At 54.0% G+C, this 70874-nt stretch overlaps 1 protein-coding gene across 2 annotated transcripts; it reads left to right on the top strand.

The window, feature by feature from the left end:
- The first annotated feature begins 14535 nt into the window (after positions 1-14535).
- IGSF3 (immunoglobulin superfamily member 3) lies at positions 14536-61661 on the top strand. Of its 2 annotated transcripts, none has more exons than XM_073551039.1 (11): positions 14536-14558; positions 28272-28397; positions 44395-44772; positions 50034-50441; positions 50593-50982; positions 52527-52928; positions 53386-53790; positions 56464-56865; positions 57391-57807; positions 58008-58406; positions 60567-61661. In XM_073551039.1, exons 2-11 carry the CDS (start codon positions 28349-28351, stop codon positions 60815-60817), a joined length of 3501 nt encoding a protein of 1166 aa, XP_073407140.1. In that variant the 5' UTR covers positions 14536-14558; positions 28272-28348; the 3' UTR covers positions 60818-61661. The 2 variants fall into 2 exon arrangements, with proteins under 2 accessions (XP_073407140.1, XP_073407139.1); XM_073551038.1 differs by lacking the exon at positions 14536-14558 and adding an exon at positions 19633-19784.
- Positions 61662-70874: the final 9213 nt, after the last annotated feature.

Raw genomic sequence — 70874 nt, 5'->3', positions numbered from 1 at the left:
AGTTTGAAAATTTAGTCATGCCGTTTGGTCTTACCAATGCCCCAGCCATATTTCAGAATTTCATCAACGTGGTATTCTCGGATCTCATTGGTCGTTTTGTTGTCATTTACTTAGACGATATTCTGATATACTCACATGACAGGCATTCTCATTTGGAACATGTATGAACAGTTCTCCAAAGACTGAGAGAAAATCATCCGTATGCCAAATTGGAGAAATGTGTGTTTTTTGTTCAAGAATTGTCTTTTTTGGGATTAATTGTGTCCTGTGAGGGTTTTCGCATGGACCCCAAGAAGGTGCAGGCCATTGTGGATTGGGTGCAACCCCGAGACCTTAAGGGTCTTCAGCGCTTCTTGGGGTTCGCCAATTATTACCGCAAATTTATTCGGGGGTTTTCACAGGAGGTCAAACCACTCACAGATCTTACTTGTAAAGGTGCGGATGTGAGAAACTGGTCCTCGCTCGCAAAAGAGGCCTTTGCGACCCTGAAAAGAAGTTTTATGTCTGCTCCTGTGTTAGTACAGCCAGATCCGTCCAAACCATTCGTCGTGGAAGTGGACGCCTCTGAGGTGGGGGTGGGGGCGGTGTTGTCCCAAGGGCCTGCCACTATAACCAACCTCAGGCCATGTGCTTTCTTTTCCAAGAAGTTCTTTGCTGCTGAAAGAAATTACGACGTAGGCAATAGAGAGCTTCTTGCGGTCAAATTGGCGTTTGAAGAATGGAGGCACTTTTTGGAGGGGGCCAGTCACCCGGTTACTGTGATCACGGATCACAAAAATTTGTCATACATTGAGTCTGCTAAAAGACTAACGCCCAGACAGGCCCGTTGGTCACTTTTTTTTTCCCGTTTTCAGTTTACGATTACATTTCTTCCAGGGTCTAAGAATGTCAAGGCTGACGCCTTATCACGCAGTTTTCAGCCGGTGTCGCCCCCTGAGCCACCGTCCTCCATTCTTCACCCTGGGATTGTGATAGCAGAGGTCTCATCTGAATTGGAACGGGAGATTCAGGGGTCCAGTCACGGGCCCCGGCAGCCAAGCCAGAGGAGAAGTTGTTTGTCCCAGAGCAACTTCGCCTGAAACTCTTGCAGGAGTTCCATGAATCCAAGCTGAGTGCTCACCCTGGTGTTTCAGCCACGCGTCTGGCTGTGGCTAGGATCTTTTGGTGGCCTACCCTTGGTTCGGACATAAAAAAATTCATTGCTGGTTGTGGGGTCTGCGCTCGTTCTAAAAGCTCCCATAGCCGGCCGGCAGGGGAGCTGATACCCTTGGCAGTGCCCGAAAGACCATGGACTCACTTATCCATGGATTTTGTTACCAATCTCCCTCCATCTAAGGGTAATACAGTGGTATGGGTAGTGGTGGACAGGTTTTCTAAGTAGGCTCATTTTGTACCCCTGTCCGCACTACCGTCAGCTGAGACGTTGTCCAGGTTGTTTGTGCAGCATGTGATCCGGTTGCATGGGGTACCCCTGAATGTGGTGTCTGATCGTGGTGTGCAGTTTGTGGCTAAGTTTTGGTGTGCTTTCTGCAAAAAATTAGGGATGTCTCTGTCCTTTTCGTCTGCATACCATCCTGAGAGCAATGGTCAGACGGAGCGCACTAACCAGTCCATGGAACAGATCCTCAGGTGTCTAACCTCTGCTAGACAGAATGACTGGTGCGATGCGCTGCCATTTGCTGAATTTGCCTTCAATAGTCGGGTTGAGTCAATCCACGGGTATGACTCCTTTTTTGATCAATTATGGGTTCAGTCCTCATTTTGGTGAGTTTTCTCGTCTGGACTCGGGGTGTTCCGGGGCTGAGGGCTCTGTTCAGCGATTACAGAATACGTGGGCAGAAGTCCAGCGGCGTATATCTAGGTCTCAGGGCAGGTATAAGTTTTTTGCGGACAGGAAACGAACACCAGGGCCCACGTTTCAGGTTGGAGACAAGCTTTGGCTCTCCACGCGAAACATTAAGTTGAAGGTTCCTTCAGCCAGGTTGGGGCCCAAATTCATAGGCCCATACAAGATTGTGGAAAAAATCAATCCAGTGGCATATAGACTGTGCCTTCCACCCTCTTTCAAGATCCCTAACGTCTTCCACAAATCTCTACTGAAACCTTTTGAAGCAGTCCGGGGAGACTCTGAGTCTGCTGCTTCTCCTGTTTTGGTCGAGGGGCAGGTGGAGTACGAGGTTGGTCATATCGTAGATTCCAGGTTGGTGCGGTGGTCAGTACAGTACCTGGTTCATTGTATGGGGTATGAACCGGAAGACAGGTCCTGGGTACCGGCCCGGTTGATGCATGCTGATCGCCTGGTGCGGGCTTTCCATGCTAAGTACCCGGGCAAGCCTGGGGTCCAGAGGCCCCCGTTGAGAGGGGGGTACTGTCATGATCTCAGTGCGGGTTTGACTCGCACACGTGGGGTTAATGTCTGGAACCAGCGCTGATGACTGGCATTTCTGGGATTAAAGGTTGTGATCCCAGTGCAGGCTCTTACCTGCACACCTGGGGCTATGATTGTGGCCTCTCCCTGGTTCTGGGAGAGGCTTCTTATAGCCTCAGGACGCTCCCATCCCTGTCAGTTATACTCTTGCCCTTGGCATTGTGTGGTGACCCCTGAGTGTGTTTGTGCTGTGTTCTGGTTGCTTGATAATCTGTGTACGACTCGGTCTGTTCTCTGGATATTGCTTTGGATTCTGCTTGGTACCTCCTATGTCTGTTTGGTTTTGACCCCTGCTTGGCCCTGACTCTCCGCTCTGTCTCATCCCTGGTACTTTACTGATATCTCTGTGTATGAACCCCGTTTTGCCTGACTCTGAGTAATTCTGTATAGTGTCTTTCCATCTTACTAAGCAGGACGCTAAGCTCTGCCCCCTTGCAGTCACATGACCGTAGGTCCCGTGCCTGCTTGCTAAACTTCAGCATCCACAGGTCCTGTGTATCTGTACTTTCCGGCTGTACCTGACCCCGGGCCCCCTACAGTGCGGGTGAGTCCCTGCTCAGCGGAGGCTGCACGCCGGTGCTGACAGGATCCTGACACTCAGGACACGCGCACTGACTCAGTGAGCAAGTACAGTGCAGTGTTCCTAACACCAGATATATTATATAGTCTGCTCTTTGGCCCCTTGGCCCCAGGGAGCAGATTAACGACGCAGACATAATGACAATGGGGAGGAAGTTCTTGACACCGCTGCTCTGAAAACACATCATCAAAGTCAGACAGGTATGTAGGCTCAGACTGAGTAATCACCCTAGCAAGCCGGGTACCCAAGCAGTGTCCTTGATAATACTCGCTCCAACCCTCAGATGACTTGAGTAAAATACCCATCTCAAGGGTGCAGAGTCGATGGAGATTACTGTATGGGTATAGATCTGGGCAGTGTATGTGGATTGGGGCCCTGGACATGGACGAACCTACCATCGATCAAGTTAAACCTCGCCCTCTGTCCGGAAAGGCAGAAATAACCACCTTATTTTTGCCCAGATGGATTTCGGCAGGCAGAAAAATATGTGTCCTACCCAAGGAGGAGGTATGTACACCCGGGTTGCTAACCTCTAGTTTTCCGGCAGCAGTTTACAGTGAGGTAGGGAACGACACGTGCCACAAAATGGCCCTTTCTACCACAGTAAAAATATACTCCCCTTTGCGCTGAACAACAGACTGCTTATAAGAACGAGGTGCCACACCCAACTGCATGGGTTCCTCAGATGACTCAGCCCCGATCTCCCTTGGGCCCAGACCTCCCGCACATTGGGGTGTCTCCCCATGTCTCTGGCAAAGACGGCGATCCACCCAGATAGCCAGAGACATGGTCTCCTCAAGGGAAACTGGAGTCTCATACAGAGCTAAGGCATCCTTCACTCTTACTGATAGCCCCTCACAGAACTGGCTATGGAGTGCGGAGTCAATCCACTTAGTGTCCATGGACCACCTCCGAAACTCGGAGCAGTACTCCTTCGCCGGCCGGTCTCCCTGCTGAAGCTGAAGCAGTGTGGACTCAGCCAAGGAGACGTGGTCGGGAGTCATCGTATAAAAGACCCAGTGCAAGAAAAAAATTCATCCACAGTCTGAAGCGACTGGGAATCAGATGGGAGAGAGTGCCCATGCTTGGGGGTCCCCCCAAAGGAGGGAGATTATTATCTCCACGTGTTGCTCCTCGGTTCCTGAGTAACAAGGATGTAACCTCAAGTATAGTTTACAGGCCTCCTTGAAAACAACAAACTTGTCACGCCCCCCAGAGAACCTGTCAGGCAAAGCCATCTTGGGATCCACTAAGGGTTGCCTGGGAGTCATGGGCCCCAAACCTGATGCGTTAGGGATCTGCAAAACAACAGTGAGTAGATCTGCCACCTCCAGGCTGAGCTGCTGCAGTTGCCCTGTCAAAGCAGTGATAGGATCCATAATGGATCAAAAAATAGTTTCTGTCAGAGTTAATGTCACGGCTCTGTTGTCAGGTGTCCTGGGACCAGGGGCTCCTTCCCTGTCCCTAATGCTAGGGGCTCCCTAGCTCGCTCTGTTCTCTGGATTACTTCTGATGGTGAGGAGACACTGGGGTCACGCTAGCTCTTGAATCTTCTCTCAGTCTGTACCCTTCCCCCTCCCAGGGAAGAGGGTAGTAGTAGTGTACCTTAATACAACAACCAGACTAACAAGGTAATACGATCAGGGTTAAAAGAAAATACCAACCATACAAATATACATACACAACACAACAGTGGTAAACACAGGGGAGTGGAGGATGTGGTAAAACCAAAGTAGGAGAAGAAAGGGAATTATCACACACCCAAAACCAAGCAACAGTCACAAATAAATTCACCAAACACCTTCTCCAATAATAGCCATCAGCAACCTCCAGCCATGCAACAAAAGCCAACTGTCACGACACAGCTGTCGGGTGACCTGGGACCAGGGGCTCCTTCTCTGTCCCTAACACTAGGGGGTGCCTTAGCTCGCCCTGCTCCCCGAGATACATCAGATAGTGAAAATGCCGGGGCCTCGGCCCTTGCCTTATCTCCTGAGTTAGCCCTCCATCTGTTCTCCTCCCCCACCCAGGGAAGAGGGGGTGCTACTGTGCACCATAGTACACCAACCTGAGAAACAGGGCAACACAAACAAGGGATAACTGAAAACTCCAGGCATACAAAATATTCACTCACATGTAACAGAGGAATGCACCGAGGCGTGTAGGTAGGGGAAAAAAACAAAATAGAGAAGGATAAGGAATTACCACACATACAAACCAAGCAACAATCACAGATAACTCCTTCAACTCTCCTTCTCATATGTGCTCCTCTACCTCTGTTGGCCATGCAGCAAATGCTATCTCTGACAAGGATTTGTATTAGAGCCCGGATTATAAAAGGGAAAGGAGTGGCTAACCTAACTCAGCTGTGAGCACAGGGATTTCCAACATGGCCGATTAACCCCTGTTAGGCTAGAATAAACACATTTAAAATGAAGAAGTGCTTCTTCTCAGCGCCGGAGTAGGAGCAATCAGACGCTGCGGTCTTCTGGCTCCACACTGTCATGGTGACCCCATGACACCAACTCTGACAATGAGTGCTAGCCAGGACCCAGAATATATAGGAGATGGGAGTGGCTAACAGGGCACAGCTGAGAGCTTTAATGCAGGAAAGCCTCCAGGAGCGCTCAACTGAGCTGATTAACCCTTGCTCTGCCCAAAGAAATTAACACCGTTTAATATGAAGGTGAAGTGCTTCTAATCAGTGCAGGAGTTGGCTCGCTGAGATTAGAGCAGCTGTGACTTCGGAAGTTCCGGGGCCGACTACCCCTAGCAGTGGCACCCTGCTTTTGGTGGGCACCCACAGAGAGGAGGTAGCGGCAAGCTTAGGAAGCTAACAGAGTGCAGTGAGGTATGTGGCCAGATGACCTGATTGGAGATTCCAGGTTTGGACAAACATCTTTGCAGGTTCAGTGATAGTCAATGGAGCAGATCTGTATTCTTCCAGCTAGGGCCGTGGTCCGTTAAGCTGGAATCCTGTAGCATGTCTCTGGGATCAGGGGCAGATCACTCTTTTAGAACAACTGTCCTTCAGGTCATCATCCGCAGGTCAGGAGGAAGGTGGGATGATGTCATATCTAATTGTTTTAAAAGAGAAAATGCTAGCACAGCCTTGACAGACCGAAATGTTTGTGATGTGACTACTGTATGTATTGCACATTAAAATTCTTCACTGCATTTAAGAGTTTGCCTGGTCTTCTATAACATATCTAATTGTTTTAACATTCAATTAATTTGCATAGTTTGTCATTCAATGTTTGTAAGTCAACAAACTGCATGTCCTGGTACAAACAGTAATCAACATTTAGCAAACATCAATTCATCAATTACTCAGCGTCCCTGTACTCCAAGGATAACAATACAATAATCAAGTCAAGAGTCAACATTTAGGCTTGTATGAACAATGACCTATGTCTCTTTACCCATTGAAGAAAAACACGTCTGTTTTTTTCTAGAACAAATGCTGTGTCATAGAACCCTATCAATCCTCCCAGTGGTGCAATGTCCGCATTGGTGAAATCAATATCTCTCTCTCAGTGTGAGGACACTGAGTGGCCGGGATGTAAAGAAGAAGTTAGGAACCAGAAGCCTAAATGATGTTTAGGCATGGATTATGGCGTGGGACAGAGCATCAGATAAATGAGGGATATTGTTGTTTTTTTATTTTAGTTTTATTAAAGGAGATGAAGGCTTCAGTGGAATTAGGCGTTAGGTGAGTATAACTGTGTTTGTTATATTTAAATGAAAAAGGAAAAGTGTGTTTTGTTTTATTTCTAATAAAGGACTTTATTATGGCTGTGTCTTTATTTACCACAACTATAGGATTAGTAATGGATGGGTGTCTTATAGACGCCTCTACATTACTAAGCCGTGGGCTTGATGTCACCTGACAATACAAAGGTGACATCAACCCCACAAATATGAACCCCACTTGCCACTGCTACAGGGCAAGCGGGAAGAGTCGGGCAAAGCGCCAGAATTGGCACATTGTCATGACTGCGACCGTGGACGCGGCCCAGCCGATGCCTCCACGTCGCCAGACCATGATTACGTGGTGCGAACTTCCCAGGTGGGGACGGAATGTGGACCCACTGGACCACATAGAGTAACCTGGACCTACCCAGACTAGGGAAGGGCAGCGAGTAAGGTCTTTGGCAGCTTAGCATGTGGACGAGGTGGCAGAACTACATGACACCGCACAACTTCAGGTTGGAAGAGCATAAAGTTCCCTCAAATGAAATCAAAGTACTTAGACAGAACATAACAATGCCAGGCTCTCGATTCCGCACATCAGGGAAAGGTACATGTCTCAAGATAACAGAAGAAGGCATGAGGACATCACGGGTTGATGAAGTCCAGAACATCTGGCATGGGCATACTAGGACGGCCTCTCTCTCAGGCCTCAGGCGTAGCACAGGCTCAGCAGGAGAACATCAGACACTGACCCAGGACAGACGTCATCACAGGGTGGACCCCAGGGAACTTGCGGAACATCGGGACACAGGCAGGACAGGAACACCAGCATGACAACACAGGTCATCGGCTGGGTAGATCCAGGCAGAGCCGTCACCGAGAAGCAAGGCTGGAGACTCCCCAGGAAAACTGGCGGGACCGACTCTGGAACTCAAGCTGGACCACCAGGTCCACAGACCAGACATCTGGACACAGGCTGGACGACCAGGACCACAGAACGGGCATTGAGACACAACAGGACATCAGGGTACAAGCCGGACATCAGGTCATCAGGAAGGACATCTAGACAGCAGGACATCAGGGCACAAGCCGGATATCAGGACCTCAGACAGGACTTCTAGACATCAGGACATCAAGGCACCGGGTGGACATCTGGCATCGGGTCTCAGACAGGACATCTGGACATCAGGACTCCAGGCCGACATCAGATCACAGGCAGGACATCAGGACTCGAATCTCGGATAGAATATCAGAAAAGTGACATCGGACTCCGGACATCTGGCAACGATCGACAGGCTCCGGACATCAGGCTGTGAACATCAGGCTCCGGACATGAGGTCACAGTCATCAGGCTCCGGACATCTGGCAGCGATCGGCTGGCTCTGGACATCTGGCAGGGAAGCATAGGATCCGGACATCTGGAGGAGGACATCAGGTACTGGACATCTGGAAGAGGTTGTCAGACACCGTACATCAGGCCGCGGTCATCAGGCTCCGGACAAGAGGCCACGGACATTGGGCTCCGGACATCTGGCAGCGACCTAAAAAGGAACCCAAGCGGTCTGGTGCAAGCCCCGCCGGGTTGGACTGGAACCGGCCGGGGATTGCACCAAATAACAAGCTGAGCACAGAGTAGCATAAACTCAGTGGACGCACCAGACTCCTCCTTCCAAGATGAACCCAGGTTAGCTAACAGGTCAGTTAGCAAAGAGTCACAGTCACTGGGCACAGGGTTCAAGACACAGAAGGACTTCAGGAACATAACACAGCAGGAATCAGGACTAGACTTCATGAAGCACAGGGACCAGGATATTCTGCCTCCTGGAGGGCAGACAGGAACAAAGACACAGGGACCAGGATATTCTGCCTCCTGGAGGGCAGAAAGACAGGCACAGCTCACCTAGAACTGCAGGCAGGCAGGACAGGTGCTGAACACCACACAGACAAAGCAAAGACTTAGAGACTTAAGGCAAAGCTCTGGGAACGCCCCACAGAGTAGGGAAACTTTATAAAGGAGCTGCCTCACAGCGATAGGCTGGAGCAGCAAGCACCTAAGCACAGCCAGACACAAAACAGCATTGGAAAGGACACCTGGCAGGAGCTGCAAGCCTGGACACACGTGGTAAGAAATGCACAATGCAGAGGACCTTGCGACCCGCGGATAGCTTTCCACAGCGTCAGCCAGGGACCTCACAAGTGGGTGGTCATGCAGTGCAGGGTGGCCACACATGCATGTGTGGCTACACAGTGGAGCCGGGAACTGAGCAGCATCCATATAGGTGACAGACAACAGTATCCCAGCTAATTAGGGGGAAAGGAGCAAAGGGTTAATGCAGAGACATGCAGAGTAACGTCGGGGAAACAAGGTACAGATACACCAGCGTTACACGCATCTAATAGATGCGCCTTTTCTGGGTGGCTGGGGGCTGCTATGTTTAGGCTGAGGATTACCATTATCCATGGCCCCTTACTAGCCTGAGAATACCAGCCCTCAGCTGTCTGCTCTAGCTTGGCTGGTTGTCAAAAATAGGGGTGACCCCACGCCGGTTTTTTTCATTATTTATTCTTGATAACCAGACTTGTTGAAGCTGACAGCCAGGGGTTTCAGCCCACAGCTGTGAATTTTGTCTGCCTGGATGTCAAAAATACAGGGGAACCCACAATGTTTTTTTGTTTTCTCTTATAATTATGTATTTACATCGCAGGCGCTGAATGATGAATACTCCCATCAGCTGCTCCTGCTCTGTTATTAGCTACAGCAGGTGTCAGCTGATAGGAGTAGTAGTCCCATCACCTGACACCAGTGACCAGAGGTAAACTTTATACCTCCGATCACAGGTGTGCGGTCACGCTGTCTTTTGACAGCCTAGGAACCATTTCTTTCTGACTGGTGAGGAGGATTTCACCGCCGATCAGAAGCAGTGTTTGCCGCACTGTCATGCACATGACAGTGTGGCAAACACTGGTTCTTCAGGCCCCCATTCAAGTGAATGCCGTTCAATTTTGGGTATGGCTACTGTTCTGGTACCCAAACTTTTTGTGCCTCTTTGGCTAAACCCAAACATCCAGGTGTCCGTTCATCTCTATAGGTAACGGGTTCAAACAGGAACAATTAATACAGGAAATGAGTGCAGAGTAGGGGGCTTCTTACAGAAAAACAGGTCTGTGAGAGCTACTTATTTCATGCAAGAAAATGCAATTTATTTTTTAAGAAGTCCTACAATGGGATTTTCTGGATTGTATTTTTAGATTCTGTCTCTCTCTGGTGACGTGTACCTATGATAAAAATTTCAAACCTCTTCATTCTTTGTAAGGGAGAAACTGTAGAATCAGAAATGTATCAAATTCTTATTTTCCCACTGTATATTGAGAAGTACAATAAGGTAATGTTACCCCTAGACTTGGGGTCTCCAAAAGAAAATTATGAATATTGGAGCTTGTATAGATCTGATGTGTTTTCACGACTGTAACCCCTGCCTATAAGCCACAAATCAACAGTGAGCAAATAACTGGCAACAGCCATGTCATGTTTGGTGTCTGGGGAAAGGTAAATCCAGATAAAAAATATGGCGGAGATCTCGAACTTCTGCGATCATTAGGAGCAAAGATATTACATAAATTGAGAATTTTACAAAATCCTAAAGAGCTGAGGACATCCCACAACTCAGCCCATGGGAGGTGATCACGGGAAATGTGTGTGTGTAAATCAGGTGCTGGTAAAAGATCAAGCCGAATTATGATCTGGGTTCATGTACATATAAGTGTTTGTGTTATGGACTGACCTGGATTGGAGTAGTGGCCTTGCAACCACTGGGGCAGCACCAGCAGGTAGCGTAGTCAGGGATAGACAAGAAGTTGGTACACAGGAGCAGCTATGTAGTTTAGAGGAACAGCATGTAGCGTAATCAGAGATAGACAAGGAGTTGGTACACAGGGGCAGCAATGTAATCTTAGAATGAAGGGGCAGGTGAAAGGAAGCTTCACTAGAGGCTAGTAGCTCAATAATCTTGCAATGAATGGAGTGCAATGCCAGGTTTAAATAGAGTGTTCAATCAGGGTGGAGTCAATCAGGAACTCAGGGTGGAAACAATCAGAAACTAGGGTGGAGCCAATCAGGAACTCTGTGAAAACAATCAGGAACTCAGGGTGGAGTGTTGTGAATTCCCTGGCTCAGACTCCTGGCCAGAGCTTCCTCTGCTCCCTCTGGTGGTTACTGGGTGGAGTAGTAGTGGAGCTGACAAGGTTGATGAAAGTTCCCCACCTGACGATGATAATTGGGAACTTGGGATTTCTGGCTGGGAGCATATAATTGAGCAGACTGCCCTTGGTGGTTGCTGGTGCTTTTGGAGTTCCTCTGTCTCTTGCCTGATCTGCATGTTCAGTTAAGTGATTCTTTTGCTAATCCTCTGCATCTAATTTGGTTGTACTTTTGTTTGCTTTCTGCTTTGCTGCTAGGGTTCAGGGTACTCCCTGCTGGGGGCAGCGCTGGGCCCCACTCCATATGTTGCAGCTTGTGTCAGTTTGTTCGGTCCCCTGTTATATTGGTATCTCTTTGCTTTGCTCCCAGTTTACACCAGAGTGCTGATATAGTGGGGGTGAGGTCGTGCGGCCTCAGTTTTTTTGTATATCAGATGTGTTGGATTTTTCAGGGTTTTTGCGTGATTGCAGACGGTGTCTTTTCTGTCCTGTCCTATCTAGACAGCTTGGGCCCCACCATTTGCTCAATCTATTTTTCTGCCTGTGTTTGTGCTTCATCTTGTCTCACTGACAATATATGTTTGGGGGCTGTCTGTTCCTTTGGGGATCTGCTCCGCGGCAGTTTAGATTTCACCTTTCTGGCTTTAGGCTTAGTTAGTTCTCCAGCTGTGCTGAGGCGTCTAGGGCATCGTAGGAACGCTCCACGGCTGCTGCTAGTTGTGTTGATAGGATCAGGAGTCTGCAATCCGCTCAGTTGCCAATCTCTCTGGTTTCCTGGTGGCTTAGCCTGTTCCTGCCATCCTCCTCGGTGACCCATTCATAACAGTGGAGCCAATCAGGAACTCAGGATGGAGACAGTCAGGAACCACACAGGTACTAGTATCTGATTTAGCACAGAACTGTCCAATGAGCTGAATAGCTCAGAGGGAAGAACTGCCGCCTTGGAGCTCAAGAGCTGCTGTGTTTGAGTCCTGACAGTATGCATGATTTCCGTTTCCTAGATGTTTTGAATTGAAGCGCCCTCCTTCACTAGGTCAAATCATCTCTGTGATCAGCATAGTAAGTTTCTTTTGTTTTACCCTATCTTGTAGAGGATAATTGATGATGTCACAGATCACCTCCTCTGCTCCCTCCTGCACAATGACCTCTTACAGATCACAGAGCATGCCCACAGCTCTCTTGTTGAAGATAATAAATGATGTCATAGTTCTGCTCCACTGATCCCTGCACAAAGACCTCTGTATAGAGCACAGAGCATGCCCACAGCTCTCTTGTAGAAGATAGCAGATGATGTCACAGCTCTCCTCCTCTGATCCCCACACAAAGACCTCTGTATAGAGCACAGAGCATACCCACAACTGTGGTCACAGCTGACCTCCTCTGCTCTCTGCACAATGACCTCTCTATACAGTACAGAGCATGCTTACAACTCTCTTGAAGAGGATAATAGATGTCACAGCTCACCTCCTCTGCTCTCTGCATAATGACCTCTCTATACAATACAGAGCATGCCCAAAATTCTCTTATAGAGGATAATAGATTATGTCACAGCTCACCTCCTCTGCTCCCTGCACAATGACTTCTGTACAGAGCATGCCCACAACTCTCTTGTAGAGGATAATAGATGATGTCACAGCTCACCTCCTCTGCTCTCTGCACAATTACCTCTCTATACAGTACAGAGCATGCCCACAACTCTCTTGAAGAGGATAATAGATATTTCACAGCTCACCTACTCCCCTCCCTGCACAATGACCTCTGTACAGAGCACAGAGCATGCCCACAATTCTCTTATAGAGGATAACAGATTGTCACAGCTCACCTCCTCTGCTCCCTGCACAGACTTCTGTACAGAGCATGCCCACAACTCTCTTGTAGAGGATAATAGATTATGTCACAGCTCACCTCCTCTGCTCCCTGCACAATGACTTATGTACAGAGCATGCCCACAACTCTCTTGTAGAGGATAAAAGATTATGTCACAGCTCTACTCCTCTGCTCCCTGCACAATTACCTCTATACAGAGCATGCCTACAACTTTCTAGTAGAGTATAAGTGATGTCACAGCTCACCTCCTCTGCTCCCTGCACAATTACCTCCATACAGAGCATACCAACTTTCTAGTAGAGTATATGTGATGTCACAACTTACCTTCTCTACTCCCTGCACAATAACCTCTGTACAGAGTACAGAGCATGCCCACAACTCTCTTGTAGATGATAATAAATGATGTCACAGCTCATCTCCTCCGCTCCCTGCACAATTACCTCTATACAGAGCACAGAGCATGCCCACAACTCTCTTGTAGAGGATCATAGTTGATGGCACAGCTCACCTCCTCTGCTCCCTGCACAATTACCTCTATACAGAGCACAGAGCATGCCCACAACTCTCTAGTAGAGTATAATAGATGTTACAGCTCACCTTCTCCGCTCCCTGCACAATAACCTCTGTATAGAGCATGCCCACAACTCTCTTGAAGAGGATAATAGATGATGTCACATATCACCTCCTCTGCTCCTTGCCCAATGACCTCTGTATAGAGCACAAAGCATGCCCACAACTCTCTTGTAGAGCAGGGTTCCCCAACTCCAGTCCTCAAGGCCCACCGACAGATCATGTTTTCAGGATTTCCTTTGTATTGCACAGGAGAAGCAATTATCACCTGAGCAATACTAAGGAAATCCTGAAAACATGACCTGTTGGTGGGCCTTGAGGACTGGAGTTGGGGAACCCTGCTGTAGAGTATAATAGGTGATGTCGCAGCTCACCTCCTCCGCTCCCTGCACAATTACTTCTCGATAAAACACAGAGCATGCCCACAACTCTATTGTAGAGTATAACAGGTGATGTCGCAGCTCACCTCCTCCGCTCCCTGCACAATCACCTCTAGAAGTATCCAATTATGTATTCTGCAGCTTTCGGTGTCTCGCTCTCTTCGCTCTCTCATATCTGTTTACATTACTGCTCTCTGTTATCTGTGTGATCTCTGTTATTAACTTTACACGTGCTGCGCCAATTCTTTGGAATGCACTTCCCAGGTCAATACGATTAGTCCCCAATCCCCACAATTTTAAGTGTGTCCTGAAAACTCATTTATTCAGACTGGCCTATCGCCTCAGCGCATTAACCTAATCTATCCCTGTGTGGCAGAGCCAAAAGTTTTACCATAACCAGGTTCCCCGCATCATGTTCCCACATGCTTTATGCATCCATTAGCCCTCTGTGTCTGTACTGTTACACACTTAACATTATGGCTGGTCCATACAATCAGGGCAACTGTTACCACCCACCTTTCGTGTCTCCCTCTTTCCTCATAGACTGTAAGCTTGTGAGCAGGGCCCTCATTCCTCTTGGTATCTGTTATAATCTATGTGATTATTGTTATGCTGTAATGTCTATTGTCTGTACAAATCCCCTCTGAAATGTAAAGTGCTGCGGAATATGTCGGCGCTATAGAAATAACATTTATTATTATTATTATTATTATCTGTGCAGTAGATGTATAATGTAGTCTCTGGTGTGGATGTCTCATTGTTTCTCTCTTTGTGGTGACATCATGATGATCCTGAGGTCTGGCAGCAGTCTGACTGTCTATTGTGGAAATGTTGACTCTTCCGTGCAGACACTGATTCTGGAGGAGGGCTGTGCTGTCTACAGGTGAGGGGCTGTCATTATGATTGTATCTGGGAGTTGTCTCTGGGATTGGTGAGGGATATGTATTGTGAAAGGTGTGGCTGTCTCTTGTAGTGTGGAAAGATGTGGGCTGTCTTTTCAAATGGGCTGTGCTTTCTTTTTGCAATGGGTGTCTCGGTGTGGGCTGTCTAGAGGTGTGGCTGTCTCTTGGTGTGGGCTGTCTCTTGCTGGGGCTGTCTAGAGGTGTGGCTGTCTCTTGGTGTGGGATGTCTCTTGCTGGGGCTGTCTTGAGGTGTGGCTGTCTCTTGGTGTGGGCTGTCTTGAGGTGTGGCTGTCTCTTGGTGTGGGCTGTCTCTTGCTGGGGATTTCTAAGAGGTGTGGCTGTCTCTTGGTGTGGGCTGTCTCTTGCTGGGGCTGTCCAGAGATGTGGCTGTCTCTTGGTGTGTGCTGTCTAGAGGTGTGGCTGTCTCTTGGCGTGGGCTGTCTTGAGGTGTGGCTGTCTCTTGGTGTGGGATGTCTCTTGCTGGGGCTGTCTAGAGATGTGGCTGTCTCTTGGTGTGTGCTGTCTTGAGGTGTGGCTGTCTCTTGGTGTGGGCTGTCTCTTGGTGTGGGCTGTCTAGAGGTGTGGCTGTCTCTTGGTGTGGGCTGTCTCTTGGTGTGGGCTGTCTCTTGGTGTGGGCTGTCTCTTGCTGGGGCTGTCTTGAGGTGTGGCTGTCTCTTGGTGTGGGCTGTCTCTTGCTGGGGCTGTCTTGAGGTGTGGCTGTCTCTTGGTGTGGGCTGTCTTGAGGTGTGGCTGTCTCTTGGTGTGGGCTGTCTCTTGCTGGGGCTGTCTAGAGATGTGGCTGTCTCTTGGTGTGGGCTGTCTCTTGGTGTGGGCTGTCTCTTGCTGGGGCTGTCTAGAGGTGTGGCTGTCTCTTGGTGTGGGCTGTCTCTTGCTGGGGCTGTCTAGAGGTGTGGCTGTCTCTTGGTGTGGGCTGTCTTGAGGTGTGGCTGTCTCGGTGTGGGATGTCTCTTGCTGGGGCTGTCTTGAGGTGTGGCTGTCTCTTGGTGTGGGCTGTCTTGAGGTGTGGCTGTCTCGAGGTGTGGCTGTCTCTTGGTGTGGGCTGTCTTGAGGTGTGGCTGTCTCTTGGTGTGGGATGTCTCTTGCTGGGGCTGTCTAGAGGTGTGGCTGTCTCTTGGTGTGGGCTGTCTTGAGGTGTGGCTGTCTCTTGGTGTGGGATGTCTTGAGGTGTGGCTGTCTCTTGGTGTGGGCTGTCTCTTGCTGGGGCTGTCTTGAGGTGTGGCTGTCTCTTGGTGTGGGCTGTCTTGAGGTGTGGCTGTCTCTTGCTGGGGCTGTCTCTTGGTGTGGGCTGTCTCTTGGTGTGGGCTGTCTCTTGGTGTGGGCTGTCTCTTGGTGTGGGCTGTCTAGAGGTGTGGCTGTCTCTTGGTGTGGGCTGTCTCTTGGTGTGGCTGTCTCTTGGTGTGGGCTGTCTCTTGCTGGGGCTGTCTTGAGGTGTGGCTGTCTCTTGGTGTGGGCTGTCTCTTGCTGGGGCTGTCTAGAGGTGTGGCTGTCTCTTGGTGTGGGCTGTCTTGAGGTGTGGCTGTCTCTTGGTGTGGGATGTCTCTTGCTGGGGCTGTCTAGAGATGTGGCTGTCTCTTGGTGTGTGCTGTCTTGAGGTGTGGGCTGTCTAGAGGTGTGGCTGTCTCTTGCTGGGGCTGTCTTGAGGTGTGTCTGTCTCTTGGTGTGGGCTGTCTCTTGCTGGGGCTGTCTAGAGGTGTGGCCTGTCTTGAGGTGTGGCTGTCTCTTGCTGGGCCTGTCTAGAGATGTGGCTGTCTCTTGGTGTGGGCTGTCTCTTGGTGTGGCTGTCTCTTGGTGTGGCTGTCTCTTGGTGTGGGCTGTCTCTTGGTGTGGGCTGTCTCTTGGTGTGGGCTGTCTCTTGGTGTGGGCTGTCTCTTGGTGTGGGCTGTCTCTTGGTGTGGGCTGTCTAGAGGTGTGGCTGTCTCTTGGTGTGGGATGTCTCTTGCTGGGGCTGTCTTGAGGTGTGGCTGTCTCTTGCTGGGGCTGTCTAGAGGTGTGGCTGTCTCTTGGTGTGGGCTGTCTTGAGGTGTGGATGTCTCTTGGTGTGGGATGTCTCTTGCTGGGGCTGTCTTGAGGTGTGGCTGTCTCTTGCTGGGGCTGTCTAGAGGTGTGGCTGTCTCTTGGTGTGGGCTGTCTTGAGGTGTGGCTGTCTCTTGGTGTGGGATGTCTCTTGCTGGGGCTGTCTTGAGGTGTGGCTGTCTCTTGGTGTGGGCTGTCTCTTGCTGGGGCTGTCTTGAGGTGTGGCTGTCTTGAGGTGTGGGCTGTCTCTTGCTGGGGCTGTCTCTTGGTGTGGGCTGTCTCTTGGTGTGGGCTGTCTCTTGCTGGGGCTGTCTAGAGGTGTGGCTGTCTCTTGGTGTGGGCTGTCTCTTGCTGGGGCTGTCTAGAGGTGTGGCTGTCTCTTGGTGTGGGCTGTCTTGAGGTGTGGCTGTCTCTTGGTGTGGGCTGTCTCTTGCTGGGGCTGTCTAGAGGTGTGGCTGTCTCTTGGTGTGGGCTGTCTTGAGGTGTGGCTGTCTCTTGCTGGGGCTGTCTCTTGCTGGGGCTGTCTTGAGGTGTGGCTGTCTCTTGGTGTGGGCTGTCTCTTGCTGGGGCTGTCTAGAGGTGTGGTTGTCTCTTGGTGTGGGCTGTCTCTTGCTGGGGCTGTCTTGAGGTGTGGCTGTCTCTTGGTGTGGGCTGTCTCTTGCTGGGGCTGTCTAGAGGTGTGGCTGTCTCTTGGTGTGGGCTGTCTTGAGGTGTGGCTGTCTCTTGGTGTGGGATGTCTCTTGCTGGGGCTGTCTAGAGATGTGGCTGTCTCTTGGTGTGTGCTGTCTTGAGGTGTGGGCTGTCTAGAGGTGTGGCTGTCTCTTGCTGGGGCTGTCTTGAGGTGTGGCTGTCTCTTGGTGTGGGCTGTCTAGAGGTGTGGCCTGTCTTGAGGTGTGGCTGTCTCTTGCTGGGGCTGTCTAGAGATGTGGGCTGTCTCTTGGTGTGGGCTGTCTCTTGGTGTGGCTGTCTCTTGGTGTGGCTGTCTCTTGGTGTGGGCTGTCTCTTGGTGTGGCTGTCTCTTGGTGTGGCTGTCTCTTGGTGTGGCTGTCTCTTGGTGTGGGCTGTCTCTTGGTGTGGGCTGTCTAGAGGTGTGGCTGTCTCTTGGTGTGGGCTGTCTCTTGCTGGGGCTGTCTTGAGGTGTGGCTGTCTCTTGCTGGGGCTGTCTAGAGGTGTGGCTGTCTCTTGCTGGGGCTGTCTTGAGGTGTGGCTGTCTCTTGCTGGGGCTGTCTAGAGGTGTGGCTGTCTCTTGGTGTGGGATGTCTCTTGCTGGGGCTGTCTTGAGGTGTGGCTGTCTCTTGGTGTGGGCTGTCTCTTGCTGGGGCTGTCTAGAGGTGTGGCTGTCTCTTGGTGTGGGCTGTCTTGAGGTGTGGCTGTCTCTTGGTGTGGGATGTCTCTTGCTGGGGCTGTCTTGAGGTGTGGCTGTCTCTTGGTGTGGGCTGTCTCTTGCTGGGGCTGTCTCTTGGTGTGGGCTGTCTCTTGCTGGGGCTGTCTAGAGGTGTGGCTGTCTCTTGGTGTGGGCTGTCTCTTGCTGGGGCTGTCTAGAGGTGTGGCTGTCTCTTGGTGTGGGCTGTCTTGAGGTGTGGCTGTCTCTTGGTGTGGGCTGTCTCTTGCTGGGGCTGTCTCTTGGTGTGGGCTGTCTTGAGGTGTGGCTGTCTCTTGCTGGGGCTGTCTCTTGCTGGGGCTGTCTTGAGGTGTGGCTGTCTCTTGGTGTGGGCTGTCTCTTGCTGGGGCTGTCTTGAGGTGTGGCTGTCTCTTGCTGGGGCTGTCTCTTGCTGGGGCTGTCTTGAGGTGTGGCTGTCTCTTGGTGTGGGCTGTCTCTTGCTGGGGCTGTCTAGAGGTGTGGCTGTCTCTTGGTGTGGGCTGTCTCTTGCTGGGGCTGTCTAGAGGTGTGGCTGTCTCTTGGTGTGGGCTGTCTTGAGGTGTGGCTGTCTCTTGGTGTGGGCTGTCTTGAGGTGTGGCTGTCTCTTGCTGGGGCTGTCTCTTGCTGGGGCTGTCTTGAGGTGTGGCTGTCTCTTGGTGTGGGCTGTCTCTTGCTGGGGCTGTCTAGAGGTGTGGCTGTCTCTTGGTGTGGGCTGTCTCTTGCTGGGGCTGTCTAGAGGTGTGGCTGTCTCTTGGTGTGGGATGGCTCTTGCTGGGGCTGTCTAGAGGTGTGGCTGTCTCTTGGTGTGGGCTGTCTCTTGCTGGGGCTGTCTAGAGGTGTGGCTGTCTCTTGGTGTGGGCTGTCTCTTGCTGGGGCTGTCTTGAGGTGTGGCTGTCTCTTGGTGTGGGCTGTCTCTTGCTGGGGCTGTCTTGAGGTGTGGCTGTCTCTTGGTGTGGGCTGTCTCTTGCTGGGGCTGTCTAGAGGTGTGGCTGTCTCTTGGTGTGGGCTGTCTCTTGCTGGGGCTGTCTTGAGGTGTGGCTGTCTCTTGGTGTGGGCTGTCTCTTGCTGGGGCTGTCTAGAGGTGTGGCTGTCTCTTGGTGTGGGCTGTCTCTTGCTGGGGCTGTCTAGAGGTGTGGCTGTCTCTTGGTGTGGGATGTCTCTTGCTGGGGCTGTCTAGAGGTGTGGCTGTCTCTTGGTGTGGGCTGTCTCTTGCTGGGGCTGTCTTGAGGTGTGGCTGTCTCTTGGTGTGGGCTGTCTCTTGCTGGGGCTGTCTAGAGGTGTGGCTGTCTCTTGGTGTGGGCTGTCTCTTGCTGGGGCTGTCTAGAGGTGTGGCTGTCTCTTGGTGTGGGCTGTCTCTTGCTGGGGCTGTCTAGAGGTGTGGCTGTCTCTTGGTGTGGGCTGTCTCTTGCTGGGGCTGTCTAGAGGTGTGGCTGTCTCTTGGTGTGGGCTGTCTCTTGCTGGGGCTGTCTAGAGGTGTGGCTGTCTCTTGGTGTGGGCTGTCTCTTGCTGGGGCTGTCTAGAGGTGTGGCTGTCTCTTGGTGTGGGCTGTCTCTTGCTGGGGCTGTCTCTTGGTGTGGGCTGTCTCTTGGTGTGGGCTGTCTCTTGCTGGGGCTGTCTAGAGGTGTGGCTGTCTCTTGGTGTGGGCTGTCTCTTGCTGGGGCTGTCTAGAGGTGTGGCTGTCTCTTGGTGTGGGCTGTCTCTTGCTGGGGCTGTCTAGAGGTGTGGCTGTGTTTGGCTGGGATTTCATTGTCAGTTGGTTTTCAGTCTCTGTGGAATCTGGATGGAGAAGCGAAGCTGCGGCTGCTGTATATAGGTGAGGGCTGCGCTGTGTATATTGTGTGGAGGTGAGGGCTGCGCTGTGTATATTGTGTGTGTGGAGGTGAGGGCTGCGCTGTGTATATTGTGTGTGTGGAGGTGAGGGCTGCGCTGTGTATATTGTGTGTGTGGAGGTGAGGGCTGCGCTGTGTATATTGTGTGTGTGGAGGTGAGGGCTGCGCTGTGTGTATTGTGTGTGTGGAGGTGAGGGCTGCGCTGTGTATATTGTGTGTGTGGAGGTGAGGGCTGCGCTGTGTGTATTGTGTGTGTGGAGGTGAGGGCTGCGCTGTGTATATTGTGTGTGTGGAGGTGAGGGCTGCGCTGTGTATATTGTGTGTGTGGAGGTGAGGGCTGCGCTGTGTATATTGTGTGTGTGGAGGTGAGGGCTGCGCTGTGTATATTGTGTGTGTGGAGGTGAGGGCTGCGCTGTGTATATTGTGTGTGTGGAGGTGAGGGCTGCGCTGTGTATATTGTGTGTGTGGAGGTGAGGGCTGCGCTGTGTATATTGTGTGTGTGGAGGTGAGGGCTGCGCTGTGTATATTGTGTGTGTGGAGGTGAGGGCTGCGCTGTGTATATTGTGTGTGTGGAGGTGAGGGCTGCGCTGTGTATATTGTGTGGAGGTGAGGGCTGCGCTGTGTATATTGTGTGGAGGTGAGGGCTGCGCTGTGTATATTGTGTGTGTGGAGGTGAGGGCTGCGCTGTGTATATTGTGTGTGTGGAGGTGAGGGCTGCGCTGTGTATATTGTGTGTGTGGAGGTGAGGGCTGCGCTGTGTATATTGTGTGTGTGGAGGTGAGGGCTGCGCTGTGTGTATTGTGTGTGTGTGGAGGTGAGGGCTGCGCTGTGTGTATTGTGTGTGTGTGGAGGTGAGGGCTGCGCTGTGTGTATTGTGTGTGTGGAGGTGAGGGCTGCGCTGTGTGTATTGTGTGTGTGGAGGTGAGGGCTGCGCTGTGTGTATTGTGTGTGTGGAGGTGAGGGCTGCGCTGTGTGTATTGTGTGTGTGGAGGTGAGGGCTGCGCTGTGTGTATTGTGTGTGTGGAGGTGAGGGCTGCGCTGTGTGTATTGTGTGGAGGTGAGGGCTGCGCTGTGTATATTGTGTGGAGGTGAGGGCTGCGCTGTGTATATTGTGTGGAGGTGAGGGCTGCGCTGTGTATATTGTGTGTGTGGAGGTGAGGGCTGCGCTGTGTATATTGTGTGTGTGGAGGTGAGGGCTGCGCTGTGTGTATTGTGTGTGTGGAGGTGAGGGCTGCGCTGTGTGTATTGTGTGTGTGGAGGTGAGGGCTGCGCTGTGTATATTGTGTGTGTGGAGGTGAGGGCTGCGCTGTGTATATTGTGTGTGTGGAGGTGAGGGCTGCGCTGTGTATATTGTGTGTGTGGAGGTGAGGGCTGCGCTGTGTATATTGTGTGTGTGGAGGTGAGGGCTGCGCTGTGTATATTGTGTGTGTGGAGGTGAGGGCTGCGCTGTGTATATTGTGTGTGTGGAGGTGAGGGCTGCGCTGTGTATATTGTGTGTGTGGAGGTGAGGGCTGCGCTGTGTATATTGTGTGTGTGGAGGTGAGGGCTGCGCTGTGTATATTGTGTGTGTGGAGGTGAGGGCTGCGCTGTGTATATTGTGTGTGTGGAGGTGAGGGCTGCGCTGTGTATATTGTGTGTGTGGAGGTGAGGGCTGCGCTGTGTATATTGTGTGTGTGGAGGTGAGGGCTGCGCTGTGTATATTGTGTGTGTGGAGGTGAGGGCTGCGCTGTGTATATTGTGTGTGTGGAGGTGAGGGCTGCGCTGTGTATATTGTGTGTGTGGAGGTGAGGGCTGCGCTGTGTATATTGTGTGTGTGGAGGTGAGGGCTGCGCTGTGTATATTGTGTGTGTGGAGGTGAGGGCTGCGCTGTGTATATTGTGTGTGTGGAGGTGAGGGCTGCGCTGTGTATATTGTGTGTGTGGAGGTGAGGGCTGCGCTGTGTATATTGTGTGTGTGGAGGTGAGGGCTGCGCTGTGTATATTGTGTGTGTGGAGGTGAGGGCTGCGCTGTGTATATTGTGTGTGTGGAGGTGAGGGCTGCGCTGTGTATATTGTGTGTGTGGAGGTGAGGGCTGCGCTGTGTATATTGTGTGTGTGGAGGTGAGGGCTGCGCTGTGTATATTGTGTGTGTGGAGGTGAGGGCTGCGCTGTGTATATTGTGTGTGTGGAGGTGAGGGCTGCGCTGTGTATATTGTGTGTGTGGAGGTGAGGGCTGCGCTGTGTATATTGTGTGTGTGGAGGTGAGGGCTGCGCTGTGTATATTGTGTGTGTGGAGGTGAGGGCTGCGCTGTGTATATTGTGTGTGTGGAGGTGAGGGCTGCGCTGTGTATATTGTGTGTGTGGAGGTGAGGGCTGCGCTGTGTATATTGTGTGTGTGGAGGTGAGGGCTGCGCTGTGTATATTGTGTGTGTGGAGGTGAGGGCTGCGCTGTGTATATTGTGTGTGTGGAGGTGAGGGCTGCGCTGTGTATATTGTGTGTGTGGAGGTGAGGGCTGCGCTGTGTATATTGTGTGTGTGGAGGTGAGGGCTGCGCTGTGTGTATTGTGTGTGTGGAGGTGAGGGCTGCGCTGTGTGTATTGTGTGTGTGGAGGTGAGGGCTGCGCTGTGTGTATTGTGTGTGTGGAGGTGAGGGCTGCGCTGTGTGTATTGTGTGTGTGGAGGTGAGGGCTGCGCTGTGTGTATTGTGTGTGTGGAGGTGAGGGCTGCGCTGTGTATATTATTAATAATAATAATAATAATAATAATAATCTTTATTTATATAGCGCCAACATATTCCGCAGCGCTTTACAGTTGAACAGTTTCAAACACAAGTCATAAGTAACAACGTTAACAATACAATAATTAAAGCGAAATAAGACGACCCTGCTCGTGGAGCTTACAATCTACAATGAGGTGGGGGGGATACAAAGCACAGGTTTGTATTTACAATGATGTATTTACAATGAAGGTCCAGCCATCTTCAGGGGGTGGGGGTTAGATGGAGATAGTGAATGGGCTACACACACACAAACATGACTTTGATTACTGAATGTGATAGGCCGCTCTGAACAAATGTGTTTTGAGCGAGCGCCTAAAACTATGCAAATTGTGGATGGTCCTAATATCTTGGGGTAGAGCATTCCAGAGGATTGGCGCAGCACGGGAGAAGTCTTGGAGTCGGGAGTGGGAGGTACGGATTAGGGCAGAGGTTAGTCGAAAGTCATTTGCAGAGCGCAGCGGTCGGTTAGGCCGATAGACAGAAATGAGGGAGGAGATGTAAGGGGGTGCCGCACTGTGGAGAGCTTTGTGGGTGAGAACAAGTACTTTGAATTGTACCCTGTAATGAATTGGCAGCCAGTGTAACGACTGGCGAAGAGCGGACGCGTCTGAGAAACGATTAGCCAGATGGACGACCCTGGCTGCTGCATTAAGGATGGACTGGAGAGGGGAGAGTCGAGTGAGAGGGAGGCCAATTAATAGAGCATTACAGTAGTCCAGGCGGGAGTGGATCAGGGCAACAGTGAGAGTTTTTGTTGTTTCCATGGTGAGAAAAGGGCGGATTCTAGAGATGTTCTTTAGGTGTAAGCGGCATGAGCGGGCAAGAGATTGTATATGGGAGGTGAAGGAGAGATCGGAGTCGAACATAACACCCAGACAGCGCGCCTGCTGCCGGGGTGTTATTATGGTGCCACCCACAGAGAGGGAAATGTCAGATTTAGGGAGGTTAGTAGATGGTGGGAGCAGAAGAAGTTCAGTTTTGGAGAGGTTGAGTTTCAGATAGAGAGCGGACATGATGTTGGAGACTGCAGACAGACACTCAGTGGCGTTCTGTAGTACAGCGGAGGTAAGGTCAGGGGATGATGTGTACAGTTGTGTGTCATCAGCATAAAGATGGTACTGAAAGCCAAATCTGCTGATGGTCTGTCCAATTGGGGCCGTATAGAGAGAGAAGAGAAGGGGGCCAACGACTGAGCCCTGAGGTACCCCGACAGTGAGAGGAAGAGGAGATGAAGTGGAGCCAGAAAACAGAACACTGAAGGAGCGGTCGGAAAGATAGGAGGAGAACCAGGAAAGAGCAGTGTCCTTAATGCCTAGTGACTGGAGCCTAGAGAGTAGGAGATGGTGGTCAACAGTGTCGAAAGCTGCAGATAGGTCGAGAAGAATGAGCAGAGAGTGGTCACCGTTACGTTTTGCTGTCAGAAGGTCATTGGTCACTTTGATGAGTGCAGTTTCTGTCGAATGTAGGGGGCGGAAGCCGGACTGTGAAGGGTCTAGGAGGGAGTGAGTGGAGAGGTAACGGGTAAGGCGGGAGTATATCAGGCGCTCCAAGAGTTTAGAGATGAAGGGGAGATTGGAGACTGGTCTGTAGTTGTTTGTGCAGGATGGGTCGAGGGTGGGTTTCTTTAGTAATGGAGTAATGATAGAGTGTTTGAAGGAGGAGGGGAAAATGCCAGAGGAGAGGGAGAGATTAAAGATTGTAGTTAGGTGAGTTGTGACGACTGGAGAGAGAGACTGGAGGAGATGTGAGGGAATGGGGTCGGTTGTGCATGTAGTTGGACGAGAAGAGGATTGTGTGTGGAGGTGAGGGCTGCGCTGTGTGTATTGTGTGTGGAGGTGAGGGCTGCGCTGTGTATATTGTGTGGAGGTGAGGGCTGCGCTGTGTATATTGTGTGGAGGTGAGGGCTGCGCTGTGTATATTGTGTGTGTGGAGGTGAGGGCTGCGCTGTGTATATTGTGTGTGTGGAGGTGAGGGCTGCGCTGTGCGCTGTGTATATTGTGTGTGTGGAGGTGAGGGCTGCGCAGTGTATATTGTGTGTGTGGAGGTGAGGGCTGCGTTGTGTATATTGTGTGTGGAGGTGAGGGCTGCGCTGTGTATATTGTGTGGAGGTGAGGGCTGCGCTGTGTATATTGTGTGTGTGGAGGTGAGGGCTGCGCTGTGTATATTGTGTGTGTGGAGGTGAGGGCTGCGCTGTGTATATTGTGTGTGTGGAGGTGAGGGCTGCGCTGTGTATATTGTGTGTGTGGAGGTGAGGGCTGCGCTGTGTATATTGTGTGTGTGGAGGTGAGGGCTGCGCTGTGTATATTGTGTGTGGAGGTGAGGGCTGCGCTGTGTATATTGTGTGGAGGTGAGGGCTGCGCTGTGTATATTGTGTGGAGGTTAGGGCTGCGCTGTGTATATTGTGTGGAGGTGAGGGCTGCGCTGTGTATATTGTGTGTGTGGAGGTGAGGGCTGCGCTGTGTATATTGTGTGGAGGTGAGGGCTGCGCTGTGTATATTGTGTGTGTGTGTGGAGGTGAGGGCTGCGCTGTGTATATTGTGTGTGTGTGTGGAGGTGAGGGCTGCGCTGTGTATATTGTGTGTGTGTGTGGAGGTGAGGGCTGCGCTGTGTATATTGTGTGTGTGTGTGGAGGTGAGGGCTGCGCTGTGTATATTGTGTGTGTGTGTGGAGGTGAGGGCTGCGCTGTGTATATTGTGTGTGTGTGTGGAGGTGAGGGCTGCGCTGTGTATATTGTGTGTGTGTGTGGAGGTGAGGGCTGCGCTGTGTATATTGTGTGTGTGTGTGGAGGTGAGGGCTGCGCTGTGTATATTGTGTGTGTGTGTGGAGGTGAGGGCTGCGCTGTGTATATTGTGTGTGTGTGTGGAGGTGAGGGCTGCGCTGTGTATATTGTGTGTGTGTGTGGAGGTGAGGGCTGCGCTGTGTATATTGTGTGTGTGTGTGGAGGTGAGGGCTGCGCTGTGTATATTGTGTGTGTGGAGGTGAGGGCTGCGCTGTGTATATTGTGTGTGTGGAGGTGAGGGCTGCGCTGTGTATATTGTGTGTGTGGAGGTGAGGGCTGCGCTGTGTATATTGTGTGTGTGGAGGTGAGGGCTGCGCTGTGTATATTGTGTGTGTGGAGGTGAGGGCTGCGCTGTGTATATTGTGTGTGTGGAGGTGAGGGCTGCGCTGTGTATATTGTGTGTGTGGAGGTGAGGGCTGCGCTGTGTATATTGTGTGTGTGGAGGTGAGGGCTGCGCTGTGTATATTGTGTGTGTGGAGGTGAGGGCTGCGCTGTGTATATTGTGTGTGTGGAGGTGAGGGCTGCGCTGTGTATATTGTGTGTGTGGAGGTGAGGGCTGCGCTGTGTATATTGTGTGTGTGGAGGTGAGGGCTGCGCTGTGTGTGGAGGTGAGGGCTGCGCTGTGTGTGTGGAGGTGAGGGCTGCGCTGTGTGTGGAGGTGAGGGCTGCGCTGTGTGTGGAGGTGAGGGCTGCGCTGTGTGTGGAGGTGAGGGCTGCGCTGTGTGTGGAGGTGAGGGCTGCGCTGTGTGTGGAGGTGAGGGCTGCGCTGTGTGTGGAGGTGAGGGCTGCGCTGTGTGTGGAGGTGAGGGCTGCGCTGTGTGTGGAGGTGAGGGCTGCGCTGTGTATACTGTGTGTGGAGGTGAGGGCTGCGCTGTGTGTATTGTGTGTGGAGGTGAGGGCTGCGCTGTGTGTGGAGGTGAGGGCTGCGCTGTGTATATTGTGTGTGGAGGTGAGGGCTGCGCTGTGTGTGGAGGTGAGGGCTGCGCTGCGTGTATTGTGTGTGGAGGTGAGGGCTGCGCTGTGTGTGGAGGTGAGGGCTGCGCTGTGTGTGGAGGTGAGGGCTGCGCTGTGTATACTGTGTGTGGAGGTGAGGGCTGCGCTGTGTATACTTTGTGTGGAGGTGAGGGCTGCGCTGTGTGGAGGTGAGGGCTGCGCTGTGTGTATTGTGTGTGGAGGTGAGGGCTGCGCTGTGTGTGGAGGTGAGGGCTGCGCTGTGTATATTGTGTGTGGAGGTGAGGGCTGCGCTGTGTGTGGAGGTGAGGGCTGCGCTGCGTGTATTGTGTGTGGAGGTGAGGGCTGCGCTGTGTGTGGAGGTGAGGGCTGCGCTGCGTGTATTGTGTGTGGAGGTGAGGGCTGCGCTGTGTGTGGAGGTGAGGGCTGCGCTGTGTGTGGAGGTGAGGGCTGCGCTGCGTGTATTGTGTGTGGAGGTGAGGGCTGCGCTGTGTGGAGGTGAGGGCTGCGCTGTGTGTATTGTGTGTGGAGGTGAGGGCTGCGCTGTGTGTGGAGGTGAGGGCTGCGCTGTGTGTGGAGGTGAGGGCTGCGCTGTGTGTGGAGGTGAGGGCTGCGCTGTGTGTGGAGGTGAGGGCTGCGCTGTGTGTGGAGGTGAGGGCTGCGCTGTGTATACTGTGTGTGGAGGTGAGGGCTGCGCTGTGTATACTGTGTGTGGAGGTGAGGGCTGCGCTGTGTATACTGTGTGTGGAGGTGAGGGCTGCGCTGTGTGTGGAGGTGAGGGCTGCGCTGTGTGTATTGTGTGTGGAGGTGAGGGCTGCGCTGTGTGTGGAGGTGAGGGCTGCGCTGTGTGTGGAGGTGAGGGCTGCGCTGTGTATATTGTGTGTGGAGGTGAGGGCTGCGCTGTGTGTGGAGGTGAGGGCTGCGCTGCGTGTATTGTGTGTGGAGGTGAGGGCTGCGCTGTGTGTGGAGGTGAGGGCTGCGCTGTGTGTGGAGGTGAGGGCTGCGCTGTGTGTGGAGGTGAGGGCTGCGCTGTGTGTGGAGGTGAGGGCTGCGCTGTGTATACTGTGTGTGGAGGTGAGGGCTGCGCTGTGTGGAGGTGAGGGCTGCGCTGTGTGGAGGTGAGGGCTGCGCTGTGTGTATTGTGTGTGGAGGTGAGGGCTGCGCTGTGTGTGGAGGTGAGGGCTGCGCTGTGTATATTGTGTGTGGAGGTGAGGGCTGCGCTGTGTGTGGAGGTGAGGGCTGCGCGTATTGTGTGTGGAGGTGAGGGCTGCGCGTATTGTGTGTGGAGGTGAGGGCTGCGCGTATTGTGTGTGGAGGTGAGGGCTGCGCGTATTGTGTGTGGAGGTGAGGGCTGCGCGTATTGTGTGTGGAGGTGAGGGCTGCGCTGTGTGTGGAGGTGAGGGCTGCGCTGTGTGTGGAGGTGAGGGCTGCGCTGCGTGTATTGTGTGTGGAGGTGAGGGCTGCGCTGTGTGGAGGTGAGGGCTGCGCTGTGTGTATTGTGTGTGGAGGTGAGGGCTGCGCTGTGTGTGGAGGTGAGGGCTGCGCTGTGTGTGGAGGTGAGGGCTGCGCTGTGTGTGGAGGTGAGGGCTGCGCTGTGTGTGGAGGTGAGGGCTGCGCTGTGTGTGGAGGTGAGGGCTGCGCTGTGTGTGGAGGTGAGGGCTGCGCTGCGTGTATTGTGTGTGGAGGTGAGGGCTGCGCTGTGTGGAGGTGAGGGCTGCGCTGTGTGTATTGTGTGTGGAGGTGAGGGCTGCGCTGTGTGTGGAGGTGAGGGCTGCGCTGTGTGTGGAGGTGAGGGCTGCGCTGTGTGTGGAGGTGAGGGCTGCGCTGTGTATACTGTGTGATGGTGCATCGTGTGTATATACTGTGCGTATCGTGTGCGTTGTGGAGGTTGCAGACTTGCGCCTCCCGCGGTCTCTGCCCGGCTCCGTCTCTGCTTGTTCCCGGTGTCCGGCCCCCTCTCACTTTGTGCCCTTCTTGCCCCCAGGACTGAGGGGCTCCGCCGGCCGCTGTGGTGACCCCCTGATTTAGAGGTTCCAGCCCCGCATGGCGCAGTGACACAGCATGGGCGGCCCGGACCTCTGGTGTCTCCTCACGGGGCTTCTGCTGGCAGGTGAGTCAGGTGAAATGTGGGGGTCTGGGCTGAGCAGCCAGAACTGACAGAGTTAATCCTCCACTGGTTGGACCTGTGCTTCCAGCATCATACTGGGCAGCGCAGGACTGGATGGCGAGACTCTGGCATAGGAGGGGTTAATACGGGCGCCCCTGGCATAGACTGGTCTCCATAGGGGTCCCGGTGGTATTCTGTGCAGGTGTCTGATACTGCAGAGAAGAGAAGGGGTTAATGTGGCCCTCAGCGCCGGATCTGTCACTTCCCCCCCATACTGAGGTCACCACCCGGGGGGCAAATGCTGTATATATACCCCCCACAGCAGCCCGACCCGTCCTTCCTAAGGCTTGTGACAACTCGGGGATAGCCTGGTGCCCATGTGACCCCCCCCCACCTTCCCCACTGTCGGGATAGTCTGGTGCCCATGTGACACACCCACCCCCCTCCCCCACTGTCGGGATAGCGGGATAGTCTGGTGCCCATGTGACCCCCCCCCACCTTCCCCACTGTCGGGATAGTCTGGTGCCCATGTGACACACCCACCCCCCTCCCCCACTGTCGGGATAGCGGGATAGTCTGGTGCCCATGTGACCCCCCCCCCCACCTTCCCCACTGTCGGGATAGTCTGGTGCCCATGTGACCTCCCCCACTGTCGGGATAGCGGGATAGTCTGGTGCCCATGTGACCCCCCCCCACCTTCCCCACTGTCGGGTAGCGGGATAGTCTAGTGCCCATGTGACACCCCCTCCCCCACTGTCGGGATAGCGGGATAGTCTAGTGCCCATGTGACACCCCCCCCCTCCCCCACTGTCGGGATAGCGGGATAGCCTGGTGCCCATGTGACACCCCCCCCCTCCCCCACCTTCCCCACTGTCGGGATAGCGGGATAGTCTAGTGCCCATGTGACACCCCCTCCCCCACTGTCGGGATAGCGGGATAGCCTGGTGCCCATGTGACACCCCCCCCTCCCCCACCTTCCCCACTGTCGGGATAGCCTGGTGCCCGTGTGACCCCCCCCCTTCCCCACTGTCGGGATAGCCTGGTGCCCGTGTGATTCCCCCCCCCTTCCCCACTGTCGGGATAACCTGGTGCCCGTGTGATTCCCCCCCCTCTCCCCCACTGTCGGGATAGCCTACAGATGTCTTTGGGGGGTACGGATGTGACTCACTGTATGTTTACTCTGTGGACCTGCAGCTTCCAGAATGCTGTTTACTTCTGTCCCCCATAAATGTACAGCCGGTATAACCTGGGCATCTCCTGTCTATAATTATATATGTATAGCTGGTATAACCTGGGCATCTCCTGTCTATAATTATATATGTATAGCTGGTATAACCTGGGTATCTCCTGTATATAATTATATATGTATAGCTGGTATAACCTGGGCATCTCCTGTCTATAATTATATATGTACAGCTGGTATAACCTGGGCATCTCCTGTATATACAGTGGGGCAAAAAAGTAGTTAGTCAGTCAGCAATAGTGCAAGTTCCACCACTTAAAAAGATGAGAGGCGTCTGTAATTTACATCATAGGTAGACCTCAACTATGGGAGACAAACTGAGAAAAAAAAATCCAGAAAATCACATTGTCTGTTTTATTTTCATTTTATTTGCATATTATGGTGGAAAATAAGTATTTGGTCAGAAACAAAATTTCATCTCAATACTTTGTGATATATCCTTTGTTGGCAATGACAGAGGTCAAACGTTTTCTGTAAGTCTTCACAAGGTTGCCACACACTGTTGTTGGTATGTTGGCCCATTCCTCCATGCAGATCTCCTCTAGAGCAGTGATGTTTTTGGCTTTTCGCTTGGCAACACGGACTTTCAACTCCCTCCAAAGGTTTTCTATAGGGTTGAGATCTGGAGACTGGCTAGGCCACTCCAGGACCTTGAAATGCTTCTTACGAAGCCACTCCTTCGTTGCCCTGGCGGTGTGCTTTGGATCATTGTCATGTTGAAAGACCCAGCCACGTTTCATCTTCAATGCCCTTGCTGATTGAAGGAGGTTTGCACTCAAAATCTCACGATACATGGCCCCATTCATTCTTTCATGTACCCGGATCAGTCGTCCTGGCCCCTTTGCAGAGAAACAGCCCCAAAGCATGATGTTTCCACCACCATGCTTTACAGTAGGTATGGTGTTTGATGGATGCAACTCAGTATTCTTTTTCCTCCAAACACGACAAGTTGTGTTTCTACCAAACAGTTCCAGTTTGGTTTCATCAGACCATAGGACATTCTCCCAAAACTCCTCTGGATCATCCAAATGCTCTCTAGCAAACTTCAGACGGGCCCGGACATGTACAGGCTTAAGCAGTGGGACACGTCTGGCACTGCAGGATCTGAGTCCATGGTGGCGTAGTGTGTTACTTATGGTAGGCCTTGTTACATTGGTCCCAGCTCTCTGCAGTTCATTCACTAGGTCCCCCCGCGTGGTTCTGGGATTTTTGCTCACCGTTCTTGTGATCATTCTGACCCCACGGGGTGGGATTTTGCGTGGAGCACCAGATCGAGGGAGATTATCAGTGGTCTTGTATGTCTTCCATTTTCTAATTATTGCTCCCACAGTTGATTTCTTCACTCCAAGCTGGTTGGCTATTGCAGATTCAGTCTTCCCAGCCTGGTGCAGGGCTGCAATTTTGTTTCTGGTGTCCTTTGACAGCTCTTTGGTCTTCACCATAGTGGAGTTTGGAGTCAGACTGTTTGAGGGTGTGCACAGGTGTCTTTTTATACTGATAACAAGTTTAAACAGGTGCCATTACTACAGGTAATGAGTGGAGGAAAGAGGAGACTCTTAAAGAAGAAGTTACAGGTCTGTGAGAGCCAGAAATCTTGATTGCTTGTTTCTGACCAAATACTTATTTTCCACCATAATATGCAAATAAAATGGAAAAAAAAACAGACAATGTGATTTTCTGGATTTTTTTTTCTCAGTTTGTCTCCCATAGTTGAGGTCTACCTATGATGTAAATTACAGACGCCTCTCATCTTTTTAAGTGGTGGAACTTGCACTATTGCTGACTGACTAAATACTTTTTTGCCCCACTGTAATTATATATGTACAGCCGGTATAACCTAGGCATTTCCTGTATATTATTATATATGTACAGCTGGTATAACCTAGGCATCTCCTGTATATAATTATATATGTACAGCCGGTATAACCTGGGCATCTCCTGTATATAATTATATATGTACAGCCGGTATAACCTAGGCATCTCCTGTCTATAATTATATATGTACAGCCGGTATAACCTGGGCATCTCCTGTATATAATTATATATGTACAGCTGGTATAACCTGGGTATCTCCTGTATATAATTATATATGTACAGCCGGTATAACCTGGGCATCTCCTGTATATAATTATACATGTACAGCCGGTATAACCTGGGCATCTCCTGTATATAATTATATATGTACAGCTGGTATAACCTGGGCATCTCCTGTATATAATTATATATGTACAGCCGGTATAACCTGGGCATCTCCTGTATATAATTATATATGTACAGCTGGTATAACCTGGGCATCTCCTGTATATAATTATATATGTACAGCCGGTATAACCTGGGCATCTCCTGTATATAATTATATATGTACAGCTGGTATAACCTGGGCATCTCCTGTATATAATTATATATGTACAGCTGGTATAACCTGGGCATCTCCTGTATATAATTATATATGTACAGCCGGTATAACCTGGGCATCTCCTGTATATAATTATATATGTACAGCTGGTATAACCTGGGCTTTATCTTTCATATTCCCATGATTGCTGTGTTGTGGATGTTTGGACTTTGGCCACGTGACCCGTGGAGGGTGTTGCCGCGGAGCCTCCCTCGGTTTGGCTGCTCTCCTTGGTCGCTGAGTGCTATATTGAGCAGCTGCAGTTGGAGATAAATATTTAATGTGCCCTAATGTATAGCAGAGGCGGCGGTAACATCAGTGTAACGGGCTGGCGGTCATGTGTGTGTGATTGTTGGCGGATTACACAGCAGCGGATGTCCGCCGCTCTGGAACGTTATATGGCTGTATGGAAATTACTGTCTTGATTCCCGCGCACACCTGGGCTGCCGCCATGCTGCCGCTTTCTGCCTTCACACCCTCACCTGCTGCCATGCTACTGCCTTTGCCTATGCACCCTCGCCTGCCGGCATGCTTCCACCTGTCCCCACCCTCGCCTGCCGCCTCTGCCTGCCCACTTTCACTTGCCAGCATGCTTCTGCCTTTGCCTGTCCACCTCACCTGCTGCCTACTCACCCACACCTGCCACCTCTACCTGCCTGCTGTCGCCTCTGCCTGTGCATCATCACCTGCTGCCTCTGCCTGTCAGCGTGCTGCCTGCTCTACTTGCCCACCCTTGCCTGCCACAATGCTGCCACCTTTGTCTGCCCACTCTCGCCTACCGGCATGCTGATGCCTCTCTGTCCACGTTAACCTGCTGTCGCCTCTGCCTGTGCATCATCACCTGCTGCCTCTGCCTGTCAGCGTGCTGCCTGCTCTACTTGCCCACCCTTGCCTGCCACAATGCTGCCACCTTTGTCTGCCCACTCTCGCCTACCGGCATGCTGATGCCTCTCTGTCCACGTTAACCTGCTGCCACCTCTGCCTGCCCACCCTCATCTGTCGCCATGCTACTTTCTTTGCCTGCCTACTCTCGCCTGCCGCCTCTGCCTGTCCATGCTCACCTGCCATGATGCTTCTGCCTTCCCACACTCGCCTGCCATGATGCTGCCGCCTTTGCCTGCCACCATGCTGCTGCTTCTGCCTGCTGATCCTCAACTGCCGCCTCTGCCTGCCGCCATGCTGCCGCTTCTGCTTGCCGACCCTCACCTGCTGCCGCCTCTGCCTGCCCATTTTCACCTGCCGCCACCCTGCCGCCTCTGCCTGCCCACCCTCACCTGCCAGGATGCTACCACCTCTGCCTGCCCACTCTCCCGTGCTGCCGCCTACACCTGTGATCTGATCCTGCCTGAGCGCACGCTTTGCCGCTCTTGGATTGCTCTAGTGAACGCAGCACTGGAACAATCCACCAGAGGAAGGTCTGGCAGCGCAGTGGCAGCGGCGCTATGGTGGCTGCCGCCATCCCCTCCTCCACCCTCAGTCTTTCAGATAAAATCACATTACCTATTAGTGTCTGCGCTCCTCGCTGCTATGACGCGGGCGCTCGGCGTTACCATGGTGATGGCTGACGGTTCCCTCGGCACCGGGTTCTGATCCGTGTTTGTTGTGCGCGATGTTTAATAATAATGCTCAGAAGTTGTGGATTAAAGCCGCGCTCGCCGCGGGGTGCGGGGTCTGGTGTGCTGACTCCTCGTATGGCGTTACGTAACTGCACCTAATATTACCCCACGGACCCCCGTACGGTGGAGACGCAGCGCTGTGACTGGCGATAATCACAGGGCTTATATCCCACAAGCAGCGATTGATATTCATGTCCTCCCACAATCCCCTGCTGTGTGGACTGAACCCCAAGCTCCGCTCCATCCCATGTGTGCGGGAAGCTGAGTGATTACAGCTCTGAGGCTCCTACAGCAGCCCATGAGGAGACGCTATGGAAAGTCCAAAGTGTGAGGATTCAGTGAAAGTTCCCACATGGGGACGGTGTCTATCGGAGTGTATCTCCAGGACATGGGTGTGTCGTCTCCGTGACTGCAGTGTGAGCACTGTGACCCTGGGGCGAGGATGGCCCATGAGCCGCTGGTTTACTCATTGGTGGTCGAACCAGTCTAACTGCTGAGTAACTGGAAGTATCCGGTGACCTGTCACTACCGAGATCCATCATATCCGCCATGCCGTGCTCTGCTTCCTCATATGTTCGGGTTCTTCATGTCATATCTCACCTTTCACGTTCTGGTTCCTGTGTCCTAACTTATCACTCTCAGCTACTGGTTCTTTGTCCTATCTCACCCCACAGGTTCTGGGTCTCTGTCAAATCTCACACCCCCAACAGATTCTCGCTCCTCATGTCATATCTCAACCCTCCTCTCAGTTTCTGGTTCTCTGCCATATCTCACCCCCTCAGGATATCTGGAACCAGAACCTATCTCATCTGCTCAAGTTCTGGTTTCCTGTATCATATCTCACCACCTCAGGTTCTGGCTCCTCGTGTCATATCTCACCACCTCAGGTTCTGGCTCCTCGTGTCATATCTCACCACCTCAGGTTCTGGCTCCTCGTGTCATATCTCACCACCTCAGGTTCTGGCTCCTCGTGTCATATCTCACCACCTCAGGTTCTGGCTCCTCGTGTCATATCTCACCACCTCAGGTTCTGGCTCCTCGTATCATATCTCACCACCACAGGTTCTGGTTCTTTGTGTTCTATCTCACCCCCACAAATTTGTGTTTTCTCTGTCCTATCTCACCCCCACCTTCAGATTCAGGCACCTAATGTCATATCTCAATTCCCTCCCTCCTCAGGTTCTTGTTGTCGGTCATATCTCACCCCTCTTACATCTGGCTCCTTATATCAAAACTCGCCCACACAGGTTCTGGTTCTTTTTGTCACATCTTTCCCTCACAAATTCTGGCTCTTCATTTTATAACTCACCTCCTTAACGTTCTGGCTCCTCGTAAAACTTCTCCCTCCCCTCCCCCTCCTCAGGTCCTGGTTCTCTGTCCATATCCCGCCCCCCAGGTTCTGGTTATTTGTCATATCTCGCCCTCTCGGGTTCTAGTTCTTTCTGCCATATCCACACCCCCTCCCCAGGTTCTGGTTCTTTCTGTCATATCTCGCCCTCTCGGGTTCTGGTTCTTTCTGTCATATCTCGCCCTCTCTGGTTCTGGTTCAGTCATGTCTCGCCCTCTCTGGTTCTGGTTCTTTCTACCATATCCAGCTCCCCCCCCCCGAGGTTCTGGTTCTTTCAGTCATGTCTCTCCCTCTCTGGTTCTGGTTCTTTCAGTCATGTCTCGCCCTCTCTGGTTCTGGTTCTTTCAGTCATGTCTCGCCCTCTCTGGTTCTGGTTCTTTCTGCCATATCCAGCTCCCCCCAGGTTCTGGTTCTTTCAGTCACATCTTGCCCTCTCGGGTTCTTGTTCTTTCTGTCATACTTGCCCTCTCAGGTTCTGGTTCTTTCTGTCATACTCGCCCTCTCAAGTTCTGGTTCTTTCTGTCATACTCGCCCTCTCAGGTTCTGGTTCTTTCTGTCACACTCGCTCTCTGGTTCTTTCTGTCACATCTCGCTCTCTGGTTCTTTCTGTCACATCTTGCTCTCTGGTTCTTTCTGTCACATCTTGCTCTCTGGTTCTTTCTGTCATATCTCGCTCTCTGGTTCTTTCTGTCACATCTCGCTCTCTGGTTCTTGTTATTTCTGTCACATCTCGCTCTCTGGTTCTTGTTATTTCTGTCACATCTCGCGCTCTCGGGTTCTGGTTCTTTCTGTCACATCTCGCGCTCTCGGGTTCTGGTTCTTTCTGTCACATCTCGCTCTCTGGTTCTTTCTGTCACATCTCGCTCTCTGGTTCTTTCTGTCACATCTCGCTCTCTGGTTCTTTCTGTCACATCTCGCGCTCTGGTTCTTTCTGTCACATCTCGCGCTCTCGGGTTCTGGTTCTTTCTGTCACATCTCTCGCTCTCTGGTTCTTGTTCTTTCTGTCACATCTCGCGCTCTCGGGTTCTGGTTCTTTCTGTCACATCTCTCGCTCTCTGGTTCTTGTTCTTTCTGTCACGTCTCGCGCTCTCGGGTTCTGGTTCTTTCTGTCACGTCTCGCTCTCTGGTTCTTTCTGTCACATCTCGCTCTCTGGTTCTTTCTGTCACATCTCGCTCTCTGGTTCTTGTTCTTTCTGTCACGTCTCGCCCTCTCGGGTTCTGGTTCTTTCTGTCACATCTCGCTCTCTGGTTCTTTCTGTCACATCTCGCTCTCTGGTTCTTGTTCTTTCTGTCACGTCTCGCCCTCTCGGGTTCTGGTTCTTTCTGTCACATCTCGCTCTCTGGTTCTTTCTGTCACATCTCGCTCTCTGGTTCTTTCTGTCACATCTCGCTCTCTGGTTCTTGTTCTTTCTGTCACGTCTCGCCCTCTCGGGTTCTGGTTCTTTCTGTCACGTCTCGCCCTCTCGGGTTCTGGTTCTTTCTGTCACGTCTCGCCCTCTCGGGTTCTGGTTCTTTCTGTCACGTCTCGCCCTCTCGGGTTCTGGTTCTTTCTGTCACGTCTCGCCCTCTCGGGTTCTGGTTCTTTCTGTCACGTCTCGCCCTCTCGGGTTCTGGTTCTTTCTGTCACGTCTCGCCCTCTCGGGTTCTGGTTCTTTCTGTCACGTCTCGCCCTCTCGGGTCCTGGTTCTTTCTGTCACGTCTCGCCCTCTCGGGTTCTGGTTCTTTCTGTCACGTCTCGCCCTCTCGGGTTCTGGTTCTTTCTGTCACGTCTCGCCCTCTCGGGTTCTGGTTCTTTCTGTCACGTCTCGCCCTCTCGGGTTCTGGTTCTTTCTGTCACGTCTCGCCCTCTCGGGTTCTGGTTCTTTCTGTCACGTCTCGCCCTCTCGGGTTCTGGTTCTTTCTGTCACGTCTCGCCCTCTCGGGTTCTGGTTCTTTCTGTCACGTCTCGCCCTCTCGGGTTCTGGTTCTTTCTGTCACGTCTCGCCCTCTCGGGTTCTGGTTCTTTCTGTCACGTCTCGCCCTCTCGGGTTCGGTGTCAGCTTTGAGTGTACCAAGAACGTGGTTGTGGTTAGTACAGATAATTAGGATAAGCGGCAAGCATGGAGGATCTTGTGAATGGTGTGCACCACGTGCGCCATAAGGGCAGATTTTTGATAATCGTCACATGATACTATGGACATGTCTGTGTGACGGGCTGTATGGTGGCTCAGTGGTCAGCAATGTGGCCTCTGGGTCCTCCTGGGCTATAATCTGAGCAGAGTGTGTAGTCAGACATGTGAGACATGGTGGCCTCGGTCCTGACCTTGATGTATTGTTGTTGCCCCCCTCCTCCCGGCCTCACGTCCAGCTGTCAGGGTGGGGGAGGTGCAGGGGACATTCACCAATCTCCAAAGAATCCATCTCCTTCTGTGTCTGAGGTGTATGCTACGTCATATAGGGCCGTCACTGCACACGGCGTATACAGGGTCATGTATGATCCGTGACCCCACACACAGTATACACAGGGTCATGTATGATCCGTGACCCCACACACAGTATACACAGGGTCATGTATGATCCGTGACCCCACACACGGCGTATACAGGGTCATGTATGATCCGTGACCCCACACACGGCGTATACAGGGTCATGTATGATCTGTGAACCCACACACAGTATACGCAGGGTCATGTATGATCCGTGACCCCACACACGGTATATATAGGGTCATGTATGATCCGTAACCCCACACACGGCGTATACAGGGTCATGTATGATCCGTAACCCCACACACGGCGTATACAGGGTCATGTATGATCTGTGAACCCACACACAGTATACGCAGGGTCATGTATGATCCGTGACCCCACACACGGTATATACAGGGTCATGTATGATCTGTGACCCCACACACGGCGTATACAGGGTCATGTATGATCCGTGACCCCACACACGGCGTATACAGGGTCATGTATGATCTGTGAACCCACACACAGTATACGCAGGGTCATGTATGATCCGTGACCCCACACACGGTATATATAGGGTCATGTATGATCCGTAACCCCACACACGGCGTATACAGGGTCATGTATGATCCGTAACCCCACACACGGTATATACAGGGTCATGTATGATCTGTGAACCCACACACAGTATACGCAGGGTCATGTATGATCCGTGACCCCACACACGGTATATATAGGGTCATGTATGATCCGTAACCCCACACACGGCGTATACAGGGTCATGTATGATCCGTAACCCCACACACGGCGTATACAGGGTCATGTATGATCTGTGAACCCACACACAGTATACGCAGGGTCATGTATGATCCGTGACCCCACACACGGTATATACAGGGTCATGTATGATCCGTGACCCCACACACGGTGTATATATAGGGTCATGTATGATCCGTGACCCCACACACGGTATATTCAGGGTCATGTATGATCCGTGACCCCACACACGGTATATACAGGGCCATGTATGATCCGTGACCCCACACACGGCGTATACAGGGTCATGTATGATCCGTGACCCCACACACGGCGTATACAGGGTCATGTATGATCCGTGACCCCACACACGGCGTATACAGGGTCATGTATGATCCGTGACCCCACACACGGTATATGCAGGGTCATGTATGATCCGTGACCCCACACACGGTATATGCAGGGTCATGTATGATCCGTGACCCCACACACGGCGTATACAGGGTCATGTATGATCCGTAACCCCACACACAGTATACGCAGGGTCATGTATGATCCGTGACCCCACACACGGTATATATAGGGTCATGTATGATCCGTGACCCCACACACGGTATATGCAGGGTCATGTATGATCTGTGACCCCACACACGGCATATGCAGGGTCATGTATGATCCGTGACCCCACACACGGTATATATAGGGTCATGTATGATCCGTGATCCCACACACAGTATATGCAGGGTCAAGTATGATCCGTGACCCCACACACGGTATATATAGGGTCATGCATGATCCGTGACCCCACACACGGTATATATAGGGTCATGTATGATCCGTGACCCCACACACAGTATACGCAGGGTCATGTATGATCCGTGACCCCACACACGGTATATACAGGGTCATGTATCATCCGTGACCCCACACACAGTATATGCAGGGTCATGTATGATCCGTGACTCCACACACAGTATATATAGGGTCATGTATGATCCGTGACCCCACACACGGTATATATAGGGTCATGTATGATCCGTGACCCCACACACGGTATATACAGGGCCATGTATGATCCGCGACCCCACACACGGTATATACAGGGCCATGTATGATCCGTGACCCCACACACGGTATATACAGGGCCATGTATGATCTGTGACGCAATACACAGCAAATACAGGGCCATGTATGATCTGTGAACCCACACACAGCATATGTATATCTTGACTTCAGCAAAGCATTTGACAAAGTCTCTCATACAATCCTTATTGAAAAAATGACTAAGTATGGAATGGACAAGGCAACTGTTAGGTGGATTCATAACTGGCTTAGTGATCGGACCCAAAGAGTGGTCGTAAATGGCTGCACATCCAGTTGGAAGAATGTCTCAAGTGGGGTACCACAGGGCTCTGTCCTGGGCCCTGTATTGTTCAACATCTTTATCAACGATTTAGATGAAGGAATTGAGGGTAAACTGATTAAATTTGCTGATGACACAAAGCTAGGAGGGATAGCTAATACTAGAGAGAGAGAGAGAGGATTCAAAAAGATAAAAATAAACTGGAGAAGTGGGCAGCAACTAACAGAACGGTTTTTAACAGGGAAAAATGCAAAGTACTACATCTGGGCAATAAAAATGAAAAAAGCATATATAGAATGGGAGGAATAGGGCTAAGCAACAGCACATGTGAAAAAGACTTGGGTATACTAATAGATCACAGACTGAATATGAGTCAACAGTGTGATGCAGCAGCAAAAAAGGCAAATGCAATTCTAGGATGTATTAACAGAAGCATACAGTCTAGATCACGTGAAGTCATTATTTCCCTCTACTCCTCTTTGGTCAGACCTCATCTGGAATATTGTGTCCAGTTTTGGGCACCACATTTTAAAAAAGACATCAACAAACTGGAGCAAGTTCAGAAAAGAGCGACCAGAATGGTGACCGGTCTGCAAACCCTGTCTTATGAGGAAAGGTTGCAGGATTTGGGAATGTTTAGTTTGCAAAAGAGAAGACTGAGAGGAGACTTAATAGCTGTCTACAAATATCTAAAGGGCTGTCACATTGTAGAAGGATCAACTTTATTCTCATTTGCACAAGGAAAGACTAGAAGCAATGGGATGAAACTGAATGGGAAGAGACACAGATTAGATATTAGAAAAAACTTTTTGACAGAGTGATCAATGAGTGGAACAGGCTGCCACGAGAAGTGGTGAGTTCTCCTTCAATGGAAGTCTTCAAACAGAGGCTGGACAGACATCTGACTGGGATGATTTAGCGAATCCTGCTTTGAGCAGGGGGTTGGACCAGATGGCCCAGGAGGTCCCATCCAACTCTACGATTCTATGATTCTATGTATGATCCGTGACCCCACACACGGTATATACAGGGCCATGTATGATCCGTGACCCCACACACGGTATATACAGGGCCATGTATGATCCGTGACCCCACACACGGTATATACAGGGCCATGTATGATCCGTGACACCACACACGGTATATACAGGGCCATGTATGATCCGTGACCCCACACACGGTATATACAGGGCCATGTATGATCCGTGACACCACACACGGTATATACAGGGCCATGTATGATCCGTGACACCACACACGGTATATACAGGGCCATGTATGATCCGTGACCCCACACACGGTATATACAGGGCCATGTATGATCCGTGACCCCACACACGGTATATACAGGGCCATGTATGATCCGTGACCCCACACACGGTATATACAGGGCCATGTATGATCCGTGACCCCACACACGGTATATACAGGGCCATGTATGATCCGTGACCCCACACACGGTATATGCAGGGCCATGTATGATCCGTGACCCCACACACGGTATATGCAGGGCCATGTATGATCCGTGACCCCACACACGGAATATGCAGGGTCATGTATGATCCGTGACCCCACACACGGTATATGCAGGGCCATGTATGATCCGTGACCCCACACACGGTATATACAGGGCCATGTATGATCCGTGACCCCACACACGGTATATACAGGGCCATGTATGATCCGTGACCCCACACACGGTATATACAGGGCCATGTATGATCCGTGACCCCACACACGGTATATACAGGGCCATGTATGATCCGTGACCCCACACACGGTATATACAGGGCCATGTATGATCCGTGACCCCACACACGGTATATGCAGGGCCATGTATGATCCGTGACCCCACACACGGCATATGCAGGGTCATGTATGATCCGTGACCCCACACACGGCATATGCAGGGCCATGTATGATCCGTGACCCCACACACGGCATATGCAGGGCCATGTATGATCCGTGACCCCACACACGGCATATGCAGGGCCATGTATGATCCGTGACCCCACACACGGTATATACAGGGCCATGTATGATCCGTGACCCCACACACGGTATATACAGGGCCATGTATGATCCGTGACCCCACACACGGTATATACAGGGCCATGTATGATCCGTGACCCCACACACGGTATATACAGGGCCATGTATGATCCGTGACCCCACACACGGTATATGCAGGGCCATGTATGATCCGTGACCCCACACACGGCATATGCAGGGCCATGTATGATCCGTGACCCCACACACGGTATATGCAGGGCCATGTATGATCCGTGACCCCACACACGGTATATGCAGGGCCATGTATGATCCGTGACCCCACACACGGTATATGCAGGGCCATGTATGATCCGTGACCCCACACACGGTATATGCAGGGCCATGTATGATCCGTGACCTCACACACGGTATATGCAGGGTCATGTATGATCCGTGACCCCACACACGGTATATGCAGGGCCATGTATGATCCGTGACCCCACACACGGTATATGCAGGGCCATGTATGATCCGTGACCCCACACACGGTATATGCAGGGCCATGTATGATCCGTGACCCCACACACGGTATATGCAGGGCCATGTATGATCCGTGACCCCACACACGGTATATGCAGGGCCATGTATGATCCGTGACCCCACACACGGTATATGCAGGGCCATGTATGATCCGTGACCTCACACACGGTATATGCAGGGTCATGTATGATCCGTGACCCCACACACGGTATATGCAGGGCCATGTATGATCCGTGACCCCACACACGGTATATGCAGGGCCATGTATGATCCGTGACCCCACACACGGTATATGCAGGGCCATGTATGATCCGTGACCCCACACACGGTATATGCAGGGCCATGTATGATCCGTGACCTCAGACACGGTATATGCAGGGTCATGTATGATCCGTGACCCCACACACGGTATATGCAGGGCCATGTATGATCCGTGACCCCACACACGGTATATGCAGGGCCATGTATGATCCGTGACCCCACACACGGTATATACAGGGTCATGTATGATCCGTGACCCCACACACGGCATATGCAGGGCCATGTATGATCTGTGACCCCACACACGGCATATGCAGGGTCATGTATGATCTGTGACCCCACACACGGCATATGCAGGGTCATGTATGATCTGTGACCCCACACACGGCATATGCAGGGTCATGTATGATCTGTGACCCCCACACACGGCATATGCAGGGTCATGTATGATCTGTGACCCCCACACACGGCATATGCAGGGTCATGTATGATCTGTGACCCCACACACGGCATATGCAGGGTCATGTATGATCTGTGACCCCCACACACGGCATATGCAGGGTCATGTATGATCTGTGACCCCACACACTAATGTACAGGGTCATGTATTATCATCGCTCCACATACAGCATATACAGGGGTCATGTGTGATCTGTGACCCCACACATAGCATATACAGTGTGGAGAACGGGGGCCAGTGGGTGCACCAGTCCACTAGACGAAACCACATGGACTAGGGGTTGTCCCACCAAACGCCGGCTCTCCTTTCCTCATGGACGTAGCGCTACTCAGACAACACAGGGTGAGGGTAAAACAGTGTGGCAAATAACACATAGAATAGTCCCAGGAAAATGCCCCAAGATGGTGCCCATTAGAGGTTCACCCTTCCGCTGACTCGCCGGGATAATGGCAGATGTGACTTCAGAGCTCCCGGGGCCGACTACCCCACATATGGCACACACAGAGAAGGTAACGACAAGCTTAGGAAAAAGACAGTTAGTTCAGGTACAAGGCCAGGTGACCTGGTTTCTCCGAACATCTCCATGGCGCCAGGTAAACGGTGGGTTCAAATCCTGACTACCCCAAACGTATCCATGGATTCAGTGATAGTCAATAGAGCAGATCTGTAATTTTTCGGCTGGAATGAATGTCAAATCTGTGTCCCTCGTCATGATCTGGCTGCTGTCCTGTAGAGTGTTCCTGGCTGTGGTTTTGTAAAGAGTCTTTGGTTCTTTGGATGTATATTGTTAGAGGCATATCCCACTTATATAGCTCACAACTGTTGTCCTTCAAGCCATCATACAGACGTCAAGAGGAAAACATGAGGAGGTTAACTCGCATTATTTGACTATTTTAATCAATTTGCATAGTTTTTACTCCTCTGTTTTGCAAGTCAACAAGCCACAGGATCCACACAATGGTCATTCAACATATCAAGCAAACATCCATTGTTCATTGACCCTGCATCACTGTCTTGCAAAGATAGCAGACTATAAGCTGTAGGAGCTGGTACAAGAGGAAAACATCAGCGATTCAAAAGTATCAAAATCAACATTAAGACTCATATGACAACAGTGTATGGTTCTTGACAAACTGAAGAGCAAATCCACGAATTCAAAAGTCAACATATCGATAACAGTCAATTCCTCCCGGATTAGTGAAATTAGACGTCTGGTTAATTAAGATACAATGCTGTGTCAGTGCATACAGGATCATATATGATCCATGACCCCATACACGGCCAATACAGGGTCATATATCATCCATGACCCCACCTACGACGTATACAGGGTCATGTATGTTCCGTGACCCCTGGCACCCTCTTGGCTTCACCCTTCTCCTTGCTCTGCACTTGCTGGCATCCTGGCACGGCGTAGCTGTCTGTTGTGTGGGCAGAGTATTAATGTGCCAGGAAATGAAATGTGATTTAGGCTTCATCCTGGAGAGCGGGGTGGCGGAGAGAGGTTGGCGGAATATTTACTGTAAATGATTGGCATCGGTCACCGGATGTAACTCTCCATGTTGTATCTTCCTGACAGGTGTCTCCTGGGCTCAGCGGGAGGTGACTGTCCAGCAGGGGCCCCTGTACCGCACCGTGGGCTCCGATGTTACCATCTGGTGTAAGGTCAGTGGCTTCCAGGGCCCCTCCGAGCAGAACTTCCAGTTCTCCATCTACCTGCCGATTGCCCCCGACAGGGAGGTCCAGATCGTGAGCACCAAAGACCCCGGCTTCTCCTACGCCATCTACAGCTCGCGCGTCAGCCGTGGGGACATCTACATAGAGAGGCTGGCGGGCGATTACACCGTCCTCCACATCCGCCAGCTGCAGGAACGGGACGCTGGAGAGTACGAGTGTCACACGCCCAACACCGACCCCAAGTTCTACGGCAGCTACAGCTCCAAAGTCAACCTGAAGGGTAAGAACTGGTGACGGTGCTCAGTACTGGATAGTTATGGGCTCTGCCATCCTGCCTGCCCCAGGGGCTCCGCGCTGCCCGCCTGGCGTACCGCTAATGGCTGCTCTGTCTCCTGACGTCCGGCTATTGATTGCGGTTTCCTCCATCCTCCGCTCGCTCCACACAAATACATTTCTGCTTAACTAATCATAAGACGTGGAGTGGCCTGACCACTGGGCGGAAGAGGTGGTAATCCCAGCAGAAGTAATTATGATCCATTAGTTGGGGCATCGGGGGGCTACAGGTCATCCAGTAAATATGAGCTGTGGAAGTGTCTCTGCCCCCAGCGTCCCTCGCTGCCCCCATCACTCACATCCCGCAGGCTACACGTGGGGGACCCCTCCCCCCCCCCCCCCCCCCCGCTGCCTCTGCTTTCCCAGCTGCCACATGAATAGTTAATGGGACATTTTCTGGAACACTTCCCACCCCCGGCAGCGGCTTTTAGAGACAAGCTCAGGGGGACTCTGGTGTAAGATGTGAGCCGCAGGGGGCAGATGGCCGACAGCTGCAGCAGATCAGCTGGAAGAGACCCTCCAGAATAATGAATGGGGCTGGTGGCAGCACCAGTGTCCGCACCTGTGCCCGAGACTGCCGCTGTTATACCAGGACACAGGGGCTGAAAGGAACGGCGAGATCTCTGCAGACATTAAAGGGGCATGCAATATTAATAACTGTATCATGGAAGGTTCTGGAATATTCTATTACTCGGCCTCCGCTCATCACCAGCTCAAGATCTATCGTTGATGTCAGTCAATGTTTATACCCTGAAAATGGAAACCTGCCCCGACCTTGTCCTGCTCCTCACACAATGGTGGCTGCTCTGCTCAATCCTCTGTGAGCACAAGAGCAGTAATGCTACAATGTATCCAGGCTGATAAAGTATCTCCTCCAACACCCCCTCCACAGTACCCTCCCTCCTCTTTGCCCTCTCCCATCACCTTCCCTCTTCTGTGCTCTCTCCTCCCATCACCTTCCCTCTTCTGTGCCCTCTCCTCCCATCACCTTCCCTCTTCTGTGCTCTCGCCTCCCATCACCTTCTATCTTCTGTGCTCTCTCCTCCCATCACTTTCCCTCTTCTGTGCCCTCTCCCCCATCACTTTCCCTCTTCTGTGCCCTCTCCCCCATCACTTTCCCTCTTCTGTGCCCTCTCCCCCATCACGTTCCCTCTTCTGTGCCCTCTCCTCCCATCACCTTCCATCTTCTGTGCCCTCACCCCCATCACCTTCCCTCTTCTGTGCCCTCTCCTCCCATCACCTTCCCTCTTCTGTGCCCTCTCCTCCCATCACCTTCCCTCTTCTGTGCCCTCTCCTCCCATCACCTTCCCTCTTATGTGCCCTCTCCTCCCATCACCTTCCCTCTTCTGTGCTCTCTCCTCCCATCACCTTCCCTCTTCTGTGCTCTCTCCTCCCATCACCTTCCCTCTTCTGTGCTCTCTCCTCCCATCACCTTCCATCTTCTGTGCTCTCTCCCCCCATCACTTTCCCTCTTCTGTGCCCTTTCCCTCTTCTGTGCCCTTTCCCTCTTCTGTGCCCTTTCCCTCTTCTGTGCCCTTTCCCTCTTCTGTGCCCTTTCCCTCTTCTGTGCCCTTTCCCTCTTCTGTGCCCTTTCCCTCTTCTGTGCCCTTTCCCTCTTCTGTGCCCTTTCCCTCTTCTGTGCCCTTTCCCTCTTCTGTGCCCTTTCCCTCTTCTGTGCCCTCTCCCCCATCACCTTCCCTCTTCTGTGCCCTCTCCCCCATCACCTTCCCTCTTCTGTGCCCTCTCCTCCCATCACCTTCCCTCTTCTGTGCCCTCTCCCCCATCACCTTCCCTCTTCTGTACTCTCTCCTCCCATCACCTTCCCTCTTCTGTGCTCTCTCCTCCCATCACCTTCCATCTTCTGTGCTCTCTCCCCCCATCACTTTCCCTCTTCTGTGCCCTTTCCCTCTTCTGTGCCCTTTCCCTCTTCTGTGCCCTTTCCCTCTTCTGTGCCCTTTCCCTCTTCTGTGCCCTTTCCCTCTTCTGTGCCCTTTCCCTCTTCTGTGCCCTTTCCCTCTTCTGTGCCCTTTCCCTCTTCTGTGCCCTTTCCCTCTTCTGTGCCCTTTCCCTCGTCTGTGCCCTTTCCCTCGTCTGTGCCCTCTCCCCCATCACCTTCCCTCTTCTGTGCTCTCTCCTCCCATCACCTTCCCTCTTCTGTGCTCTCTCCTCCCATCACCTTCCCTCTTCTGTGCTCTCTCCTCCCATCACCTTCCCTCTTCTGTGCTCTCTCCTCCCATCACCTTCCCTCTTCTGTGCTCTCTCCTCCCATCACCTTCCCTCTTCTGTGCTCTCTCCTCCCATCACCTTCCCTCTTCTGTGCTCTCTCCTCCCATCACCTTCCCTCTTCTGTGCTCTCTCCTCCCATCACCTTCCATCTTCTGTGCTCTCTCCTCCCATCACCTTCCATCTTCTGTGCTCTCTCCCCCCATCACTTTCCCTCTTCTGTGCCCTTTCCCTCTTCTGTGCCCTTTCCCTCTTCCTCTGCCCTCTCCCCCATCACCTTCCCTCTTCTGTGCCCTCTCCTCCCATCACCTTCCCTCTTCTGTGCCCTCTCCTCCCATCACCTTCCCTCTTTTGTGCTCTCTCCCCCCATCACTTTCCCTCTTCTGTGCCCTTTCCCTCTTCTGTGCCCTTTCCCTCTTCTGTGCCCTTTCCCTCTTCTGTGCCCTCTCCCCCATCACCTTCCCTCTTCTGTGCCCTCTCCTCCCATCACCTTCCCTCTTCTGTGCCCTCTCCTCCCATCACCTTCCCTCTTCTGTGCTCTCTCCTCCCATCACCTTCCCTCTTTTGTGCTCTCTCCTCCCATCACCTTCCCTCTTTTGTGCTCTCTCCTCCCATCACCTTCCCTCTTCTGTGCCCTCTCCTCCCATCACCTTCCCTCTTCTGTGCTCTCTCCTCCCATCACCTTCCCTCTTCTGTGCCCTCTCCCCCATCACCTTCCCTCTTCTGTGCTCTCTCCTCCCATCACCTTCCCTCTTCTGTGCTCTCTCCTCCCATCACCTTCCCTCTTCTGTGCTCTCTCCTCCCATCACCTTCCATCTTCTGTGCTCTCTCCCCCCATCACTTTCCCTCTTCTGTGCCCTTTCCCTCTTCTGTGCCCTTTCCCTCTTCTGTGCCCTTTCCCTCTTCTGTGCCCTTTCCCTCTTCTGTGCCCTTTCCCTCTTCTGTGCCCTCTCCCCCATCACCTTCCCTCTTCTGTGCTCTCTCCTCCCATCACCTTCCCTCTTCTGTGCTCTCTCCTCCCATCACCTTCCCTCTTCTGTGCTCTCTCCTCCCATCACCTTCCCTCTTCTGTGCTCTCTCCTCCCATCACCTTCCCTCTTCTGTGCTCTCTCCTCCCATCACCTTCCCTCTTCTGTGCTCTCTCCTCCCATCACCTTCCCTCTTCTGTGCTCTCTCCTCCCATCACCTTCCCTCTTCTGTGCTCTCTCCTCCCATCACCTTCCCTCTTCTGTGCTCTCTCCTCCCATCACCTTCCATCTTCTGTGCTCTCTCCCCCCATCACTTTCCCTCTTCTGTGCCCTTTCCCTCTTCTGTGCCCTTTCCCTCTTCTTTGCCCTCTCCCCCATCACCTTCCCTCTTCTGTGCCCTCTCCTCCCATCACCTTCCCTCTTTTGTGCTCTCTCCCCCCATCACTTTCCCTCTTCTGTGCCCTTTCCCTCTTCTGTGCCCTTTCCCTCTTCTGTGCCCTTTCCCTCTTCTGTGCCCTCTCCTCCCATCACCTTCCCTCTTCTGTGCCCTCTCCTCCCATCACCTTCCCTCTTCTGTGCCCTCTCCTCCCATCACCTTCCCTCTTCTGTGCCCTCTCCTCCCATCACCTTCCCTCTTCTGTGCCCTCTCCTCCCATCACCTTCCCTCTTTTGTGCTCTCTCCTCCCATCACCTTCCCTCTTCTGTGCCCTCACCTCCCATCACCTTCCCTCTTTTGTGCTCTCACCTCCCATCACCTTCCCTCTTCTGCGCCCTCTTTCTCCCCCATACTGCACTCTTTCTCCCCCACCTTACTGTGCTCTCTCCCCCCTACTGCACCCTCTTTCCCCCCCTTACTACACCCTCCCCCCCTTACTACACCCTCTTTCTCTCTTACTGCGCCCTCTTCACCCCCCCCCTCCTTACTGCGCCCTCTTTTCTCCTACATAATTGTCGTCTTATCCTCCAATGCATTAACCCACCATAGTCCAGGCCCCTGATTTCATCATGTCCCAAAGGCCTAAAGCCGCTCATACACCGCTACAGAGTGTCCATCAATATTCCTGGGACTCCACCATATGCTATTCACAGTCCATTGTTATTCCTGACCTTCTGTACTTGTATGCGTGGCACAACCCAACTCAGTAGGCTTATGCCAGACACCCTGTGTCTTCCTCCTCAGGACCTTTTGCTGTCCTCCTTTTCCTCCTCCCCCTCAGGACCCCTTGCTGTTCTCCTTTTCCTCCTCCTCCTCAGGACGCCTTGCTTGTCCTCCTTTTCCTCCTCCGGACCACTCACTGCCCTCTGTCACCTCCCCCTCCTCCGGACCACTCACTGCCCTCTGTCACCTCCCCCTCCTCCGGACCACTCACTGCCCTCTGTCACCTCCCCCTCTTCCGGACCACTCGCTGCCCTCTGTCACCTCCCCCTCCTCCGGACCATTCGCTGCCCTCTGTTACCTACCCTTTGGGACCCCTTTATGTCCTCCTTTTCCTCCTCCTCCGGACCACTCACTGCCCTCTGTCATCTCCTCCCCGGGACCCCTCACTGTTCTGTCACCTCCCCCTCCTCCGGACCACTCGCTGCCCTCTATCACCTCCCCCTCCTCCAGACCACTCGCTGCCTTCTGTCATCTCCTCCCCGGGACCCCTCACTGTTCTGTCACCTCCTCCGGACCACTCGCTGCCCTCTGTCACCTCCACCTCCTCCGGACCACTCGCTGCCCTCTGTCACCTCCCCCTGGGGACCCCTCTATGTCCTCCTCCTTTTCCTCCTCCTCCGGACCACTCTCTGCCCTCTGTCATCTCCTCTCCGGGACCCCTCACTGTTCTGTCACCTGCTCCGGACCACTCTGGACTATTACTGCTTACTGATTGTTGAAGGTCTTCACTATTTTTCATAGAGCGGATGGTTTTGCGGGTCAGTTTTGGGGAGGTCCTGGTGGTTCCCATTATCTATGGGTAGGCTTGCCCCCTGTATGCGTCGCTCTCCCCACTGACCTCGCCGCTTCTGTTCGCAGTGATTCCTGACACGCTGCTCGTCTCGTCCTCGGCTCAGACCCTCCAGAAGGTGGAGGGCGGCTCTCTGCAGCTCTCGTGTGAGGTGTCGCACAGCACGGCCCAGCATGCCCATCTCTCAGTGTCCTGGTACCGCAAAACCAGCGAGCAAACAGACGAGGTCGTCTCTCTGAGCCGGGACTTCGCCCTGGGCCCCGGCTCATCCTACACCCAGCGCCACTCAGTGGGGGACGTCCGGCTGGACAAGGTTGGGAACAGCACCTTCCGCCTCACCGTGCACAACCTGCAGCCGTCCGACCAGGGCGAGTTCTACTGCCAAGGAACCGAGTGGATACAGGACCCCGACGGATCCTGGTACCCTATGACACGCAAGCGCTCCGAGGGATCAGAGGTCATCATCCAGGCGACAGGTAAGAACTGCTAAACCCCTCAGCACATACAAGGTCTGGCGAGACCACCAACCGTAATAATGCACCGCTCACATGTATACAGGTTGTCAGCAGCAGTAGGAGCTGGGGTATATAGGATATATCGTTTACCTGATCCATCTCTGTCCTGTAGATAAGGATTTCAATGTGCGGCTGGAGACGGACCGCCGTTCGTACAGCGCGGGAGAGAGCGCGGAGCTGCGGTGCATAATTGAGGCTCAGAACGCAGCGGATCGTATATTTGCGGTTTCCTGGGCCTTCAACAGCTCATTAATCGCCAGTCTGAGCCCCGGCGGAGTGGCCACGCTCACGGGAGACTACAGCCACCGAGAGAGTCAAGGAGAGCTGCGCGTGGCCCGGGAAAGTGACAGCGTCTTCTCACTGCGCATCTACCGGCTTCGCCCCGAAGACAGCGGCAAATACAACTGCAGAGTGACAGAGAGAGAAAGGTCGGCGTCTGGAGAGATGGCGGACCGCGACAGCAAGAGGCCCAAGAACATCCCCATCACTGTGTCCCTCCTGAGTAAGTTACCTCCACAGCCCACCTCCACCCTGATGCAGCCCCTGGGAGCAAACCGCTGCCACAACCGTCAGCCCTTGTGAGCGAGCCCCTGCCGTGGCATCAGCCCCTGTGAGCGAGCCCCTGCCGTGGCATCAGCCCCTGTGAGCGAGCCCCTGCCGTGGCATCAGCCCCTGTGAGCGAGCCCCTGCCGTGGCATCAGCCCCTGTGAGCGAGCCCCTGCCGTGGCATCAGCCCCTGTGAGCGAGCCCCTGCGAGCGTGCCTCCTGCCATAGCATCAGCTCCTGTGAGTGAGCCTTTGCCATAGCCCCTGTGAGCAAGCCCCTGCCGTGGCATCAGCCCCTGTGAGCGAGCCCCTGCCGTGGCATCAGCCCCTGTGAGCGAGCCCCTGCCATGGCATCAGCCCCTGTGAGCGAGCCCCTGCCGTGGCATCAGCCCCTGTGAGCGAGCCCCTGCCGTGGCATCAGCCCCTGTGAGCGAGCCCCATGCCGTGGCATCAGCCCCTGTGAGCGAGCCCCATGCCGTGGCATCAGCCCCTGTGAGCGAGCCCCATGCCGTGGCATCAGCCCCTGTGAGCGAGCCCCATGCCGTGGCATCAGCCCCTGTGAGCGAGCCCCATGCCGTGGCATCAGCCCCTGTGAGCGAGCCCCATGCCGTGGCATCAGCCCCTGTGAGCGAGCCCCATGCCGTGGCATCAGCCCCTGTGAGCGAGCCCCATGCCGTGGCATCAGCCCCTGTGAGCGAGCCCCATGCCGTGGCATCAGCCCCTGTGAGCGAGCCCCATGCCGTGGCATCAGCCCCTGTGAGCGAGCCCCATGCCGTGGCATCAGCCCCTGTGAGCGAGCCCCATGCCGTGGCATCAGCCCCTGTGAGCGAGCCCCATGCCGTGGCATCAGCCCCTGTGAGCGAGCCCCATGCCGTGGCATCAGCCCCTGTGAGCGAGCCCCATGCCGTGGCATCAGCCCCTGTGAGCGAGCCCCATGCCGTGGCATCAGCCCCTGTGAGCGAGCCCCATGCCGTGGCATCAGCCCCTGTGAGCGAGCCCCATGCCGTGGCATCAGCCCCTGTGAGCGAGCACCATGCCGTGGCATCAGCCCCTGCGAGCGAGCCCCTGCTATAGCGTCAGCCCCTGTGAGCGAGCCCCATGCCGTGGCATCAGCCCCTGTGAGCGAGCACCATGCCCTGGCATCAGCCCCTGCGAGTCAGCCCCTGCGAGCGCGCCCCCTGCCTTATCATCAGCTCCTGTGAGTGAGCCTCTGCCGTGGCATCAGCACCTGCGAGCGAGCCCCTGCCGTGGCGGTTGGCCCCTGCGAGCGAGACATGGCCGTTGGCCCCTGCAAGCAATTGAGCCACGGCCGTCGGCCCCTGTGAGCGAGGCCCTGCCACGGCACCCACGAGAGAGTCCTTGCCATGGTCTTCGGCACCCACAAGCGAGCAAGCCTCTGCCACAGAGTCGGTTTTGGACCCGCTCTCTGTGGCCTGGTGTGACTCGAGACCGGCATTCTCCGTATTTTGGGATGGTTCCTCATGGTTCTCCTCTCTTGCAGGGTCTTCGGTGACAGTAACAGTGGTGGCGAATTCCAGCTCGGTCCTGGAGGGCTCTCGCGTTTTCCTGACTTGTCTGGTGGCCTCGCTGTATGGGCCGCAGAGCCGCATCTCCGCTTCTTGGCACCTCCAGGACTCGCAGAGCCGCCAGAGAGAGGTGATCCAGCAGGATCGGGACGGCGTGACCTGGGCCAGCCAGGCATACAGAGAACGGGCCGCTACTGGAGCTCTGCGGATGGTGAGGTCTGGCTCCGACACCTTCACGCTAGAGCTGGAGAGCAGTCAGCACCAGGACGCCGGCTCGTACGAGTGCCGTGTGACGGAATGGCTGCCGACTTATGACGGAGACTGGCAGCGGCTGGGCGAGCGGTCCGCCAAGACCAGCGTGGATGTCACCATCCTGGGTGAGTCACTGCAGCCTCTCCTCCACTCACAGCCAGAGCTGTCATTACTCCGTACACCCTCACAGCTGACACCCCGGAGTGTGATAGGGGTTCGTACTGCAGCTCTGGGTGTGACTGCAGCGCTGGCGATGTCCCCTGGCGCATCTCTGTAGTCACTGGTGCGGCTCCATGGCGTGTGCCACGTGTAAGTGACAGACGCGGCTGAGTAACTGCGAGCAGTGACGCCCCCCGCACCTCACTGACAGTGTCACCACCGCCATGTGACCGCCAATTATGTGACTCGTGGCGATGGCGCACTAGTGTCAGCAGTGCAGAGTATTTCAGGAGAGGAGTGTGCCGCTCTTATAGGAAGTCGATGACTAAGAGTTACACACTAAAGGTGCCTGCGATCACTGCAGCACAGAGTATTTCAGCACATTGCTGGCTTTTCCTGATTTTCACCTTCCTCTTCCTCCAGAGACTGGTTTTTCGGTCACGGCCATTTCCCGCACCCCGGGCGTCAGCTACTATGATTCCTTCGACCTTCAGTGTATCCTGAAGCCTCACTATCCACCCTGGGTGGGCATCTCTGTGACCTGGCGATTCCAACCGGCCAGTGGCGGGGACACCCACGACCTGGTGACATTCAGCCGCTCCGGCGGGGTGCAGTGGGGAGAGCGGGCTGGAAACTTCCGGGGTCGGAGCATTGTGGAGAAAGGGGATTCCAGCCACAACGTGCGCCTGAGCGTGAGCCGGGCCAGCGAGTCCGAGGCCGGCAAGTACCAGTGTGTGGCCGAGCTGTGGAGGAGAGACTACAATGCCAGCTGGAGCCGCCTGGCGGAGAGGGCGTCCAACCTGCTGGAGATCCGAGTCCAGCGGCCAGGTGAGACCCCCGCCGTCACACAGCAAGGGAGAGTGTGCGAGGGAGCCAGGCGCGGCGTTCTCCGTCAGACTGGTAAATCCAGATATACTCCCTCCGTTGACGGGAGAGAAGCCAAGCGCACATGCATGGGCAGGGGGGGAGGGTGACATCACTAGTTTTGCTACCTGTAGCCACACACAGGTGTCCTGCCCTAGATATACACCGTGCAATGTACACTGCCCCTACAGCAACCAGCTGCCCTACTGACGTCCCCCCCTCCCAAGTGCCGCCCCACTGACCGACCCCCCCCCCCCTCTGTGCTGCCCTACCGACCTCTCCCCCCTGTCTGTGCTGCCCTACTGACCTCTCCCACTTCTCTGTGCCGCCCCACTGACCCCCCCCCCTCTGTGCTGCCCTACCGACCTCTCCCCCCTGTCTGTGCTGCCCTACTGACCTCTCCCACTTCTCTGTGCCGCCCCACTGACCTCCCCCCCCTCTGTGCTGCCCTACCGACCTCTCCCCCCTGTCTGTGCTGCCCTACTGACCTCTCCCACTTCTCTGTGCCGCCCCACTGACCTCCCCCCCCTCTGTGCTGCCCTACCGACCTCTCCCCCCTGTCTGTGCTGCCCTACTGACCTCTCCCACTTCTCTGTGCCGCCCCACTGACCTCCCCCCCCTCTGTGCTGCCCTACCGACCTCTCCCCCCTGTCTGTGCTGCCCTACTGACCTCTCCCACTTCTCTGTGCCGCCCCACTGACCTCCCCCCCCTCTGTGCTGCCCTACCGACCTCTCCCCCCTGTCTGTGCTGCCCTACTGACCTCTCCCCCCTGTCTGTGCTGCCCTACCGACCTCTCCCCCCTGTCTGTGCTGCCCTACTGACCTCTCCCCCCCCTCTGTGCTGCCCTACCGACCTCTCCCCCCTGTCTGTGCTGCCCTACTGACCTCTCCCACTTCTCTGTGCCGCCCCACTGACCTCTCCCCCCCCCCCTCTGTGCCGCCCTACTGACCTCTCTCCCCTGTCTGTGCTGCCCTACTGACATCTCCCACTTCTCTGTGCTGCCCTACTGACCTCTCCCACTTCTCTGTGCCGCCCTACTGACCTCTCCCCCCTCTCTGTGCCGCCCTACTGACCTCTCCCCCCTCTCTGTGCCGCCCTACTGACCTCTCCCCCCTCTCTGTGCCGCCCTACTGACCTCTCCCCCCTCTCTGTGCCGCCCCACTGACCTCTCCCCCCCCCCCCCCCTCTCGGTGCCGCCCCACTGATCGCTCCCCCCTCTTTGTACCTTGCTACTACATCTACCCCCTCTGCGCCACCCCTTGCCTCTCCCCCTTCCCTGTGCTGCACGTTGCATGTCCCTCCCCCTCTTGGTGCAGCCCTTTCTGTCTCTGTTCTCCTCTCTTCCGCCCCTCGCTTCTCCCTCCCCCTTCTCTGTGCCGCCCCTCACGTCTCCCCCTCTCAACAGCTCGTACACAGGCAGCCAGCAGTCGTGCTCCCCTGAATGTTGCGGTTCTGCCATGTTACGTATTTGCTGCGCTGCCACTGAGGAGACACTCATGATTATTAGAGATATGGAGGGTAGGCCCCACCCAGGAGGATAGGCCCCACCCAGGAGGATAGGCCCCACCCAGGAGGATAGGCCCCACCCAGGAGGATAGGCCCCACGCACTCCAAACTCGCTGTAAAATCAGCGGTGGGTGTCTATACATCGCCTCTATGGGTCCCTCCATCTGTGGGGTCTCATGATGTGGAGGTCTCATTGTGGGTGGGGTCCGCTGACTCTCCGTAACATCAGGCGCAGTTCAGTTCTCTGTATTTTCTGATCTCTCCCTTTCCGCACTGTCCTCCGCCCGTACGCCCACGCCTCGGGACTCTGTGCCTGTGGTTTCCCTGGAAACGCGTATCTCCTTAGTTACTGTTGCCTAGGAGGGAGGTGATGGCAGTCTGCGTGTCCCGGTATCTGTCGGGAAAAGAATAATTGGGACAACGGGAGTGAAGAGTCCGGAAGACGGAGTGATGAGCAGGCGCCAGGAGGGGATGAGGAAGGGCAAGTTCAGCGTGGTCGACCCGACCCTGCCTGCTCTCCATGCCTCAAGATCGCCTTGACACTGCCTGGACCACCCCCCACCGTGAGGTCACCCCAGTCCCTTCCCCCATGCCTTGAGATTGAGCTGGTCTGCTTAACCCCCCACCACCACCGCGAGGTCGCCCCGGCCATGCTTGCTCTCCCCGCCGCGAGGTCGCCCCGGCCATGCTTGCTCTCCCCGCCGCGAGGTCGCCCCGGCCATGTTTGCTCTCCCCGCCGCGAGGTCGCCCCGGCCATGCTTGCTCTCCCCGCCGCGAGGTCGCCCCGGCCATGCTTGCTCTCCCCGCCGCGAGGTCGCCCCGGCCATGCTTGCTCTCCCCGCCGCGAGGTCGCCCCGGCCATGCTTGCTCTCCCCGCCGCGAGGTCGCCCCGGCCATGCTTGCTCTCCCCGCCGCGAGGTCGCCCCGGCCATGCTTGCTCTCCCCGCCGCGAGGTCGCCCCGGCCATGCTTGCTCTCCCCGCCGCGAGGTCGCCCCGGCCATGCTTGCTCTCCCCGCCGCGAGGTCGCCCCGGCCATGCGGACGCCCGCCACATGAGTCTGTAGTGCAGTGAAGGTCGGTGGGTCGTATTTGTGGATGCTGGGTCCTCACCGCCGTCTCTTTTCTTTCAGTGTCACGACTGCAGATCAGTAAGGGGCAACGCTCGGTGGCGGTGCTGGAGGGATCGGCGGTGACCCTTTCCTGTACAGTGCGGGCACAGAGCAGCCCCGATGCCCGCTTTTCAGTGCTCTGGTTCGCTCAGGAACCCTCGGGGACAGACGGAAAACTGATTGTGCGCAGCGGTACAGGCATGGAGTACGGCACTTATGCCGAGGAGGCGGATCTAAAGGATCGGCTGCAGCTGGAGGAACTGACTCCTGGTCATTACACCCTCACCCTGCTAGGGGCACGACGGGAGGACAGCGGAGACTACTACTGCCAGGTGGAGGAGTGGGTGCTGGACCCCAACCAGGCCTGGTACCAGCTGGCCAAGGACGCGTCCGGACTGACAGAGGTCAACGTGAAAATGCCAGGTGAGAAACGGGTGGTGATCGCAGTGCGGGCAGAGGTGTATGGGGAAGGTCACGTGCTAATCAGGGAGCTGGCACCAGGCAGCGGCGCCAGTTAGAGAGGTAAGATGTGGGGGGGTGCCAGTTGGCGGCATACAATGTGGGGGGGTGCCAGTTGGCGGCATATGATGTGGGGGGGTGCCAGTCGGTGGCGTGCGATGTGTGGCGGGGGTGCCAGTCAGCGGTATACAATGGGGGGGGTGTCAGTTGGTGGCGTACGATGTGGGGGGTGCCAGACGGTGGCATGCGGTGTGGGGGAGGGGGTGCCAGTCAGCGGTATACGATGTGGGGGGTGTCAGTCGGTGGCGTACGATGTGGGGTGCCAGTCGACGGTATGTGATGGGGGGTGCCAATCTGCGGCGTACGATGTGGGGGGGTGCCGGTCAGCGGTATACGATGTGGGGGGGTGCCAGTCGGCTGCGTACGATGGGGGGTGCCAGTCAGCAGCGTACGATGTTGGTGTCCGACTCGCGTGCTCCTCCTCCGCAGATGACAACCTGCAGGTGGACCCGCTCCCCCGGAATCTTTCCTCTCTGGAGGGGGACAGCTTCGCGGTGATGTGCCAGGTGCTGAACCGCAGCCGCCCGCAGTCTCGCCTGTCCCTGGAGTGGCTGGTGTGGAGGGCCGGGGAGCCAGAGAGGAGGACGGTGGCGCGGTTCTCCCCAGATGGGATGACTCTGCCCCCCGATGAGGATGAAGAGCGAGGGAGCGGGGAGCTGCCCAGCCGCCTCCACCTGTCCCAGCCGTCGCCCGGGCTCTACGCGCTCACCCTGCAGCGGGCCGAGGAGCAGGACAGCGGGGCCTACAGCTGCCGGGTGCAGGAGTGGCTGCAGGACCCTCGGGGACACTGGTACAAGCGGGCAGACGAGCGCTCAGCCGCCACCTACGTCAGTGTGCGGCGCCCAGGTGAGTGCCGCCATCCTGTGTTACCGCCCATCTGTTACATTGTGTCAGCGCCGCGCTTTCTCTCAGGACACATTGTAGCAGCCCCTCAGCTGTGAGGAGTGTGAGGTCCGGTCGCTGACAGCCGCAGCTCTCCTGTGTCCCAGACCCGTCCATTATCGGTGATTACGTCTCAGCACTTAACCCCGTGTTGTCTCCCACAGACGCGGACCTGCAGCTGGACACGGCGCCCCAAAATATCTCTGTGGCGGCTGGCGGCCATTTCTCCCTGGACTGCACCATCCTGTCGCGCTCCGTGCCCGGCTCCCAGCTGGCCGTGTCCTGGTCGTTCCTCAGCGGCACTCGGGGACAAGGGGCTGAGGCCGTCCTGACCACCGACCGCTCCGGGGTGTGGAGCCCGCTCACCCCACGCTGGGAGGGCCGCCTGCAGCAGATCCAGCTCTCACCCACCATGTACAAACTGAGGGTCCCGCAGGCCGGCCCGGCCGACACCGGCAACTACACCTGCTCCATCCAGGAATGGATGATGGGGCCCCGCGGCGACTGGTACCTGCTGGCACAGGACGAAAGCCTGGTGGGATGGGTCACCGTGCAGAGCAAGGGTAAGTGACGGGCACCGAGGGAGGGCACGGGGTCCAGCTGAGCTCTGCCTGCTACATCAGCCTCCAGAGCTGCACTCAGGTCTTATGCTCCAGTCACCTCCAGAGCTGCACTCTCAGAGCTGCACTCAGGTCTTATGCTCCAGTCACCTCCAGAGCTGCAGTCACTATTCTGCTGTTACAATGTATCTTATCCTCCAGTCACCTCCAGAGCTGCACTCAGGTCTTTATGCTCCAGTCACTTCCAGAGCTGCACTCAGGTCTTTATGCTCCAGTCACCTCCAGAGCTGCACTCACATCATGTCTTATCCTCTATTCACCTCCCGAGCTGCCCCGTATCTCTTCTGGATGCCGTCCTGTGAGTGTATGTTTTATAGCTGGGTCGCTTTGTCCTGACTCTCGGCAGTGGACAATGGCCATCGGCTCTGGATGTGACTGGAGTATAGCACACCTCCTCCGCGTGGTACTGCGCTGTTGTTTGACCCATGTGCTTGCAGCTCTGGATGTGACTGGAGTAGAGCATGCCTCCTCTGCATGGCGCTGCGCTGCTGTCTGTCCCGTGTGATACTGTGCTGCTGTGTGTCCTGTCTGCTTGCAGCTCTGCATGTGCCTGGAGTACAGCACACCTTCTCCGTGTGGTGCTGGGCTGCTGTCTGACCCGTGTGCTTGCAGCTCTGGATGTGGCTGGAGTATAGCACGCCTCCTCTGTGTGGTGCTGGGCTGCTGTCTGACCCATGTGCATGCAGCTCTGGATGTGGCTGGAGTACAGCATGCCTCCTCTGCCTGGTGCTGGGCTGCTGTCTGACCCGTGTGCTTGCAGCTCTGGATGTGGCTGGAGTATAGCACGCCTCCTCCGTGTGCGTGCTGGGCTGCTGTCTGACCCGTTTGCGTGCAGCTCTGGATGTGGCTGGAGTACAGCACACTTCCTCCGCGTGGTGCTGGGCTGCTGTCTGACCCGTGTGCGTTCAGCTCTGGATGTGGCTGGAGTACAGCACGCCTCCTCCGTGTAGTGCTGGGCTGCTGTCTGACCCGTGTGTGTGTGTGCAGCTCTGGATGTGGCTGGAGTACAGCACACTTCCTCCGCGTGGTGCTGGGATGCTGTCTGACACGTGTGTGTTCAGCTCTGGATGTGGCTGGAGTACAGCACGCCTCCTCCGTGTGGTGTTGGGCTGCTGTCTGACCTGTGTGCGTGCAGCTCTGGATGTGGCTGGAGTATAGCACGCCTCCTCCGCGTGGTGCTGGGCTGCTGTCTGACCCGTGTGCGTGCAGCTCTGGATGTGGCTGGAGTACAGCACGCCTCCTCCGCGTGATGCTGGGCTGCTGTCTGACCCGTGTGCGTGCAGCTCTGGATGTGGCTGGAGTACAGCACACTTCCTCCGCGTGGTGCTGGGATGCTGTCTGACACGTGTGTGTTCAGCTCTGGATGTGGCTGGAGTACAGCACGCCTCCTCCGTGTGGTGTTGGGCTGCTGTCTGACCTGTGTGCGTGCAGCTCTGGATGTGGCTGGAGTATAGCACGCCTCCTCCGCGTGGTGCTGGGCTGCTGTCTGACCCGTGTGCGTGCAGCTCTGGATGTGGCTGGAGTACAGCACGCCTCCTCCGTGTGGTGCTGGGCTGCTGTCTGACCCGTGTGCGTGCAGCTCTGGATGTGGCTGGAGTACAGCACGCCTCCTCCGCGTGGTGCTGGGCTGCTGTCTGACCCGTGTGCGTTCAGCTCTGGATGTGGCTGGAGTACAGCACGCCTCCTCCGCGTGGTGCTGGGCTGCTGTCTGACCCGTGTGCGTTCAGCTCTGGATGTGGCTGGAGTACAGCACACTTCCTCCGCGTGGTGCTGGGATGCTGTCTGACACGTGTGTGTTCAGCTCTGGATGTGGCTGGAGTACAGCACGCCTCCTCCGTGTGGTGCTGGGCTGCTGTCTGACCCGTGTGCGTGCAGCTCTGGATGTGGCTGGAGTACAGCACGCCTCCTCCGCGTGATGCTGGGCTGCTGTCTGACCCGTGTGCGTTCAGCTCTGGATGTGGCTGGAGTACAGCACGCCTCCTCCGCGTGGTGCTGGGCTGCTGTCTGACCCGTGTGCGTTCAGCTCTGGATGTGGCTGGAGTACAGCACGCCTCCTCCGCGTGATGCTGGGCTGCTGTCTGACCCGTGCTCTCTCTCCCGTAGAGTCCACGCTGCAGTCCTTCATCTGCGCCAATGACGCGCTCTTCTACCTGGTCTTCTTCTACCCCTTCCCCATCTTTGGCATCCTCATCATCACCATCCTCCTCGTCAGGTTCCGCAGCCGACCGTCCGGTAAGACGGGCGAGGGCAAGAACGGCGTGCCGCTGCTGTGGATCAAGGAGCCGCACCTGAACTACTCGCCCACCTGCCTGGAGCCGCCGGTGCTCAGCATCCACCCGGGCACCATTGACTAGAGCTGCGCTCCTGCAGCCATGCTCATCTCAGCCAAGGGGAACGTGGGCAGAGCGAGCCGGGGGCATCTGTGCCGGCACCGGACCCTTCCCCTGGACTGCACCGCAGCTTTGTATATCTGCCCCGCCGGCTGCCCGCTGCTGCCCACGGGGCTTGTGCCACCTTTCTGGGAGGAGGCGCTGGCACTGCCCCCTGCTCTGGCAGTGGGGGGAGGCACAGACTCAGCAGGAAGATATTGTATCATTTCTCTAAGCATTTCACCCACCAGGACCGGTCTGTGGCCCCCGAGGGCCCGCTGCTCTTCCCGCCTCTAGGTGGGTACAGACATGATGCCATTGTATGTGCCCGCTCTGCCCGTGGATGGTATTTTATACATATCGTTTTTAACCCTTGATATTTCTGTATGTTTCTATGTTGCACTGTTGGATTATGGGTCGGTGCTGGACCGCGGCGCCACCGAAGGACCGAACTTTTAATATTACACTCCAGGAGTGAAAGTGTTATTGGTGGGCATCAGGCGGTCAGGTAGCCCAGTCTTCCTCTCTGCGAGCCCACGGAGAAGCCATCTTGAATCTGGTGGCTCAGGATGATTCAGTAATGGAAGGCAGTGGTTGGATTGTGTACAGAGGCGCCCCCTGCTGGACTCCGTCTTCCTTTTTATAAAATCCTGCTTCCTCGTTAATCTGGTCACTGGGTGTGAAATGGTTACTAAAGGACTGGAACCAAAACCTGAGAGCGACTGCTGCCCGCCGCTCGCTGCCACCGCCGCCCGTCTCCGCCAGCTTGTGATATGTTGCACTGAGCTTGTTTTTTATGATCTTTGACAGTAAAGTCTGTGTTCTGTTATTTCCTTGTCTGCGCATGATCACGGTGTGAGCGGGCAGCGCCGGGGAGGTCACGGTGTGAGCGGGCAGCGCCGGGGTGGTCACGGTGTGAGCGGGCAGCGCCGGGGAGGTCACGGTGTGAGCGGGCAGCGCCGGGGAGGTCACGGTGTGAGCGGGCAGCGCCGGGGAGGTCACGGTGTGAGCGGGCAGCGCCGGGGAGGTCACGGTGTGAGCGGGCAGCGCCGGGGTGGTCACGGTGTGAGCGGGCAGCGCCGGGGTGACGTGACTGCCATATGAAGAGCTGCTCCTCCTCGTCTGTGGCACCCCGCCTTTTGCGGGCTCTCACACTGTGGAAAGTCCATTGATCTACGTGGCCCAATGACCCAACTGTCACAGCCTAAATTCTCTGCACCTCTCCGTGGGTTCAGTGATGGTCAGTGGAGCAGCTCTGTATTCCTTCAGTTGGAGCTATGACGCCATGAGCTACTGTCATGTAGAACGTTCCTGGCTGTGGTTCTGTGAAGTGTCTCCCCTTGGAGAAGAATGGGAATCCCTTTTTATACCCACATCTGTGGTTCAGGTCATCATCCACAGGTCAGGGGGGAGGTGGGATGAGTTTAACGCTCATTGTTGAGTATTTAGTCAATCTGCATGGATCGTCCTTCTCTCTTTTGCAGGTCAGCACACTCGCTTGACTTATACAATGTGTATTCAACATATTAGCAAACGTCTATTGTTCAATTACCCTGTGTCTGTGTCCTCCAAAGACAGCAGACAATCTGCAGCCAAAACTACTCAAATCAATGTTGAAACAATAGTATTGTCTCCTGGCCTACTGATAATAAATGTCTGGATAGTTTAGATACAATGCGGTGTCGTCATGTACCTTCCCCATCTTAATTAGCCAGATGTGATAGGCTTCCATATCATCCTTCTCCACTTATTGGGGACAGTCCATCAGCAGGTCTTTAAGCAGAGACATTAATGTTGGAGGTCTCACCTTCATGAGAGCAAACTTTGTATCATTCAGTTTCCACGTCTTCCTTCAGAACAAACTCCACAATCCCCGTGCCATCCTTGTGCACATCAGCATAGCCGACAGCTCCAGCTTCTCTCATGTGATCTTGTAGATCCTGCCCAAATTCCCGCTGGGGTAAGATTCTGAGACGGGGTCCTCCATATCCTCCTTCTGGTCTTTGGTTTGACTGGGAAACGCCACACGTAATTGACTCCTTCTCTGTGGGTGATCAGTGTGTGAGCGGGCTGTGTCAGGGTCTCACACTTCAAAACGAGAATAACTGAAGCTACAGCTCCCCCCTCCGATTATATGAAGACTATCTGTATAAAATCACTTATATAATTATATACAGGAGATGCCCAGGTTATATGTACAGCTGGTGTAACCTGGGTATTTCCTGTATATAATATATATGTACAGCTGGTATAACCTGGGCATCTCCTGTATATAATTATATATGTACAGCCGGTATAACCTGGGCAACTCCTGTGTATAATTATATATCGGCTGCACTTATATAATTATACACAGGAGATGCCCAGGTTACACCAGCTGTACATATAACCTGGGCATCTCCTGTATATAATTATATATGTACAGCTGGAATAACCTGGGCATCTCCTGTATATAATTATATATGTACAGCTGGTGTAACCTGGGTATTTCCTGTATATAATGTATATGTACAGCTGGTATAACCTGGGCATCTCCTGTATATAATTATATACCGGCTGCACTTATAATTATATACAGGAGATGGCCGGGTTGTACCGGCTGTACATATATAACTATATACAGGAGATGCCCAGGTTATACCAGCTGTACATATATATTATATACAGGAAATACCCAGGTTACACCAGCTGTACATATATCATTATATAAAGGAGATGCCCAGGTTATACTGGCTGCACATACAGTGGGTTTGGAAAGTATTCACACCCCTTTACATTTCTCACTCATTGTTTCATGGCAGCCATTTGGTAAATTCACAAAAGTTAATTTTTTTTCTCATTAATGTACACTCTGCACCCCATCTTGACTGAAAAAAACCAGAAATGTAGAAATTTTAGCAAATTTATTAAAGAAGAAAAACTTAAATCTCCCATGGTCATAAGTATTCAGCCCCTTTGCTCAGACACTCATATTTAAGTCACATGCTGTCCATTTCCTTGTGATCCTCCTTGAGATGGTTCTACTCCTTCATTGGAGTCCAGCTGTGTGTAATTACACGGATAGGACTTGATTTGTAAAGGCGCACACCTGTCTATATAAGACCTCACAGTTCACAGTGCATGTCAGACCAAATGAGAATCATGAGGCCAAAGGAACTGGCCAAGGAGCTCAGAGACAGAATTGTGGCAAGTCACAGATCTGGCCATGGTTACAAAAGAATTTCTGCAGTATTCAAGGGTCCTAAGAGCACAGTGGCCTCCTTAATCCTTAAATGGAAGAAGTTTGGGACCAGCAGAAGTCTTCCTAGACCTGGCCGTCCAGCCAAACTGAGCAATCGTGGGAGAAGAGCCTTGGCGAGAGAGGTAAAGAAGAACCCCAAGATCACTGTGGCTGAGCTCCACAGATGCAGTAGGGAGATGGGAGAAAGTTCTACAAAGTCACCTATCACTGCAGCCCTCCACCAGTCGGGCCTTTATGGCAGTGACCCAACGGAAGCCTCTCCTCAGTGTCAGATATATGAAAGCCTGCATAGAGTTTGCTAAAAAGCACATGAATTACACCCAGACTATGAGAAATAAGATTCTCTGGTCTGATGAGGTGAAGATAGAACTTTTTGGTGATAATTCTAAGCGGTATGCGTGGAGAAAACCAGGCACTGCTCATCACCTGCCCAATACAATCCCTACAGTGAAACATGGTGGCAGCCTCATGCTATGGGGGTGTTTTTCAGCTGCAGGGACAGGATGACTGGTTGCAATTGAAGGAAACATTAATGCGGCCAAGTACAGAGAGATCCTGGATGAAAACCTCTTCCAGAGTGCTCTGGACCTCAGACTTGGCCGAAGGTTCATATTCCAACAAGACAATGACCCTAAGCACACAGCTAAAATAACAAAGGAGAGGCTTCAGAACAACTCTGTGACCATTCCAGACCGGCCCAGCCAGAGCCCTGGCCTAAACCAAATGGAGCATCTCTGGAGAGACCTGAAAATGGCTGTCCACCAACGTTCACCATCCAACCTGACGGAACTGGAGAGGATCTGCAAGGAAGAATGGCCGAGGATCCCCAAATCCAGGGGTGAAAAACTTGTGGCATCATTCCCAAGAAGACTCATGGCTGTACTAGCTCAAAAGGAGCTTCTACTCAATACTGAGAAAAGGGGCTGAATACTTATGACCATGTGATATTTCAGCTTTTCTTTTTTAATAAATTTGCTAAAATTTCTACATTTCTGTTTTTTCCGTCAGCATGGGGAGCAGAGTGTACATTAATGAGGAAAAAAATGAACTTTTTTGAATTTACCTAATGGCTGCAATGAAACCAAGAGTGAAAAATGTAAAGGGGTGTGAATACTTTCCGTACCTGCTGTATGTGCAGCCTTGTATCATGTTTGGCCTCCAGTTTTCACGCGGCAGAGTCTTTCTTCTGTTGTGCAGATAGCTGCTCCTGATTATCACCTCTCCACGCTCAGACGTGTTTTACAGCCCTTTCCTGTATGTCATTGGTGGCAGATATCCAGCCTGCACTCTCTCCCTCTAGCCCTCTCTCTCCCTCTCTCGCTCTGTATCTCGCGCTCTCTCTGTATCTCTCTCTCTCTCCACCTCTCTCTGTATCTCTCTCCACCTCTCTCTGTATCTCTCTCCACCTCTCTCTGTATCTCTCTCCAGCTCTCTCTCTCTGTGTATCTCTCTCTCTCTCTCTCTCTCTGTATCTCTCTCTCTCTCTCTGTATCTCTCTCTCTGTATCTCTCTCTCTGTGTGTCTCAGAGAGAGAGAGAGACAGAGACACACAGAGAGCGAGATACAGAGAGAGCCACACACAGAGAGAGACAGTGTGTCTCTGCCTCTCTCTCTCTGTGTGTGGGTCTCTCTCTTCATCTCTCTCTCTGTGTGTCTTTCTCTCTCCGAGAAGATGTACAGATTCCAAATCCGCACAACAAAGACGCATTACAATCTGCAGGAAATCAGCGAGCGTTTTCACCTGCGGTTTCTGCCAAGAGCTTCGGATTTTGTGCTGAAAATTCCGCCGACTAATCTGCAATGTGTGCGTGTAGCCTTACAACCTGACAGCGGTCGGCACCAAAGGGTACAGCGGTAACATGGATGGGAGCGCGACTCAGAGAGCGCCCCCTGCCTGCAGGAATCTGAAGGGTGCTCCAAACCATCAGTCACCGCACAGCCTCCTAGAATAGAGGATTGATGCCACCACCATTCCCTCAGACCAAACAGTGCGTCCGGATCTCCGGGGATCAGTCAGTGCGTCGCCCGCGGTCGTGTTGTCGAGCGCGATGCTGCGTTATGAATAGCTAATGATCACCGTGCGAGATCTGCGCAATATACATTCCCGGCCGCTCCAGTCCTTTCCCTCATAACCTTGAAGCAAAATACATGTAATTACGAGGAGAAGTGATCTGTTCAGATATCGGCCCCCGGGGGCCCCGACACTCCCTGATGATGAAATATTCAACGGCAGAAACAAAGAGGATTTATGTGCGAGGCTCCATGGGGCTCCGTCATCGGCAGCCATGGCGGGGGGTCAGCTGTATCCACAATGCTTGTATGAGGATGGGCCATGGAGGCTTCTGTTCAGGACGGGACTCTGACTGACCCTCTGCATGGCTGACGCGTCGTCTCGGGCCTCCATGGATCTGAGCCTTGATAAGATGCCAGTCTCTGTAATTTCAGGCTGACCTCACACGGCCCGGAGGTCGGCGTCTCACTGTCAAACATCTCTGAGGTCATCCATGATGTCATCTGGAGAGGAACCCATGCCAGCCCTGCTCTGCAGTAAGGGCCGGGACTAGGCATTTGGGTGCCCTGGTCAGATGAAGCCAATGGTGCCCTTCCTCCCTAAGGAAAGGAATGGGTCAGAGACTAAGGTAACAGGACCCCCATGTACCACCTCCCCTTCAGGTAACAGGATCCCCAATACACTACCTCCCCTTCAGGTAACAAGACCCTCAATGCACCACCTCCCCTCCAGGTACAGGACCCTCAATGCACCACCTCCCCTTCAGGTAACAGGATCCTCAGTGCACCACCTCCCCTTCAGGTAACAGGATCCTCAGTGCATCACCTCCCCTTCAGGTAACAGGATCCTCAGTGCATCACCTCCCCTTCATGTGACAGGGTCCCCAATGCACCACCTCCCCTTCAGGTAACAGGACCCTCAATGCACCCCCTCCCCTTCAGGTAACAGGACCCTCAATGCACCACCTCCCCTTCAGGTAACAGGATCCTCAGTGCACCACCTCCCCTTCAGGTAACAGGATCCTCAGTGCATCACCTCCCCTTCATGTGAAGGGGTCCCCAATGCACCACCGCCCCTTCAGGTAACAGGATCCTCAATGCACCACCTCCCCTTCAGTTAACAGGATCCCCAAGGCACCACCTCCCCTTCAGGTAACAGGATCCCCAAGGCACCACCTCCCCTTCAGGTAACAGGATCCTCAATGCACCACCTCCCCTTCAGTTAACAGGATCCCCAATACACCACCTCCCCTTCAGGTAACAGGGTCCACAATGCACCACCTCCCCTTCAGGTAACAGGACAATCAATGCATCACCTCCCCTTCATGTGACAGGATCCCCAAGGCACCACCTCCCCTTCAGGTAACAGGATCCCCAAGGCACTATCTCCCCTTCAGGGAACAGGATCCCCAAGGCACCACCTCCCCTTCAGGGAAGAGGATCCCCAATACACCACCTCCCCTTCAGGAAACAGGACCCTTAATGCACCACATCCCCTTCACAGAACAGGATCCCCAATGCACCACCTCCCCTTCAGGGAACAAGATCCCCAATACACCACCTCCCCTTCAGGAAACAGGACCCTCAATGCACCACCTCCCCCTCAGGGAACAGGACCCTCAATGCACCACCTCCCCTTCAGGAAACAGGACCCTCAATGCACCACCTCCCCTTCAGGGAACAGGATCCCCAAGGCACCACCTCCCCTTCACAGAACAGGACCCTCAATGCACCACCTCCCCTTCATGTGACAGGATCCTCAGTGCACCACCACTCCTTCAGGTAACAGGACCCTCAATGTACCATCTCCCCTTCAGGTGACAAGATCTCCAATGCACCACCTCCCCTTCATGTGACAGGATCCTCAGTGCATCACCTCCCCTTCAGGGGACAAGATCTCCAATGCACCACCTCCCCTTCATGTGACAGGATCCCCAAGGCACCACCTCCCCTTCAGGTAACAGGATCCCCAAGGCACCACCTCCCCTTCAGGTAACAGGATCCCCAAGGCACCACCTCCCCTTCAGGGAACAGGATCCCCAAGGCACCACCTCCCCTTCAGGGAAGAGGATCCCCAATACACCACCTCCCCTTCAGGAAACAGGACCCTTAATGCACCACATCCCCTTCACAGAACAGGATCCCCAATGCACCACCTCCCCTTCAGGGAACAAGATCCCCAATACACCACCTCCCCTTCAGGAAACAGGACCCTCAATGCACCACCTCCCCCTCAGGGAACAGGACCCTCAATGCACCACCTCCCCTTCAGGAAACAGGACCCTCAATGCACCACCTCCCCTTCAGGGAACAGGATCCCCAAGGCACCACCTCCCCTTCACAGAACAGGACCCTCAATGCACCACCTCCCCTTCATGTGACAGGATCCTCAGTGCACCACCACTCCTTCAGGTAACAGGACCCTCAATGTACCATCTCCCCTTCAGGTGACAAGATCTCCAATGCACCACCTCCCCTTCATGTGACAGGATCCTCAGTGCATCACCTCCCCTTCAGGGGACAAGATCTCCAATGCACCACCTCCCCTTCATGTGACAGGATCCCCAGTGCACCACCTCCCCTTCATGTGACAGGATCCTCAGTGCATCACCTCCCCTTCAGGGGACAAGATCTCCAATGCACCACCTCCTCTTCAGGTAACAGGATCCCCAATACACCACCTCCCCTTCAGGTAAAAGGACTCTCAATGCACCACCTCCCCTTCAGATAACAGGGTCCCCAACGCACCACCTCCCCTTCAGGTAAAAGGATGTCCAATGCACCACCTCCCCTTCATGTGACAGGATCCCCAGTGCACCACCTCCCCTTCAGGTAAAAGGATCCCCAATACACCACCTCCCCTTCAGGTAAAAGGACTCTCAATGCACCACCTCCCCTTCAGATAACAGGGTCCCCAACGCACCACCTCCCCTTCAGGTAACAGGATCCCCAATGCACCACCTCCCCTTCATGTGACAGGATCCTCAGTGCATCACCTCCCCTTCAGGGGACAAGATCTCCAATGCACCACCTCCCCTTCATGTGACAGGATCCCCAGTGCACCACCTCCTCTTCAGGTAACAGGATCCCCAATACACCACCTCCCCTTCAGGTAAAAGGACTCTCAATGCACCACCTCCCCTTCAGATAACAGGGTCCCCAACGCACCACCTCCCCTTCAGGTAAAAGGATGTCCAATGCACCACCTCCCCTTCATGTGACAGGATCCCCAGTGCACCACCTCCCCTTCAGGTAAAAGGATCCCCAATACACCACCTCCCCTTCAGGTAAAAGGACTCTCAATGCACCACCTCCCCTTCCGATAACAGGGTCCCCAACGCACCACCTCCCCTTCAGGTAACAGGATCCCCAATGCACCACATACCCTTCAAGTAACATGATCCTCAGTGCACCACCTCTCCTTCAGGTACCAGGATCCTCAATGCACCACCTCCTCTTCAGGTACCAGGGTCCCCAATGTACCACCTCCCCTTCAGGTAACAGGATCCTCAGTGCATCACCTCCCCTTCAGGTCACAGGACCCTCAATGCACCACCTCCCCTTCAGGTAACAGGATCCTCAGTGCACCACCTCCTCTTCAGGTACCAGGGTCCCCAATGCACCACCTCCCCTTCAGGTAACAGGACCCTCAATGCACCACATCCCCTTCACTGAACAGGATCCCCAATGCACCACCTCCCCTTCAGGGAACAAGATCCCCAATACACCACCTCCCCTTCAGGAAACAGGACCCTCAATGCACCACCTCCCCCTCAGGGAACAGGATCCCCAATACACCACCTCCCCTTCAGGAAACAGGACCCTCAATGCCCCACCTCCCCTTCAGGGAACAGGATCCCCAAGGCACCACCTCCCCTTCACAGAACAGGACCCTCAATGCACCACCTCCCCTTCATGTGACAGGATCCTCAGTGCACCACCACTCCTTCAGGTAACAGGACCCTCAATGTACCATCTCCCCTTCAGGTGACAAGATCTCCAATGCACCATCTCCCCTTCATGTGACAGGATCCTCAGTGCATCACCTCCCCTTCAGGGGACAAGATCTCCAATGCACCACCTCCCCTTCATGTGACAGGATCCCCAGTTCACCACCTCCTCTTCAGGTAACAGGATCCCCAATACACCACCTCCCCTTCAGGTAAAAGGACTCTCAATGCACCACCTCCCCTTCAGGTAAAAGGATGCCCAATGCACCACCTCCCCTTCAGGTAACAGGATCCCCAATGCACCACATCCCCTTCAAGTAACATGATCCTCAGTGCACCACCTCTCCTTCAGGTACCAGGATCCCCAATGCACCACCTCCTCTTCAGGTACCAGGGTCCCCAATGCACCACCTCCCCTTCAGGTAACAGGATCCTCAGTGCATCACCTCCCCTTCAGGTCACAGGACCCTCAATGCACCACCTCCCCTTCAGGTAACAGGATCCTCAGTGCACCACCTCCCCTTCAGGTAACAGGAACCTCAGTGCACCACCTCCTCTTCAGGTACCAGGGTCCCCAATGCACCACCTCCCCTTCAGGTGACAGGGTCCTCAGTGCATCACCTCCCCTTCATGTGACAGGGTCCCCAATGCACCACCTCCCCTTCAGGTAACAGGACCCTCAGTGCATCACCTCCCCTTCAGGTAACAGGACCCTCAATACACCACCTCCCCTTCAGGTAACAGGATCCCCAAGGCACCACCTCCCCTTCAGGTAACATGACCCTCAATGCACCACCTCCCCTTCATTTGACAGGATCCTCAGTGCATCGCCTCCCCTTCA

The sequence above is a fragment of the Dendrobates tinctorius genome, unplaced genomic scaffold, assembly GCF_039654945.1.
Source record: "Dendrobates tinctorius isolate UK_male_01 unplaced genomic scaffold, ASM3965494v1 ptg000172l, whole genome shotgun sequence".
NCBI classification, from domain to species: domain Eukaryota; kingdom Metazoa; phylum Chordata; class Amphibia; order Anura; family Dendrobatidae; genus Dendrobates; species Dendrobates tinctorius.
This window is presented reverse-complemented; position numbering and strand designations above follow the sequence as displayed.

Coding starts and splice junctions, on each gene's coding strand:
- IGSF3 (XM_073551039.1), top strand. CDS start 28,349: ATGGGCGGCCCGGACCTCTGGTGTCTCCTCACGGGGCTTCTGCTGGCA. Junction 50,983..52,526: donor CATCACTGTGTCCCTCCTGA/GTAAGTTACCTC, acceptor CCTCTCTTGCAG/GGTCTTCGGTGACAGTAACA. Junction 56,866..57,390: donor GGTCAACGTGAAAATGCCAG/GTGAGAAACGGG, acceptor CCTCCTCCGCAG/ATGACAACCTGCAGGTGGAC.